This window comes from Tachypleus tridentatus, chromosome 7 (assembly GCF_004210375.1).
Source record: "Tachypleus tridentatus isolate NWPU-2018 chromosome 7, ASM421037v1, whole genome shotgun sequence".
In the NCBI taxonomy this organism is placed as follows: domain Eukaryota; kingdom Metazoa; phylum Arthropoda; class Merostomata; order Xiphosura; family Limulidae; genus Tachypleus; species Tachypleus tridentatus.
The window spans coordinates 177,434,981-177,495,892 of NC_134831.1; the positions used below are offsets into that span (position 1 = coordinate 177,434,981).

Genomic DNA, 60,912 nt, shown 5'->3' on the forward strand with positions numbered 1-60,912 from the left:
ACCAAATACTTTTCCTGTAGTCGATAGTTCAAAATTATTTATTTAATGAACTGTAGTCTTAAAAATAAAAATCGCATCTATTTAATCTGTAATGAAGTATTCTGCATTATTATTATTATTGTTATCTGAACATTTACATACCTTCGAAAAGGGTGGGCTTGGCACCATCTAGTGACAAGAAACTGAAGTTAATTAATTAATAAACAATCACTTTTACTGATTTGTTTTATGAATTTCGCACAAAGCTACACGAGGGCTATCTGCGCTAGCCGTCCCTAATGTAGCAGTGAAAGATTAGAGGGAAGGCAGCTAAGTCATCACCATCCACCGCTAACTCTTGGGCTACTCATTTACCAATGAATAGTGGGATTGATCGCACATTATAACGCCCTCACGGCTGAAAGAGCGAGCATGTTTGGTGCGATGGGGATTTGAACTCGCGACCCTCAGATTACGAGTCGAGTGCCTTAACCACCGGGCCATGCCGGGCCAAGACCAGATGGAAAGCAGCTAGTCACCACCATCCACCGCCAATTCTTCGACTACTCTTTTACCAACGAATAGTAGGATTGACCGTTACACTATAACGTTTTTACGGCTGATAGGCCAAGCATGTTTGGTGTGACTGAGATTCGAATACACGACCTTCAGACTACGAGTCGAGCGTCTTAACTATGTAGTCATAACGGGCCTCTCCTCTATCGAATTAAAAACATTTACCCTTTATCGTTTGATCTACATAAGTTCTAAGTTCTCACAAAATTCAAAATAAACTGAGCTGTTTTCAATGTAGAGGTAAATAGCTAATAAAATTACAATTCACTAGCTTTAGGGGTGATCTGAAAATTCAAAGTATCTGGTCACCCCTTAAGTAATGTCCGATTTTAGGTACAGAAAAAGAGAAAAAATTTCAAACACTTTTAATGTTATTTGATCAATAATGTATGTTCCATTATTATTAACTACTTCCTGCCAACGATTCGCAAGCTTCTGAATGCCACTTTAAAATTTTTTGAGATTTGGAGAAAAAGAATGTGGAGAGGGTAGTTTTGACATCTTCATGTGTTCCAAGCTCTTTTCCATCAAGATAGTTCTACAAACTTCGGAATAGATAATAATCAGATGGGGCAAAGTCTGGAGAATAAGGAGGATGTGGAAGTTTTTCCCAGTCTAGCTCTTCAATCTTTGTAGATGTGATTTTTTCAGTATGGGGCCGTGCATTATCCTGGTGTAACACAACACTTTTACGACTGATCAAAGCAGGCATTTTTCTCTCAGTGCAACATTCAAGCGCTATACTTATTGACAATAAAAGTCTGATGTAATCGTTACATTAAGTGGCAGTAACTCAAAGTGAATCAGCCAGCAGCAAGTCATCATCAAACTCAACAGGATGATCCAAACGTGACCCCTCACTTAAGCTGTTGTCAGTTGAACTAAACTTCTGAAACCACCTTCAACATTTTTTTTCATTGAGAGACTCAGCACCATAAACACCTTGAATTTTTCGTGTAGTTTTTGCTGCATTATTGCCTGTTTTAAACTCATAAAGTATTATATGTCTAATGTGCTCCTCAGACACGTCCATCTTTATAAGGGTTTATTTGATTAATGACCTGAAAAAGTGGAGTTTGGTTAGTCTCTTTTATTTGTCTGAACATTTTTATACACGTCTTACTACATATTTTAGTTATTAAAGCCTTCTACAAAGACAGAAATGATGATGCACTTTCTGTATTAAATTTTCGGACATTACTTATGGGATGACCTGATGTATCACAAATATTGCCAAGTATCTCAGCTGGAGGGATATTACAGTGGTCAACGTCCACAGTAAGAGGAGACAATTGCTACCTCTAGTAACGGTTAATTCAAACCTTTCTTAAAAGTTTTCATAAACTACTAAACGTTGCGAAATTAAAATGCTCAAACTAAAACAAACATTCTTCGGGTGTGTAAAACAGATCCTCTGTAACCTTTCACCTGTTGTTTTCTTAAGTGAAAACGATTAATTCCGAAGGAGGATCTTGGGATTCGGTGTATTCAAATCTTATGTATAAGATATGTTATTATGTCCCCTGGTGACGAAGAGTAAAACTATTTTTATAATATACAGCAAAACTTGGTAAACATTATGTCACTCTCAATTTGTCTTAACAACACTTTGATACGTAGATTGGTTGGTTACTTTCTTATAGCAAAGCCACGTCGGGCTATCTACTGAGTCCATTGATACGTAGGTATTGACTAGGTATACACATCATAACGTTATAACACTGCCTTCATTTAAAAAGAAAACAACCTCTGTAATAGTAATAAAACAATTTCGACCTGAGGCTCCTCTACAGTCTCTGGATTTATAGCCTTAAAAATTGGGTTTAAATACCTTTGTTAAGCACAATACAAATAACCCATTGTGCACCTTTCGGATGCATTGAAACAAATGAACATGACAAGTTATAAACTAAATATCAGATAAAGACATTCCAAGTTTGATTGCCAAAAATGAAATCAGTACTAGATCCCAAAGATAAGAATTTGACCAGTTTTAAATTATCTTATATTATTACTAGCTGAAGTACCCGATAGTGCAGCCAATGAAAAGTCTCCATCACCAGATTTGGTTCATCTTTGTTTGACGGGACAACGAAGTTTGGCTGTCACTTTTATAGCACACCAACGGTTCTGAAGTTTGCAGCTCATTTTTGGGAGCAACGGGACGCAAACATAAAATTATCAGATGTTACTGTCCTGACACGCTAACCATTAAGCCACTCTTAGCCCTTTGCGTACGAAGTAAATTAATCAAATAATCAAAACGTTCCACGTGGAAATTATTTATTCCAATTTGTATTAATATTAATTTATGTTTTCAACCTTCCGGTAGATGTCACCCCAAACAAAATAGGCGAAAAAACAACATAAGAAATGGAAATAATTATCTTTTCATTATTATTGGTGTTGTTATTAATTGTTATTGTAATAATTTAGTTATTTATCTCACATTAAGCTATTTGAAGTGTTTTATTTTGATTTAAGATTCAACTTAAGATAACTAAACAAATTTATCCCCTCGTTCGCCAATAACCGGAAGAAACATGTGGTCACGCCCATCCGTGCTCTATGAGGAAATCTTTCAGAAGGGTGGAGGGTAGGAGAGATCGGAATTACGTTCACTCGTGGCTTTCTGGGTAGTAGGTCACGTTTGAACAGCTGTCTTCGTAGGCAGTTTAGCAAGAGCCGGAAAGCACGAGTCGAAATTTCACGACGTATCAGAGCTACCTAGCGTCATCTCAAGTAAGGTTTGGAATGGCAGTGTTATCAAACGAGAACTTCTAGAATGACGAGTCAGGAACAACCTAAGTTACCGTCTTATAACAGAGTAATGAAGTGGACTAAAAACCATGTAATTAAATGGTTGATCAGGGTAAGTATTTTGGAAGTTTCTGCTAGGGAAGACAAAAACTTCGTGTTTTGTTTTTTTAAGTGTATCATTCTTATTATAAATTGCTCTTGGATTTGTTCTATATTACTGTCTTAAACCTCTTCCAAAGTTACATGACGGCTATCTGCGCTAGCCGTCCCTAACTTAACAGCGAAAGAGAAGCTCGCTGCCAACACTTGGGCTTCTCTTTTATCAACGAATAGTGAGATTAGACAGTCACGTTACAATGACCCATGGTTGAAAGGACGAGCGTGTTTGATGGTATAGGAATTCGATCCCGTGACCCACAAGTTACGAGTCAAGCGCCATAACGACCTGGCTATGTGGGCTACACTCTTGAAGGTCTTACGGAATTAGTTATAAGTTTTGTTAAACGTTTTCTTTACTTCTATATAATTTCTAGCCTCACTTTGATTTTTAGATATCCTTTATTTGTAGTTACGTGGATCTCACGTAAACAGTATTTTTGTTGTTGGTTTTCAATTACGTCGATGAAACCAAACAAAAAGTATTAAGTTGTAGATTGTGAGAACTTTATGAGTGGTTCAATTTGCTCCTTTCTCAACTTATATAAGTATTCAGTTCGGTTCGTATCTTTCGAAGTAAAACTCATCACATGTTTAAAGTTCATGCTGCAACATTACATCATGCTCTCTTTGACGACCTTGACAATAACGTTACCATTCAGTTTCCATTGAAAAAGCGCCATCCTAAGGCTATCACGTACAAAGCATTCTACTCTCCCCTACAGCTTTCTATAGCCCATCTACTGAACAATAACGACAGCACAAAGTGTCTGTTTCAACAAACCGATCACACGTAAATCGATAGATGCGTTCAGCGACTTTACCAGTATGTCTTCGTATGGAATAGCATATATGCCCATTTCTTTCTCCAATTCCTCGATGTATGCGATGGTTTAACAAAGATGTATGATGCCTGAGTGTCTTTGTCGTGGAAGCAGAAGAATATGGATCACTTTGGGGTACCAGATCCACCCAGAAAGAGACTTGAAATAAATCTTATTCCAGCAGGGGTAAGCGAAGTGAGGCGTTTTGTAACAAATGGCTTGTGTCACTCTTACAGACGGAAATCCATCGTGAATGTGTTGTGTACCATTGCATGAGACACGTAGACACGTTTTATCACTGATCTTCGCGTCTGTAAATTCTCATTCTGGATGGATCTGGTACCCCAAAGTGATCCATATTCTTCTGCTTCCCAATTCCACTAAGTATAAGGGATATTAACGTCTTGAAATTCTAAATTCCCAATCTATACACATCTTTATAATCCGAGTTGTGGTATATTTTGTGTCAGAGAGGACTGTCACATAACCTTCATAGAATAATATCAAACTATAGTTCTGATATATTCCTTTCTATACACATTCACAATTAATTTAGTTTAGCGCGTTAGCCCTCTTTACACTACAAGTATATATATCCAATGTCTGCCTCAGAAACCTTCTTTACTCCACGAATAAAATTTAACAGAGCACTGCTTCTCTTATATTCCTTTCTGAATTAGAATAAAATTAACAAGACTCGTGTTATTTTACTTTATTTATATCGTGTTTATTTAACACACGGCAATCTTAGTGCATCTATATAAATATAACAGTACTGTCTGTTGCATGCCCATGTAACTAATTATCTATATAAATATAACAGTACTGTCTGTTGCATGCCCATGTAACTAATTATCTATATAAATATAACAGTACTGTCTGTTGCATGCCCATGTAACTACTTATCTATATAAATGTAACAGTACAGTCTGTTGTGTGTCCATGTAACAACTTATCTATGTAAATGTAACAATACTGTCTGTCGTATGTCCATGTAACTACTTATCTGTGTAAATGTAACAGTACAATCTGTTGTATTTGCATGTAACTACTTCGCAGGATGTGGATGGATCGTCACCAAAATTTATATGGTGTTTCATTAAGTCTATAATGATGGGATACATAAATATTTTCGTTTTGTGGGATTTCTTTTGGGGGGGGGGGTTGAGTTTTTATCACTACTTCATCACCTGTTGATGGACCTTAACCAAATTTCAAATTTGGTAAGAATGTTCATCTCGTTCCTGGGGAGATACAAATGTGCGGTTTTACATTTTATGTGTTGCAGTTTTTATAGGCACTTTTACGAATTTTTATATTTTACAGTTAAATATAAGGGAAGTAACTTTTCATGTTTTAAGACAACATTCATTAATCATGAATTTTCGTGACTTCAGTCCAGGGGACCAATACCCTACTGGTTAGTAATATATTAAACTCTCAGTACTGACCGCACATCAACATTCATGACATTTCTTTTATTAATTTCACAAATTATACCTTTTGTTAAAAGAAACCTAGAAAAAAGCGGGAAAGAAGGCATAACAATAAATTTATATACATTAATTATTAATAGTAGTGAATATTACCTTAAATAATAATTCGTTCATATTTATGATTCGAAAGTTTACGTTTCATCCTCCTTGGTGGGTATGCAAGATAACCAAGATTGAAATACTTAACTAGATGTAGGTTTAGTGTGATGACAGCAATGTTTTTTTTCATACGTTAGTACTAATTAGGCTTAGTGTAGTGGCGTAAATTACACATTCCTTTATATATCAGCGCTAATCGCGCTTATTTCATAACAGACAATGTATATTCTTTCAGTGTCAGCACTAATTAGGCTTAGTGTAGTGGCGTAAATTATATATTCCTTCATATATCAACGCTAATCGCGCTTAGTTCATAACAGACGATTTATATTCCTTCACGTGTCAGCACGAATTAGGCTTAGTTTCGTCACAAAAAAAAACTATTTTATTTTACTTCTAAGTAAGTTATTCAATCTTTAATTTAAAATATGAGAATTTTATTCTTTCTGTTATTTGCCTAGTATATTTGGCAAGTCAAGGCATAGTGTAGAAAAATATAAACTTTACGTGACATATAAATACTAGAAACAAAACAAAGCATGTGACAGCTTTCCGCCACCTAGTTTCAGCCTATTTTTTAACATAATCTTAAAATGTACACAATTTACAACAATAATTCTAGGTAATCAGTTACTGCTAAAAACGGTAATACTGCATTGTTATAGACCGCTTACGGCTGTGTCTATATAAATATAACAACACTGTCTGTTGTCTATTCTTGTAACTACTTCGCAGGATTTGGATAGATCTTCATCAAATTTGGTATGATGGCTCATTGGATCCATGACGATCAACAAATAAAAATATTGTTTGTTTTGAAGTTCGCGCAAAGCTACACGAGGGCTATCTGTGCTAGCCGTTCCTAATTTAGCAGTGTAAGACTAGAGGGAAGGCAGCTAGTCATCACTACCCACCGTCAACTCTTGGGCTACTCTTTTACCAACGAATAGTGGGATTGATCGTCATATTATAACGTCCCCACGGCTGAAAGGGCGAGAATGTTTGGTGTGACCCTCAGATTACGAATCGAGTGTCTTATCCACCTGACTATGCCGGGCCAAATACAAATAAAAAATAGCTAACATGCACTAAAATAATGCGTAATACATTGTGTTAAAAATTATATTAAACTCCAAATTATTGAATATCCTAAGAAAGACCTTGAAATATACACTTGAGTGCCTTTACTTACCTATTTAAGTTAACATTTTTTAAGAAATACTTTACTTTATAAAAAGTGGATTAACATAAACAGGTTAAACATTTTGCGTATTTCAATTTTTATGGGCGTTTTTTTTACGATTACATGTAAGAGAACTGACTTTTCAGGTCCTAAGATAACCTTTCTTTAATTAAGTGGTCCGGCATGTCCATGTGGTTAAAGCACTCGACTCGTAATCGAATGGTCGCGGGTTCGAATCCCCGACACACCAAATATGCTCGCCCTTTCAGCCATGGGGGCGTTATAATATTACGATCAATCCCACCATTCGTTGGTAAAAGAGTAGCCCAAGAGTTGGCGATGGGTGGTGTCGTCTAGCTGCCTTCCCTCTATTCTTAGACTGCCAAATTAGGGACGGTTAGCGCATATAGCCGTCGAATAGCTTTGCGTGAAATTCAATATAAACCTTTCTTTAATTAAGAATTTACGTAAATTCCGTCCAGGGTACCTGGTACTCCAGCTAGTAGTAAATACGTGTATATATTAACTGTTAGAGATAGCACAACAAAAAGCTGTAAACATCTCGTTATTGTCGAAAGGATATTAAATAACTCCATTGAAGACGATTAATAAATTCGCCTATTGTTGAAGATAATTTCTGCTCGTATTCGTAAAACAAAACAGAAATGGACTTTAAGGATCAAATAACGATGGCTACCTCCTTTTGTAAAAATGACAACCAATACTATGAAAGGGAAGAGGCCCCCTAACGGTAAATTTACGGACGTAATGGTATAACCCCGCGTTCGATTCCAGTGGGGGGACAGGGCACGTATAGCCTAAAGCAAACAATAAAAATCACGTGATTTTTTTTTTCTTGTAGTTATTTTATTACGATTAACAAGGCGACACAATATATTATTTATGTTCTGTCTGCCGCGATTAGCTGTCAGTCACCTGGTGACCAGTGTTGTAGTTTTCGAAATGGAAAAAATATGGTTCATGACACAAAGAAAAACCAAAAGAAGATAAGTTATTGTATCGCGTCAAATGCATTTGATATTCATTATCTTTATTCTATTTGGGAAGGTTTGTAATTGTATGCCCCTAGGAGAGGAAAATCGAATTAATTATTTCTATTGTTGTTTGTCGTCCCATCCAGTAAGAGACTTAACGGCTCAGTAACCGGGCAGCCAATGCCGGCTTCTATGTGTTAGGACTAGTTATTCTGTGTTCGAGTCCGTTTATGAGGCCGTTACATATATCTTTGTATATCTTGAGAGGGAAAGAGGGCGAATGTTTAGAATTATCTGTAGCAGACTTGTTTTTTCTAGAGCAGTAACGAATATATTGTTAAAGATATATAACTTGTTCCAAACCAACCAGTTAGTTAACCAGAAGGGCATTCACCTGCCCGAGAACCAGGTCACTACGTCTAAATAGGTGAAACTAATCTTATTTTTCAATGGGGAAGGGTTTCATTTTCTTTCTACACTCGCTCGGTTTCTGTCTCCTCTATCAACAATAAACTTCTTTTTTCAACGAAGGTTTCTGAACTTTAGCTAGTTACCTCGCAACGAAACACCAATCATTCGATGATATTTTCCTATGTAACATTATGGCGGTAATTTGGTAATGATTCTTGCTTTGTTTGTAAACTTCTTTTATATTTAAAAAAAACAAACTTTTTTAGCCCTTCACTCCTTTTCGACAACTGGAGGCTGAAGTCTGATATTTATATGCCAGTTCGCAGCGTACAGACAGGCGGAGGAAGACAAAAAGTTGTTCCTTCGTTACCCCCAGTCCTCGCGACTTCAGTTGTAATAGAAAAAAAATTCTGACCCCGCTTTCAAGCTGGTTTGATTAAAAAAGAACAATCTGACCCTGTTATCGGGCTGGTTTGAAAAAAATCTGCCCTCGTTTTCGAGCTGGTCTGATTGAGGGCTGAAAGTTGGGCTTAGTCCAGATTTTAGTGCGTCATATTTTCTTTGTTTCTACATTTATCTGGTGGTTTTAAAATGGCGTACATTTTAGATGATACTTACAAGCCAGCCCAGTATTATTTATGAAAAGTAAAACAAGTTATTAGTGCTTGAGTTACATAAGGAAACTTTATTTGTTGCTTACAAACACTCGCACAATATCGGCTTCGCTAATTTGATTGCATAAGTTTAATTTTTCAATGTTACTTCCAACACCTGATATTGACAAGTTTTGAAAGTTACTCCAACATCACCAGGACATGTTCATGTCATAGAAAGCACTTGGGCGTTTTATGCGTACAAAGGGACCAAAATATGTACAGTGTTAAAATGTAGAGTGTTTTGTCGTACACAATTACATCAACCCGTTATAAGCAACTATTTGGATTCTTGACGACCAGAAACCCACTTGAAATAAAAATATATCTCAGAACGACTAGGAAGGTCGAAACATTGTTCTCTCCTTATCAGTAAAAGTGTTAATACCCATACCAGCCGTTCTGAAATATATAACTATCCGGATTGCCTCGTCGTACGGCTGGAAAGAATTTAATCGTACAAAAGCGACGATATATGTAAACGCGTATTAATTCGTCATTTCGTCATCATGGTGTTTATTTACCCCACCCCTGTCCCATATTGGCATCATTCTTTCATTGGACTTTTTTGTTTGTTTGTTTCTACACAGATTGAGAAACTATCATTCTTCACTCACGCATGTTCCTCTGTGGGACAGCGGTCAAGACAGCAAATAGCTCTGTGTGGGTTTACTTTGTAATAAACAAACACTCGGGCATTGTGCGTAACTTGTCACGTGTATGTTTGACCAAATAACGATATTTAACCTTTGTCCTTGTAGTAAAGAGACGGTCTAAATAAGGAGTGCGTAAGAAATCATACCGACTTCAGTTCTAAACATGAGGAAGGATGGTTACTGTTGTGACGAAACTAGGGTGTTCCACCTTTTCCAAGGCTTGGCCCCAAAACTGTATGGAGTACCATCCTGTCTTGAGCAAGTTGGTGATATCCGTTGGTGCTCTGTTCATAATCAAATGTTGAGAAGGAAAAGAAAGGAAGTAAACAATGGTGCTAAAAAACTGTCACTGACTTCCAGAACTCCTTCGACTTTCTCAGACCACTTCTTCAGCCCTTCTGGTTGCTGTTTCTGAACGCTAGAATCCGAGGTTCGATGATTCCCAACCGTGGGCAGTACGCAAATAGTTCGTTGTGTAGCTTTACGCTAGAAAAAAACCAATCCAGAGTGGTTCTAAAAAAATAAAATCTACATTTAAAATGGTTATACTATCAAATGTTATAACCATATAACACTAGATGGTCACAAAGAAGTAAATAATGTGGTTCAGTGTTCCAAAGTCACTGTACACCACACACCCAAATCCTTCGGGATGTTGTAGTTTTTAAACTTACCGTTGAGTCACCGAGGAACAGTTGGAAGATGTTGTGGTTTTCTAAACTTACCGTTAAGTCTTGAGTCACCAGAGGACAGTTGAAGAACATTGTTGTTTTCTAAACCTACTCTTGAGTCACCAGAGGACAGTTGAAGAATATTCTTGTTTTCTAAACCTACCTTTGAGTCACCAGAGTACAGTTGAAGAATATTCTTGTTTTCTAAACTTACTCTTGAGTCACCAGAGTACAGTTGAAGAATATTCTTGTTTTCTAAACTTACTCTTGAGTCACCAGAGGACAATTGAAGAATATTATTGTTTTCTAAACTTACTCTTGAGTCACTGGGGAACAGATGAAGAATATTGTTGTTTTCTAAACCTACTTGTTTTCTAAACCTACCTTTGAGTCACTGGGGGACAGTTGAAAAGTATTCTTGTTTTCTAAACCTACTCTTGAGTCACCAGAGGACAGTTGAAGAATATTCTTGTTTTCCAAACTTGCTCTTGAGTCACCAGGGGACAGTTGAAGAGTATTCTTGTTTTCCAAACTTACTCTTGAGTCACCAGGGAACAGTTGGAAGATGTTGTGGTTTTCCAAACTTACTCTTGAGTCACCAGGGGACAGTTGAAGAGTATTCTTGTTTTCCAAACTTACTCTTGAGTCACCAGGGAACAGTTGGAAGATGTTGTGGTTTTCTAAACTTACCATTGAGTCACCAGAGGACAATTGAAGAACATTATTGTTTTCTAAACTTACTGTTGAGTTACCGATGGACAGTTGGAAGATTTTTTGGTTTTCTAAGTTTAAAGTGTGTGAATGTGGGGGGTACTGCCCTACCCCTTCTCTCACACATCTTCTGAATGTGGAAGCTGATTTAGTAAGCCAAACTTTATTTTATATGTTCTATTCAATTTTACTTTTGAATTACAGGAATAGTCCCAATGATTGTCGTAATTTAAACGTAAACTGTTCTGTTTTTCCAACCGCAGGTTTGATGCATTTTCCACGCCTACTGTTCTATTTTATTACAATATGTTTTATACATTTTTCACCCCAATTGTTCCATTTTGTTACAATGTTTTATACATTTTTCACACCAATTTCTCTTTTTATTACAATATGTTTTATACATTTTTCACCCCAATTGTTCCATTTTGTTACAATGTTTTATACATTTTTCACACCAATTTCTCTTTTTTATTACAATATGTTTTATACATTTTTCAAACCAATTGCTCTATTTTATTACAATGTTTTATACATTTTTCACACTAACTATTCTATTTTATTACAATAGTTTTTATACATTTTTCACGGCAACTGTTCTATTTGATTACAATAAGTTTTATATGTTTTTCACGGCAACTGTTCTATTTGATTACAATAGGTTTTATACGTTTTTCACACCAACTGTTCTATTTGATTACAATAGGTTTTATACGTTTTTCACACCAATTGTTCTATTTTATTACAACAGGTTTTATACATTTGTCACGCTCACTGTCCTATTCTCCTACAACGAGAGATGAGTTTTTCCACACCAGCTGCTTTTTTGGTCCCGTTATTTGTTTTCCCAACTTCACGTACACTTACGTTCTGTGTTTGTTTTCTATTAATAGTACTCATCCTATCAACCTGCTCGCCCTTTCAACCCTCGGTACGTTATAACGTGCGGTGAATCTCACTCTTCGTTAGTAAAAGAGTAGCCCAATAGCAGGCGATGGATAGTTGGTTCTTCATTGCGAAATTATGGAAGGCTAGCGCAGATAGTCCTCTTATAGCTTCGCGCGAAATTCAAGAAACAAACAAACAAAAACTACTTTCAAAAATGGTTTGTAATGTATGTCTGTATGTCTGAAATGTTGCCAGTAACCTGTGTAAAATGCAAGAGTGTGTTTTTGTTGTTCTTGTTGTTGTTTTGATGATATAAGAAATATATTTGTGTCAACAAAAGTGTTTACCATTAATTCAGTCAAACCTTTGACAACAGTTATTTGTATATAAAGTTTACCCCTAAAGTCAAGCCATAGATCGAACACAAAATCGTATGTTGTTAGGTAGAAAAACTAAAGCTATTAAGACAATAGAAAAGTTATAAGAACACCCTCGTTACTGTACCCATACATCGTTAACTTGGGCGGGCACGTTTCCTGTGCACGAGCATACATGTATCAGCTAATACGTGTAGTTCTATGTATCACGTGCAGTTGCTCCTCACCTCAGCTTAGATAGGTTATTTCTGACTAAACACTCCACTTATTTAACTTCAGACTGTACGTGAACAAGACTTATTGGGACGGTTGTCTCCTCTTGGCTTTAGGTTTATTTGGTGTCGTAATGAGCCAATTCTACGAACTAACGAGTGAAAACAAGGAAGAATATATAATAATGTATCAACCACATTACATCTGCTATATCCACTAACGACGAGACTTATCGCACAATACCAATCACTCATATAATTAGTATTTCATTTCATGGAAGTAGGAGCTGAAACACTCTAAACTTGTGTAAGTTTACTGATTGACATCCTGGTGAAGGTTTTGTTTACATAGTAAATAAAACACTGTTTTCTGTATATCTTTATTTGTCTAGCTGCATATCTATCTATCTGTCTGTTTATAACATTACTCATGACTTTATATTTCTCGATATATCTGTTCCAGTTGTAGATCTTTCAGTATATCTGTGTAAAAATATATCTTTCTGCTGATGTGACTATCCGTATATCTTTTTTATTCTTATATACCTGTGTAGCTCTATATTTTTGGACTATCTATCTTTCTGTTTCTGAAATGTATATTCCTCCATATTTGTTTATTCGAAATGGTTCAGTAATTAGTGCATTTTAATGCCTTGAATACGTTATAAAAGAAACAGTCAAAGCCCTTATGCGGTCTGATAAGAGTAACCAAATATTTTGGCGACGGTTGATGTTGATTGGCTGTCTTCTCTGTAGTCTATCACTCAAACTTAAGGTCGAAAGCGGAGATAACTCTCTCGTTGCTTTATCTGTTAATCTTTCTGTCTATTAGTCTCTGTTTATTTGTTTATACTTTTGTGCATTTTTATTTCTGACTCAGTGTATTTGTATGTAATTTTTCTCTCTATCTGTCAGTCTATATGTTTCTATATTTGTTATTTGTCTACCTATATGCCACTGCCAACATTTGTCAATGTAATTTCATTATCCATCCTCTTGGAATCTACCAGTATTTTTCCCATCATTCATAGTTATTTTGATATATCAATCAAGTAAATTAACGACAGGATTTTAACCTTTCTCTCGTGATAGGACAATTTTAAAATACACGTACGTTCTCTGCGCGTGCGCTTTTTTATGTTGCTGCCGCGAACACATGAACTTTTAACTCTGTCCCTCTTGACCTTACAGTGTCTGAAACGCAGGCGTGTTTTTGGTAACAAAATAAATATTAACATAACTAAATGTTCGCAAATTCAAACACATGCGCATAATTGTTAATGTAACGTGTTCAGATATATCAAAATAAATACCCTTTAGGATTGAACGTGGGTTCAACGCGGAGCAAATCCAGTGTATGTGGTCTTTAAATTACCGTTATACCATACTGCACTATATTCACTTTCTAGCTTCCTGGGCCAGCAGTTTCCAACGGCCAGACAGCGCTGTTGTTTGTAAACAATCCGTTGTAGCGGCAGCGAGCGAAATGTTTCTGTAACCATGGTAACATAAATCTACCAATGATTCAGCTTAAAACTTTGTAACTCTAGAATGTTTAATCTCAAGCGTTGTTCGAGTGTATGAACTGTCCGTCTGTTTAATATTTAAAAAAAAAAACTAAAAAAATATAATTAAAATCTTTGGAGATTTAGGTTTAAAGTTGAGACTTGCGGAAGAAAATAACATTTCCGGCTGGGACGGACAATATCAGCCCACGGGTGGATAATTTAGGAAGAACAAGGGCTCAACTCTACCAGCCTCTACCAAACGTAAAAACGGGTCTTAGTTCGAAGTCCTGTCGGTTGTGTCACTAAAATCTACTTTTAACCAATTAGGACACAACAGTTAGCTAAGGAGAATCATTAACATTTCCGACATCAGAACTAAAACTAGATAAAACTTAGTTTATTGAATATACACCAATTTTCTTCAAGCCTAAGGTCTTCTCTGTGTAGAGTAGGTGTAAATATAGTCTGACTCACGACTTAAGTCAAATTACTCAGTGTTGACGCAGGTCATCGAGACTGGGAAGCTAGCTAGCTGTTCGTGCAGGAGCGGAAGTAGTTTGTTTACAACAGGAAGTGCAATTTTACCCACTAAAATTCTCGTGTCACGTGTCATATATCGCTCAGATGTTGTTGTTTTTTATAGAATCTGGGTTATTTGAAAAAAGATACTGCAATATAAAGTAACAAATTGAAGAAACAGAAACCGCTTTTTCACATGCCTAATTTTTCTAACCTAAGTAAACGTTTTAACTTTTCAGTTAGGGTTAGAAACTGAAACTGTTACAGGACTGTGGTGGTTTATTGGCAGGTTGTATTCTAGTCTGTTTGCTGTAGTAACCCTTGCGAGTAACGTATATCTGAAATATCTCTAATCAGTTTCATCTATTTCGAGAGCTGCTAGATTACCCATGTAGGAATTATTTATCTTCTGTCAAGTAGCAGTTGTCATATCATTGTTTTTGTTTGTTTGTTTTTGAATTTCGCACAAAGCTACTCGAGGGCTATCTGTGCTAGCCGTCCCTAATTTAGTAGTGTAAGACAAGAGGGAAGGCAGCTAGTCATCACCACCCACCGCTAACTCTTGGGCTACTCTTTTACCAACGAAAAGTGGGATTGACCGTAACATTATAACGCCCCCACGGCTGGGAGGACGAGCATATTTGGCGCGACTCGGGCGCGAACCCGCGACCCTCAGATTACGAAGCGCACGCCTTAACGCGCTAGGCCATGCCGGGCTCTTGTCATATCAACCGGTGACTTACTGAAAATAAACCATTAAAACACTCGGTTGAAGCACAACATAATGGCGGTAAATATGAGCACCTTCCTTCCTCAGGGAAGATCAGTTGTTCTGGGAACCAGGTTATAAAAAAATTAGTATATCTGATGGCAGTTGTCGTAGAAACCCGAATATTTCGAAACTCTAGCTTTGATAGTTGCCCAAGCAACCAGAATATTTTGAAATTAGTTTAATAGTAGTTTCTAAAGTATTTGAAACGCTATGTGTAACGGTAATTTTCATAGTAACCAAGGTTTATCGCATGAACAGTTGTCATGGAAATTGCATTATTAAAAGTTACCATATTCCCAAACATTATCTTTAATAGTTGTCATAATGACCACACGGAGATGGAAAAGTTCTGTTTTACCCCTACTTGATAACGTCATATCACAAAAACACTTGTTGCTAATTATCCACAATTAGGGTAGTCAAGATTACAACTTGTATTTTTCTTAATCTTTTAAAACGGTTAAACCGGAATTCAAAACGATATTACTGGAGAAGAAAACAATGTAAACCCATTATCAACACTTATTTATAGCAACACGAGTTGCTTTTTAAACGAACAATGAAGAGGGCACCACAGAAGTCCCAATGGCCGTGCCAGTTTTCTGAATGTATACAGTTTCTCTGTATACCATTCAAAGCTGAATTGTTTTACATCGAAAGCTAGTGTTTGAGTTCGTGATTATCACGTGTTACAACCCTTATTTTGAATTTCGCGCTAAGCTACACGAGGGCTACCTGCGCTAACCGTCCCTAATTTAGCAGTGTAAGACTAGAGGGAAGGCTGTCAGCCATCAACCACCCACCGCCAACTCTTGGGCTACTCTTTTACCAATGAATAGTGAGATTGGCTGTAACATTATAACGCCTCCACGACTGAAAGGGCGAGCATGGTTGGTGTGACGGGGATTCGAACTCGCGACCCTCAGATTACTAGTCGAGTGCCTTATTCACCTGGCCATGCCGGACCTGTTACAACCCTATCGTATGGGTGTGCAAATCTACACTTTGTGAACTTATGGTAGCTGTTTTTTGTTATTGTTGGAGTGTACCTCTTTTTGTGCAGTCACCCGTTGTGACATTTTAGATGGTTTAATTAATAGAGGGCTTTCTGGGAACTCGTAAGACTAAAAACTGGATTTCGATACCCGTGTTTAGCACAGCACACTGCTATGTGCCTAAAAGTAAACAAAGCGGTCAGTAAAAGTTGAGATCGAAATACTTTATTTTATTGCAGTTGATATGTGGATTTAGGCCTAACCAAACTCTCCCAGATTGCCGGAATCACGGGAGACATGATTACTCCCTGAAATATCACCAGTATTGAGGGTTACCAAATCATGAACCAACCAACTTAATATAATAACTTGTAAACTTGTGTTTTATACGAACTGGATTCGAGTCTGTGTCGTTCCACAAAGTATTTCCTACACATTAAGCTGTGGGTGCAGTATAAGACTGGCAGTTAGTCCTTTGGATGGTAGATGGTAAGATGGTGTCTACCGACTGCTTTCCTTCTGGTCAGTGGTTAAAAGTTAGAGACTACAGATGATAGTTTTAACAGCCTTCAATAATAATAAAAAGACACAAAGTCTTCGAGTGCAACTAGATTTAAAAATAATTTAAATTAGCTGTATTAATAACAAGGTTCTTTTTTGGTTCACATTTCTTTAGGTTGGTTTACAATCTGGTCAAGGTCGATCAGAAACTGGCCAGCCACGCGGAGCTCCTTTAACGGAGAAATACCAAGGTTATGACATTTACGTGTAAAACACTAGCTTGAAGGTCACTAAAAAACACAATGAACTTGTGACGTTTCGAGATAGTTAAAAATAATCGACTAGAACTAGAATAAAATAACTCAAGCGAAAGTTGGCTGTTTTAGGTGGCTTATGGTCAAGAAATATAGGTCAACTCGTACGGAACTTTACTGTTCGTGGCAACGGCTTCATGTAATATTACTATAATTCCAAGTTGTTCCTAAGAGCACTGCCTTCGGTGTCCATATCGAAACCCCACAATGTAGGATTTCTGCGAGGTTGATGGTATCTTTTGAACAAGTTAGGAGCTTTAAAAACTGGTTTGGTGTAGAACGTGGTTATTATTATTGTAATATTAACTGGAAACTTTCCACAAATCACTTTTCTTGCTTGTATTTTTCTTCTTTCGACGATTGTAGATTAGTACCTAACACCAACGTTCAGCATAATACAATGCTACCTTTCTATTTATAATCACATTTTACAGTTAAGTGTGCTAACGACTAGGAGAGAGAAGAAACAGATAGTTGTAATAGGAAATGTTTTCATGAATTCTAAAAGTGATTATTGACTGTTGGGAGCCGGAGAATTGGTAAAAAAGCTGTTCAGTCTTCTCAATGTTCCTATAATTTGTTATTAAAGACAAACGTTTTCTATTATTCCACTTTTTTCAAAGACAGAGACTTCTTCGCCAGTTGTCAAACAAACATACACCTTTTGAAAGCGTTAGGGTCATAAGATTTTGTGTCTGTGTTTGAATTCATTTTTTTGTTTCAAACCAACGTGTTTTAGTAGCCTCGTGTAGTTATCATTTTTATATACAAAACAAAACATGTTATATCTTCCCATTTCATAATACTCTTCTCTGACACTTAATATTGTCAAGATAATAGAACGTTTTCATGTTTTTTTTCTTTAATTTTAATAATTTTTATTCACCCAAAAAAACAGTTGTCATAATTCGTCATCAACTTTGTTTCTGAAAATTAATAGTACATTATTAACCGAAAGAACGAAAATCTCGACCGTGGTTCAAGCCAATAACACAATGTAACACAAATTTTGTTTCTGGATAGTATGTGTTATTACTTAATTACTTGTGTCGTAAAAGTACAGAAAATGGTCATTATTCACTTCAAACTTTGCTTTTGTGACCTGGATAATGAAATTTAGAATTTAACCTATTTTCTATGTAAAAACGGGCAAATTTGCACATTTTCATTTACATAAGGTCTGAATAAAACAACATATGAATCAAGTATTTAAGTACATGTATTTATGCAAAAGTTATACAAAAATGTTTAGAAGTGAGTAGTTTTTTGAGATTTGCGACTGTAATGTAAATCACTTTCACCTATCAGCCCCCAAATATAGTCTCCCATCATGTTTTCATTATACGCTCCCAGGTCACAAAAGCAAAGTTTGAAGAGAAAAATAAGCCTTTTCCATTTACTTTAGGTGTAAGCAATTGGGAAATAACACTTTCTGTCCAGGAACAAGAAAAAGTAAAAATTTTGTTACATAGTGTAATTCCTCTTCTATATTAATTTATTTTGAAAATTCTAACAATCAGGTTAGTTCCTGAAACAAAATAAGAAAACTAGAAACTTGTCTGGTATTAAATCTGCTCCCAGTCGAATCTTTATAAGAACACAAGTAGGTCACAGAATCGGTAACACTTAGGTGACACTAATATATTTCCACCAGTGTAAGTACAAAAACGTGATAAACCACATTTAACTTACGTTACTTGTTTAATTGAAATAACATGTAATTAGACGTTTTTCTAAATACTATACATTGCTTGTTTGTCGTGACTTGGAAACTCTTTGATAAACAAACTCCTATTATGAGAATAAAATAAGAGACTTTTTCTTTCGAATTTATCTAATTGTGTCACCACGAGTGCTCGGTACTTTCAGAATGCATTAGCACAGATGGCAGTAATTGTATGGCAAATACGTCTTTGTTTCTGATCGGCAGGACACGGTGTTTCTTGATCGAACGTCACTTGTTTGTTAAGCACATTAAGAACTAACGTCTCTACAACCATGTTATTAAGAACTAAAGGTCACTGACGTCTTTACAACCATTTTATTAAGTACTAAAGGTCACTGACGTCTCTACAACCATGTTATTAAGAACTAAAGATTACTGACGTCTCTACAACCATGTTATTAAGAACTAAAGGTCACTGACGTCTCTTCAACCATGTTATTACGTACCAAAGGTCACTGACGTCTCTTCAACCATGTTATTAAGTACCAAAGGCCACTCACATTTCTACAGTCATGCAAATATCACTAGCTTTAAGTTCATATTAAGTATAATTCGAAATCACTGTTACATTAACTATGGTAAATAAAAGTCAAGTAGATTTCACTAATGTACCCAATACTTTATTGAATTTAAATGAATTTAAACCACATACGTGGCTAGAATTATGCTTTTTAGGAGGTCATCGTCACTTACTTTTTGTAAGTAAATATGCTATTTTGGGATCAAGGTCACCAACTTTAATAGAGTTGTTATGCTCTGGGGTCAGGTTCGTATTTTATATGGATAAATGCTATTCGGAGGTTAAAGCCACTTTTTTTTTAGCATCGGATCATTTCGGAGTCAAGAGCACTTGCTTTAGTGCAATTATGGTGCTATGGTGTCAAAGTCACATTTTGTAATGGATAGATTTCATTTAGAGTTCAGAATCCATTGCTTTACTATGATCATATGGAGTTAAAGTCACTTAGTTTATAAGAATCATGGTCTTTTCAAGTCAAGACCACTTGCTGTTTTGAGGACATTATTACGTACTTTACTAAAACAATGGAACTTGAAAGTCAAATTCTATTGCAAGGAAGCGTTATCTGGTGGTGTTAAATACATGTATTCTCCACAATGTTCAACGAAAGAAAGGGAAATGGAGTTGAAACCTACCAATTTTTATTTTAGAGGCGAAAAGAACTCTTATTTATTTAAAATAAACAAAAACGATGAAATCATGTCACTTGTCTTTGTGTTTCTGGTATTTACTTAAGTTGATAGAAAACAGAGGAAGCACCATGGTGAAGTAATTTTTGATGACAAGAAACCAACTTGAAATACAAATGCATCTCAGAACAGCTGGTATGGGCATTAACACTTATACTGATAAGCAGAGAGCAACGTTTCGACCTTCCTAGAGCATCTTTATGTTAAGAACCTTTTCTTAACCTGTAGATGACCTAGGAAGGTCGAAACGTTGCTCTTCGCTTATCAGTATAAGTGTTAATACCCATATCAGCCGTTCTGAGTACAAAAGAAACACTAGTTGATAATTTATTAATCTGTGTTTCAAAAAAGTGTGTTAAGTTTTTAACAAATAGGAGGTATCAGTGCAATAGACTTCTAAGTTGTAACAATTCACCAGTGTTTGTTTTGTTTTTTGTCTAATTTCGCACAAAGCTACTCGAGGGCTATCTGTGCTAACCGTCCCTAATTTAGCAGTGTAAGACTAGAGGGAAGGCAGCTAGTCATCACTACCCACCGCCAACTCTTGGTCGTCACATTATAACGCCCCAACGGCTGAAAGGGCGAGCATGTTTGGCGCTACGGGGATGCGAACCCGTGACCCTCAGATTACGAGTCGCACGCCTTAACATGCTTGGCCATGCCGAGCCATTCACCAGTGAAAGGTACATTTATCACTAACATAGGTCGACTTGTGATTTGTGTAGCATCAGTGAAATAATTTATTACAAAAACTGTATCCGAAATCTATTCATTTAACAGTGTTAAAACTGTGCTATAAATTTCCATAAACGCAATATCAGTATGTAATTGTTGTGATATATTTTAGCAACAAAACATATATGTTTTAATATAGAACTTGTTTGTTTATCTATAAACAAGTTAACAATAAATAACTAATTATCTTGATAATAAACTACCAAATGAACAATAAACAATGTTGTCTTAGTAACAAAACTACCAAGTTAACAAACAACAACAACAAAAATCGTTAACCGTTTTTTTAGAATAGCATATATAGGTTTTACCATTTTATTTGTATGTATTAGTTTCTTGTTGTGTTTCTTTTTGTTTACTATTAAACATGTTTATAAAAATATGCTTTGTATAATATATAGTAACCTTTAACCTTAATGTAAACTATTTGGTGTATGTGTGAAGCACTAGTACAGTAATTTCCTTGTACATCGACAATAACCTGGAACTACTTCAAGTAAGACAAGACCCTAATAGTTAGTTTGATCTTGAGTAAATTACACAAAATAGATATAACTTGTCTAGAAGGTCAACGAAGAAAATGTTTTGTTGTTATTACTGCTATGAGTTTATAAACAGAATAGCTTTTATATATGGGACGTAACGTCTCGTTAGTTTAAACCGAAACTTCGCGGCGTAGTGCCCCTATCGCAACAACCTAGAAATGCAAAAATTTCGCAAGCTCGAAAACCCATCTCATCAAATATGGTCGCTCTTTCAGTCGCAAAGGTGTTATAATATTGCGGTCAATTTCACTATTCGTTGGTAAAAGACTAGCCGAAGAATTGATTATGGTTGGTGATGACTCGCTGCCTTCCCTCTAGTCTTACACTGCTAAATTAGGGACGGCTAGTGCAGGCATCTCTCTTTTAGCTTTTCGCGAAATAAAAAACAACAACAAACGAAACCGAAAACTATTGTTAAACTGAATGAAAATTGATTTTAGAAACAGAATGACGTCACAAGTAAAGAAACTGTGAAGTGTATACAGTACTTCATATATGTATTACGTAAATGAACGGTGTGATGTTTAGGTATAAAATGATAGGCTTAACCCTATATTAAAATCCCGTTCTGAGTCTGATATTCTTACATGAAATTAGTATTTTTTTATGTTGTAACAAAAGTAAAGATGACAAGCTGAACTTTAGTAGTGTCCTCTTGTGACAAAAATTGTAGTTATCTAATAATTTTCATACATTCCTAAAGTGTAGCAAATATTTAAAGAAGTATACATTCTTTTCCTCTATTGCTATTAATTCGATAACGTTGGCTTTAAAAGTCTCGTTGGCGTATACTTTTACCTTGTTATTTATAGCCTGGAGAGAAAAAAACAAACCTAAACCAACACTGCGGTCGTATTCTCTCGTGTAAGCATGCAACATAATTTCCACTCGTAAGTTTTCACAATCAGACACTAAGGTTAAACATTTTTTAAATACTAAACTGGTTTGTTAAAGTCGGTAAGAAGTTTCTCAAGGTTTTCAGAGACAACAATTTGGAACTCACTCGTCTATAAAGCACGAGCTTGTCAAGGATTTATATAGTGTGTTGTAGTTTATGATCGATAGCCAGGTAGACGGCGAGGAAAAGAAAAACATTTAGTAGACAGATACATAAAGCATTCCTGGTTGTAATCGTGTCATGTTATTCGCCTACGGAAAACATTCGTGCCTAAACCGTAAGAAATTAAAGAACCTTTGTTATCGGACCTCGCCTAGATTCGCTGTTTAGATTGTCTAACAGATGGACTTAGGTTTCTTTTTTTTCTCTCCTTGCTGGTGTAGTTACATTCACTTCTATAAGTTAAATCACTAGTAAATCTTCTTTTGTGTAAAATAGCAATAAGTTTTTAAAATTTTGTACAAGATTGTAATTACACTGTAAGATAATATTTACCCTTGAGCGCGGCCCTGGTAGTAGCATGCCAGAATTTATATTGCGAATTGTTACCGATAAGAAAAAATGTTACTAAATTGTAAGAGTTGGCAGGTAGTGGTGTTAACATGTTGCCTTCCCTTTATTTCATTTCGAAATTATAGAGTCTAGAGTAGATTATAAAGAGTTTTTCCTGTGTTTTCTCAGTTTCATAGACTTTCCAACAGACAAGCACAAATAGAGAAAACTTACGATTAAACTTGACAAACAACAAGAATATTTCCAATTCCACCTCTTCAAAGAGTAATTTTCGTAATTTCAAATTATTTGAGATATTTCTGGGGGACCTAAGACTACATGCTGGGTTTGATGACAACTGCCCAGAATTTTGTCATTCATAAACGGACGCAGGATAGGGAAAGTATATACACACATACATACAGGTTCGGAAAGTGTCATGTCTGAACAACTCATCCACCATGTTACTTCTAAGGGGGGTGGAGTATAAGTGTATGTATCAGGTTTGGTGAAAATCAGTTCAGAGACAGAAAGATAGTTTAGTATCTAGCCGACCACTTACGTTTATGGCTGCCCTATTTGCTAGTGTACAAAACAATAATTTCTATTTTTACAACAATGCCTAATTTTATCCCTCGTCAAGTTCATAAATGGCGCTCCGATAAGAACCCCTAAAGTTGGCAACGTATTTAATTGTTTTTTTATTAGTAGTTTCAAGTAAGTGCGTTAATAGTGCTACCGACTGGAGTACAACAACATATTTGTAATTGTATCATTTGTGTTGATTATTCATAATTACAAGTTATTTATCTCACGTTCCAAGAGAAAGCCTTAAGTCAATAAAGATGCTCTCTCCAACATGCCAATGTAGCCAGCTGCTATTTGACGCCACTGTATAACCTGAAGTTCCATTATTCCACAGAAGGAGAAGCATTCCAGATCATAATGGAACCTCCTCTGCTGTGTCGTGTAGAAAATATCTTCCGTGGGATATCCTTATCGTGCCAGTAACGTTGGAAGCCATTAGGATCATACAGGCTAAGCTTTTTCTCATCAGAGAACAAAATCTTCGCTCACTTTTCTACGTCCCATGTTTGATGCTTCTCAGCAAAGTTTAAACGAGCTGTTTCGTAATGTGGCCTTTGAAGACGTTTACGATTTTTAAAGCCTTTCTCTCGTAGATGCCGTCTTATTGTTCTTGAGCTGCATTCTGCGTTCGTAAGAGCCTTAATTTGATTCGGCGATCGGCTGGTATCTTGCCGGACAACCCGTCGAATCCTCCTGCTCAACGCCGGCGAAATTTTCTTAGGCCAACCACTTGAAACTCTCGTTCCGTATCCTTCAGGGTCTTTTAAGAAATTTGCAACAGCAGTTTTACTTCGCCCAATCTCACCAGATACGGCACGTTGAGAGAGACCTTGCTTTTGCAGCTCAACAATTCTGCCACGTTCAAACTCTGTCAACTTTTTAGCCTTTGCTATGTTTTTACCCAATGTAACACAGGGGATGTCAGTGCAAGATGTTGACAATGCTAATGCTTGAACACAAATGACTAAATTTCGTTACGTGATTAGGCTAATTTAAGTGTTCACATTTTCCCTATTAAATGCTAAAAAAGCTTACTGTTATTTTCACTTTTCTTATTTTCACCTTTCGAAGCTCTCAGTGGTTGAGTCTAACAACGCAAAACGCATATATTTTTTATATTCATTGGCCTTAAGATTTTGGCCAGCAGTGTATACTAATTAATAACCTAACATCCATCTGCAACGCCCCTACAATCCGGTAGCCGTTTATACTTTCGTCCCTAAGACATGTGTCCATCAACGGTCACATTCAAACACTCTCTCTTTCTTTACTTGAAGCTGACCTAGGAAGGTCGAACGTTGTTCTCTCATTATCAGTAAAAGTATTAATACCCATACCAGCCGTTCTGAGATACACTATGAATGATCAGTTATTTTTATAAACAAGGACCCAGCATGGTCATTATCTGAGGGTCGCGGGTTCGAATCCCAGTCTCACAAAAAAATGCTCGCCCTTTCAGCCGTGAAGGCGTAATAATGTGACGGTCAATCCTACTATTCGTTAGTAAAAGAGTAGCTCAAGAGTTGGCGGTGGGTGGTGATAACTAACTTCCACCCCTTTAGTCATACATTGCTAAATTAGGGACGACTAGCGCAGAAAGCCCTCGTGTAGCTTTGCGCGAAATTAAAAAAACCAACAAACATTTGTAACGTAACTAACTTTTGTAAACATGCTTTCTGGTACATCACCATATCTTACGGATTAGTATTTTTGGTAACATGAAAGAAGTTCAGGTGTGACGAAACTTTTAAACGGTGTTTATTATATGTTAGGGACTCAAATTATGCAACATTAAGTTATCTGTAATGAAGAACATAAAAATCACACTTGTACTGATATTGATTACTCCAGAGGGCAGGTTAGCACAGTTTAAAAATAACTTCTAAGAATTTCTTTATAAAAGTAACATCTCAGACTTGCTTCACGATAGGGGTCGTCCTATATAACGAACCTCAAAGAAATACACTTAATGTGCTAAAAAAATCCAGTGCCGTTTTATAGATTATCTTGCACGTCATGAAATACGGCAGCTGTTTTATTATTTTAAACGAATAATAGTAGCACTAACACAGCTAATCACACCTGTCGTGTGTTACTTGAATTATGCTAGCATGTACTATCTTATAAATCTTAACTAACAGCTTATTGTCCGTAAAAATGTGTTTTATAAATGTCGTTTTGTACGGTTTTCAAAAAATAGTTTAGGCATATCTTTATCTTGAGATGTAAATATCACGTCCATTATTTTTCTCACTATTAGTTAACACCAAAAATATTGTTACTCTGTGGATATTCGTTATAGAAGTGACAGTCAGCTCTCCCGCATATGATTAACATTAGCTGCAAGAAAAGCGAGCTCTGTCAGCTCTCTGCCTTTTCGTCTGGCCTGCAGTCAAAATTTGGAGAGGTTTGGTTTGAATTTCGCGCAAAGCTACACGAGGGCTACCTGAGCTAGCCGTCCCTAATTTAGCAATGTAAGACTAGAGGGAAGGCAGCTAGTCATCACCAACCACCGCCAACTCTTGGGCTGCTCTTTTACCAACGAATAGTGGAATTGACTGTCACATTATGACACCCTCACGGGTGAAAGTGCGAGCATGTTTGGTGTGACGGAGATTCGAACCCGCGGCCTTCAGTCGAGTGCCTTAACCACCTGGCCATGTCGGGTCGCATATATTGTGCTCCGGACGTCTTGATGAACTCTTGTATTGAGCGAAATGCGTCCTCAGTAGTGATTGTTTGTTTGTTTTGGAATTTCGCACAAAGCTACTCGAGGGCTATCTGTGCTAGCCGTCCCTAATTTAGCAGTGTAAGACTAGAGGGAAGGCAGCTAGTCATCACCACCCACCGCCAACTCTTGGGCTACTCTTTTACCAACGAATAGTGGGATTGCATTATACACCCCCACGGCTGGGAGGGCGAGCATGTTTAGCGCGACGGGGGCGCGAACCCGCGACCCTCGGATTACGAGTCGCACGCCTTACGCGCTAGGCCATGCCGGGCCCCTCAGTAGTGAATGTGGTTGTTATAATGCATTGAAAATATTATTACACACACCTTTTCTTGAAGAATCCCAAGTAACTGGATAAAGAATGTTGTGCTAGAAATATAATAGGTCTAATACTAATGTCTTATAATTATTATAATTATTTAGTTCATTGTACGGATAAGATGAAATAAGGTGGAAAACAAAGGCCCGTGTAATATTTTATCAAAGCTGTCAGATTGAAACGATACATGAACTCTAATTGTGTTATCTAATCCAAGGCCTTAAAATAGACGAGTTCTGTTCATAGCTTTTGCTTAAAATAAATTTATTTAAGAACGTGTATGTATCGTCGAGAGACGTTTTTTCATTAGATAATATTCTAAACTAAAATGTGTTTTCTCGTCCAGGAAGGGTTAGACGACTGCGTCACTTCTTTTCAAAATCGAGACATCGACGGACCCGCTCTTCTGGTGAGTTCAGTTAAAAAATACTTTAAGAAATGCATACTGAAACTATTAATAATTTAAAGCAGATTTTAAATTATACTTTTATCGCCAGATGGTTTCATAAGTTTGTAAAAGTTTGCTAAAAAAAATTAACAGATAATTGTGTCTGAACTAATGATTTTCAGCCGCAGCATAAAGGCTCGTAGCATAACTCCGAGTTATTAGCTCGTGCATGGCCTAGCGGGTAAGGCGTGCGACTCGTAATCCGAGGGTCGCGGGTTCGCGCCCGCGTCGCGCTAAACATGCTCGCCCTCCCACCCGTGGGGGTGTATAATGTGACGGTCAATCCCACTATTCGTTGGTAAAGAGTAGCCCAAGAGTTGGCGGTGGGTGGTGATGACTAGCTGCCTTCCCTCTAGTCTTACACTGCTAAATTAGGGACGGCTAGCACAGATAGCCCTTGAGTAGCTTTGTGCGAAATTCAAAACAAAACAAACAGTTATTAGCTCGTAGCTTCATCTCTTGACCGGTTTGAGATCCAAGTATAGCCGCAACTATCAAGAGTTTCCTCTTGTTTTAATTGTGTATGTTATGCCATTTGTTTGGTAATTAACTTTCGTGTGATTTTTCTTATAGCAAGGCCACATCGGGCTATCTGCTGAGCCCACCGAGGGGAATTGAACCCCTGATTTGAGCGTTTGTAAATCCGTAGACATACCGCTGTACTAGCGGGGGGCAATTAGCTTTCGAAAAGCTGGTTACTGAATCGTTTTTAATATAACTTATTCAGAAAAATAATTGAGTTTTGGTCTATATTTTTAGTTCTGTTAAAAAAACAAAATGAAATAAAATCGTGAATAGTTTTAAAGCGGGCCTTAACAATATTTATTTGTTTATTTTATAGACCCAAAAATAAGTCTGATTTAATTATCACTATTTCAGTAAAACTGGGCATGACAAAATGGTTAGCATGACGGATTGTAAATCCTAAGATTCGTGGATCCGGTCCCGTTGCGTTAAAAACTCGCTCCATATTTTGAATAACCTATACAAGTGGCTGGTAGAGTAGCCCAAGAGGTGGAAGTAGGTGGTGTCACAAGCTGCCTTTTCTCGAGTCAATCAGTTCAAAACTATGGGTGGCTAGCACAAGTATCCCCAGTGAAGCTTTTGAAGAATTTCGAAAATAAATGTTTGTTTTTCTGTTGAGTACAAAGCTACACAATGACAGACGCCCACTGCGGCTATCGAATCTCAAGTGTTAGTGTTATCAGTTCTTAGACATACCACTGATCTAGCCGAGGTCGGAAACAAATATATAATAATGTAATTACTAATTTTCATTTAAAATTCAAAAGTAATTATAACTTATCTAAGTTTTTATGTAATTACATTAAAATTAATGAGAATAATACGTTTAATTTAATAAAAAATGTGTAAGTGAAAAGTTTCACGTATTTAAAAATCCACGCTCATCAACATGACACATGAAAATTAAGATAAGAATTATAATCCACTATTAGTATTAATACGTAAAATTTTTGCCCTCTGGTGATTCAATTATGATTCAAATTACAGCTTACACTCCTGAAGTTTGGTTTCTATACCTGCGGTGGATAGAGCATAGACAGCCTATTGTGGTTAATAACAATTAATGAAGCAAAATCTGTTATGTTATTTGTGTACTTTGAGGTGTCCGTGAGGTGTATTTCGAGCTCTTGTAAAAAAATGTAGAAGCAGTCACGTAATTATCACATTAGTACAGTTGCATCACCCACTGTCCGGATTTTCAGTTAATTGTCATGCAGTATCGTTTACAATAAATGTCCAAGGACTTATGAAGGACCGTTTGAAAAGTTTAAATACCACAGAGTAGAACAGAAGGCCAGAAACTAGTACAATCGTAAAATAAAAAGCTTTCACATTGTCCAACAGATGTCGCTTTCAGACAATTAGATTTTTTTTTTTTTTCAATGTTTGGTTTTGGGTAAATTTTGGAGCGAAAACCTAAAGGGATGGTAATAAATTAATCAACACCACACACCGCTAACTCTTCCGCTACTCTTGACAGATTGAATAGTGGTATTTGACTTTCACTCTTATAATACATCAGGGAACTTCGATTCCACTATTTAGCAAGCTAATCCCTAAGATCTCCTCGGTTGGATGAAACTTATAACTATTTTCCATGATTTCGAAAATACATCTTATTCAGACTCATTACATGAGTGTTTTGTGTTTGTTTGAGATACCGTTTTTCAAGCAAACGGCCTTTGTCGGAAGTTCATAGCATCTTTTCTTGATTGTCCCCTGGTGGAACACCGGTAAGGCTTCGGTTTTTTGTTTGTTTAGAATTAAACACAAAAGTAACACCATGAGCTATCTGTGCTTTGCCCATCACGGGTGTCGAAACCCGGTTTTTAGCGGTGCTAGTGTCAATGGGGGATGCAGGTAAGGCTTCTGATTTACAACAGTAAAATCGGGTGCTCGATTCACCTCAGTGGACACAGTAGATAGCTCGATGTGGCTTTGTTATAAAAAAACACAGACACGTTTTTTGTTTATTTATAACAATAGAAGTCGAAGAGTAGGATAAGAATTATATGGTAATTAATATCTAATCTAAAAAAAATGTAGTTCTTTGCCTATAATTAATCTTAAGAGATCGTGCTTAACAATGATTGGATTTCTTTGTATTTGGAAGAAGTCTCTGTAAGATTATAAATAGATTTAAACACTTTATATGCCATAATTTATCATCTGTTTTAGCTCAGTTTCACTATACGTTAATGAATATTTCAGGTACGTCGTTTATTAATTTCTCACTCAGTATATTTTGCATCTTGTCCAGGAAATAACGGAAGAAAAACTGATAACGTGGTTCTCAGATCTGAGAATTAAACGGCGAAGGTTAGTGTGGTTTATTCCTTCCTTCAAAATAATTATGACATACAACTGATAATAAGAAACTTAAAGAAGAAAGTGGCGTAGGTTTTTTCATCCGATGAAAACAAGTTCGTATCTTACTGCTATTCATTAGTAATGTATGGTTTTTAGTTTAAGACAAACATATTATGTCCTATTTTTCTTTGATAAACAAAGTAAAATATATTTCGTACAACGTACAACGTATTTTATGAAAGTTCCATTATTTTTAATAACTCAACGGCAAATCTGAAAACTTAGGACTAAAAACTGGGTTTCGATACCCATAATGGGCAAGGTGCAGACAGCCCATTGTGTAGATTTGTGCGAAACAATAAATAAAATGTTTTCATGGTTGATATTTCCGGTAACTGTTGCACTGTTTGAAAACAACGTTCTCTGTTCTCACGATTTAATTTTCAGTAATTGTAGCACTGTTTGAAAGCTGGGATATTAATACCAGTTTGTTTTTTTAAAATGTTGTTTGTCTTCGCACCGCTCATAGAAAAAAAAAAAAAAAGAAACCAGTACCAGTATACACGTTATTGTAATCTACATCTATAACTTCGACGTTTTAGTCATTTTGGGCCCCAGTAATTTATTTTACTATATCTTTTGGCTTATTAAATAAACGCCCCGCCCCGTTTTATCTGGTCCGCTAAGTTGTGTCAAACGGGATTATTAATTACCCTGGCAGGTCTTTTATTACAGCCCACAATCGGTGCGCTAATGGTCATTAATCTTTTGGAAACAGTCAAAGCACAGAAACTTTTTATGTCTTTGTTGTAATCAAGCTATTTTGGAAAAATAAAATATATTTCCTTGATCCTATAGGCTATAATTTTCACCAGGGCGTGGCTAAGTGAGACTGAAAAGAAATATACATGCCTTAAGGTTGGCCAAACAACAAAAATCAGTTAGAATATTCATATATTTGGTGAATATCAGAGCACAGTACTGAGTTGATTTCTATCACGTGCCACCGTACGAATTATGATCCCCCTTCTACCCACCTTATCTTTCAGGTTGTTGTAGTCGTGTTTACAAATCGAATGGTGTTCTAGTGGTCATGTTCTCACACTGAGTGACGTTGTAGGCATAAGTTTATAAAAACCTTATGCCCTATACACAACCAAAACTTCATCACTGCTTAACAGGTAGACACATTCCATATGTTACTCGTGCTCTTTAGCAGATCAGGTGAGAAAAGTAGCTTCCCTTTAACGTAAAGTAGGCTACTACTGTTAGTCGTCAAAAAGACGCAGACGTTAAGTGGCAACTAAAAAAGTAGAGATAACTCTGCCAAAGTACTTGAGTCTGTGAAGCTGTATGACAGAAAAGCATTTCCCTCTCCGTGATAATACAGCTAGATAATCAACCGAAAGACAATGGGTTTAAAAATTAATTAATAATTCACTAGCTTTACGTTATAACTTACTCTATGATGGCCACACATGTTGCCATAAAGTTGTATACATTTCTTCAGTAAATCTGGTTTTATCCACTTAAAAATTTTGACTTTTTTTAATGGTTTATTTACGTCGTGAGATTCCTTTCTTAAAGGTGTCAAAAAATTTGAGCAATCGAGCCAAAATACGCCAAGTAGCACCGTGTGTATTGTTACTTCTCTGATAGAGCCTCACGTGCGTATAAAGTTTTACCCCTCGAGATGCTATCAGGAAATGTATAATTAATTCAATAATATTTAATCATCAAGTTGTATGTGACAAACAGTAACTGTTTTCGAAACACCAGCTACACTTTATGTAACCTATCGTTAAGCGACAGGGAAAAAATTCTTGAAGACGAGAAACTTACGATGGGAAAAAAAGTAAATTAATTAATCCACAAGCGAGGGAAATTAGCATTTTGAAAGCGGTTTGGGTGACCGTATGTAAGTTCACTAATAGACCACTTCGGTTATAACTTGGCGATGACGAGAATCCCACTTTAAGTAACAATGTCTTGAAATACACGATTGTGACTTGGTTGTTAAGTTCCTGTCACCATGACTTCCTCGATGAATAGCGTCATTGAATGGAGTACCATGAAAAGATACCTACAACGGTTAGTACATTATATTGGTGTGTGCTTTCAGTGACTAGATATACAGCCTACATTGTTGTATTTTTGTTATTAATATTTATTGAAATATATTGTTATTCAATAAGAACAGTCTTGTTTGATTGGATTTTTTCAGAACAATTAATAAAAAATAACCAATGTTACTGGAACAGTGAGTTATATTATTACTGTATAATAATCATATTATTAGTGGAGCATTGAGTTATATTAGTAGTGGAGCAGTAAGTAATGTTATTAGTGGAACAGTGTATTCAAGCCCCGGCATGGTCAGGTGGGTTAAGACGTTCAACTCGTAATGTAAGGGTCGTGGGTTCAAATCCCCGTCGCACCAAACAAACATGTTCGCCCTTTCAATCGTGGGGGCATTATAATGTGACGGTCAGTCCCACTATTCGTTGGTAAAAGAGTAGTCCAAGAGTTGGCGGTGGGTAATGATGACTAACTACCTTCCCTCTAGTCTTGAACTGCTAAATTAGGAACGGTTAGCGCAGATAGCCCTTGAGTAGCTTTGCGCAAAATTCAAAAAACAAACAAACACAGAGCGACTGGTATGAGGAGGAAGAGGTCTCGTGCACCTGACCCTCCTGGGTGTTCAAAAATTAACATACCCATATACCTACAAAGAAGAAGCGAAGCGAACGATGACCACTAAATACATGTGGAAAAAAGGGAAATATATATATATATATATATAAGTAAAAAACAAAAACAAGAATAGAAATATTGAAAAAAGATAAAAATGGAAGAGAAATGTAAAAAAAAAAGGATAAAGAAGGGCAAATGAAGACAATACATGGACATCGCTCTGAAAAGGCCCGGAGTACTGTGGAATACTCTGGCCCAAAGTCTACACAACAACAAATTCTTACTAGTAGCCGACATGAAAGTTAGGAATGGAGGAAGAGGTTTTGTGCACCTGACCCTCCTGGGTATGTAAAAATTAAACATACCCAAATACCCACAAAGAAGAAGCGAAGCGACTGGTATGACCTAGGAAGGTCGAAACGTTGTTCTCTGCTTTATTAGTAAAAGTGTTAAAACCCATACCAGATGTTCTGAAATACATTTTAATTTAAAGTGGGTCTCTCGTCGTCAAGAATGTGTTATGTTATTACTGGAAGAATGAGTCAGTTATTACTGGTGCAAAACAAACCTTAAAATTAAGTATATGATTGTAAGAACTAACCGAAAAGTAAATTAAGGTGTTAGAAACTTATGGATATTTTGTTGTTTTCACTGACATCATTAATGAGGTTCCTCAAATCAAAATGTACTACATCTTTAGGCTAAAATAAAATATGAAGTGTTTATGTTGGGACAAAGTGTAAAGTTTTCTTACTTGGTACATGTTAGATGAATTATTCTGTACAACAAAATTGTGTAGGCCCTCTAGATCCTTGAGATAAAAAATACCAATGAGAATACCAAGAGAATATAGAGGTATTTCTTGGATCGTGCTAATATCCTAGAAAGGAGGACCAACATTTAAGATAACTTTCTTTCTTCACCCCAGCTTAATGCACACATGTGCAATATTAACATAAACTAATAGAACAATTATTGTAACATTCCCGCAGTTTGAGTTTGTTTCTTTTCTGGTATTCTATTAAGTACATATGAGAACTCTCGCGCATTCTTATCTGTTTTCAGGCAACTCTCGAAGTGTGTAAATGAATGCAAAAACCAATCTTCAAGTACGAAAAGGTAAATAAATGGCCATTAGTTAATAAATCATGAATATAAGTATAGTGTGTTATGAAGCAACAGGGTAGATTTTTTGTTTATCTAGATTTGGAATAAGCCTTGTTTATTAGGCCTACTATACGCTATATGTATGGAAGAGACGAAATTATTTTTGTCTTGTTAACATTTATGCATTTAACTTCATGTTGTTTACCCCAAGATGTATATTGAGTTGATGGCTAATTTTATTTATTAACTACCAGTAATGTTAAAAGAGTGTATTAAATAAAAAATGTTAGTTCTAACACAATATTCATAATACGTCAAATTAATATCAACGCTGAGTTTGAAAATTAAGAGGGTAAAAAATGTTAATCATTCTAGCTTTCAGTTGAAAAATAGCAACAGTTAACAAATATTAAAGGATTAACATTGATCAGCTCTTATTATTTTGCCTTTTGAAATAATATTCAACAATTAGAACTAATTACGTTCTATCATTCTGCCTTCTCAAAATAACATTCAACAATAGGCACTAATTACATTATTTTAATTTTTCAAAGTATTGGAATAACATTCTTAATGACTGACTTTTTTTTTCACCAGACTTTTGGGTGGTTTGAAAATCCAAGAGACCAGAAATGAAACAGGACGTAATAACACTCATGGTAAGCATAAAATGGAACTTAATAACACATAATAAACATGTGTATGTGTAATTTTCATGAAAGAAAATGAAATACAAAGAAAAACAAACAACCAACAACAAACAAATAATTTGAAAATTATGACAGTCTTGTAATAAACATTTAGAAGTTTCTGTGTGTGTGTGGGTGTGTTACTTAATACATGTTATGTAATCATGTAATGCAACAGAATTGTTGAAAGTTAATATTTACATACAACTTATTCATAATATATCTTCATTTTTCAGTGGATGCGTCAGAAGAGTGGGAAAGTGATGGCTGGGATACTGACTTTAATGATGAGGAGGTTAAGTAAATATTATTATTCTAATTAAATTTAATATTTTTTGCTTTAATGTAAATAACATTCTGGTTTTAAGAATTTTGAAGTGAATAGATGTAAAAACTTTTCTCCGGTACTTGAAAGCTGAGCATATGAGATTATGTCCCTACTTTGGCTATTTTCTTATAAATAATATATATAGTTATCAGAGGAAGGTACTTGGTTATTGTGTTGTAGTCCGGTTAGGACTAATATTTCACAAAATTTGTGGTAAACGTTTAAGCCCATCCTTTGCAAATTATCTTTCTTCCATTATTTCTTGATTAATAACCAAGTCAAGCACCAATTTTTTTTAGATTCCATTATTTCCAGGTCTTTTTGATTTCTTGTGAAGACATAGAATGAATGGAAGCACATGGAAATACAAGATGAAAAAATGTTTTCATCTCAGAAAAAATTCAATTTTTCTTATTTGGTCCTTAAGTGCAGTTTTATTTCTTAGAATTATTTTGTACTGTAACAAGAAGAAAGGTGTTAGGTTATAGAACATTGCATTTTACTTTATAACAAAATTCTGTTCCAGTCTCAAGTCTCATATATCAGTAAGATTATTTGTTTAACCAATTCTCATTGTTACATAAAAATTGTCTTTTTTTAATTCTAGGAGGTGGCTGACCAAGTTGTATATAATCCAACCATGTCGACATTCAGTTTAACAACAATAGGTAAATTGAATTGGGTCTACATATTTATCTGTACAGAAAACATTTTTTTATCATAATATATGAGTCCATGCATACATTAAGTTACTTCTTGTTGAAACAATAATAATTTGTTGTGTACAATGATGATTATAACATGAAACATAATTGTTTCTCTATTTATTCATGGTACCAATAACTGCAACAATATTTTCATTGCTGATATTGTCCAATGTCAACAAGCATTTTTATTAATTCAAATGTGCAACTAAGCATTATACACATCTCATTTACAGGACTTGATAAATGTGGTAATACTTCCCTCAATCGGAATAATCATGTTATAGAGTCCTTCAATGGATCTACAGACTTTCAACTCTAAAATTCAGGGTTTGATTTCCTGCATGTAACTCATTGTATAGTTGTGTTTTTTTGCTAAAACACCCAAACAAAACATATTAAAAAAGTTTACCCAACTGAGTCGTTATTTCTTAAGTCCATAAAGTGGTAGAACAAAGTTTCTTATAACACTGCTTTTGTCACATAAGCATCACAGCCTCTTCTAACATATTTCCAAAGATGAAGTTTCATAAAGAATGAACTGTGTGTAGTCCACACTTCACTTTCCCTCCACACACCCTTTTAAATAACTGACAATAATGTATAGTAGTTGATCAGTAGGTTTAGAAAAACTTGAAACTTGCAACATACTGGTCGTAGTCAAAACATTTCCTAGATCAATGTTGGACAATGTTCTTATTTAAATGTAGCATTTTTCACTTATGACCTGTGAAAAGGTTTTACTTCCCTTGTATAAATATTTGAATACTACACACATAGATTAGTTTCAGTTGTCACCACTGATACAAACATTTATTTGGCTCAACACAGTTGACTTCTGATTCAATACTTCTCTAGACTGTGTTTTGTTGGAGTTCATCTTCTTCACCGTAAGATTAATTCAGATCTTCATATGAGTAGGATTTAGTGCTCCTGATTTACAGTTATGAACTTTGAAAATTAGAAAATAATTCCTTACTATTTTTTTTGCTTTCAGGATCTGAAACTACAGAGCCTTCAACAATAACCAAGTTACAGGTATGGCAACACTGTCACTTTAAACCCTAAGCACAACAGCATGTTTCATTGTGTAGTTTGTTATCCTTTCACAAGTGATAAAACAATTAAATAAGCATCTTTGTAATTTTCAACTACTGTACGTCTATGGCATTTGAGACTAGGTAACCATGATAAGTGAACATTTGGTGACCTAAGTGACCACAGTTTAGGTGTACATTGTGTTTGTACTCTTAAGTATTCATGTCAAAATGATGCTCTGGACAATCATTAGATAAACAGTGTTTGTTTTCTAGATTCAAGATGCTTGTATTGTATTCCTGGTAACTATACATTTTATTATCATTGGTGTTTCTAACAGAGTACCAAATTTACTACTGGTTTACCCGTAAGTTACCCATTCTCACAAGACTAATGTTCGTTAAAATATTTTTGTAATGAATGACATTGAATATTAGTATATCATTGGAAATATAATGCCTAGGGAAATGCCTTGGCTTTCAGAATTCACCAAAAAATTCCTTTCCATTAGATTACGTGTTTCTTGACTCTGTAGTGCTATTACGTATTTGACCAGCAGTTGTCTGTCAGAGACTAGATAATCATTAGAATATGATGAGATACAGGATCATGATAAACAGAGTTGTCATGTTAAAAAGTAAGAGCATGAAAAGCAGGTGGAATTTGGATTTTTTGGAGCAGGAGACACCAAATTATGTTTTGTTTTCTGGCATCAGACACTCTCACAACTGGCCAAGTGGTTAACGCATTTGATTCATAATCTGAGAGTCATGGGTTTGAATTCCCGTCACACCAAACTTGCTCACACTTTCAGCCATTGGGACATTATAATGTAACAGTCAATCTTTCTATTTGTTGATGAAAGAGTAACCCAAGTTTTGGCAGTGGATAGTGATGTCTTACTCTGCTAAATTATGGATGGCTAGTGCAGATAGCCCTTATGTAGCTTTGTGCAAAATTCAACAAACAAGGAAACACCCTCACTACACTATTCGTTTCTGAAGTGAGTGTATGAAATAGCTTAGACTAGGTCAAGTTTTTTATTGTTTAAATCTCCTTATATGAAAGGAAATAGATTTAAAGTTCAAAAACTGGCATTATAATTCACACAATCAACCATAAAGAGTATGGGATAGTGAATATCTGCTGCTTATATAACAACTGTATGTTCTAACTCAGATGAAAAGTAATAGAACAAAAGGAATGCTTCATGTGCTAAGATATATCTGTAGTAAATCAGTGTTGTCTGGATCTGTTTAGTTATACTACTAGTCATTGTTGTCTGAATCTGTTTAGTCACACTGCTAGTCATTGTTGTCTGAATCTGTTTAGTCACACTGCTAGTCATTGTTGTCTGAATCTGTTTAGTCACACTGCTAGTCAGTGTTGTGTGGATCTGTTTAGTCACACTGCTGGTCAGTGTTGTCTGGATCTGTTTAGTTTAAACTGAACAGTTGTACTTTATGGTTGTCTGATATTTCTAGCGTTGTTTTAGTTGATAATTTTATCTTATGGAAAGGCACTTAAAATTAAACCTTGTGTGCAAAACAATATACTGTTTGTGATTTGTAAGATTGATATTTGAATAGCAGCTGTTGTCATGAAACTAACAAACCTTCTGGATCTTTCAGGATGAAAGTGGAAATAAAACTGTAATTAGTATTTCACTCACCAATGGAGTCGACTGTCTTGGAGAAAGAAAGTCTAACTTAGGTAAAACTGTTTCTCTTTGTTAGTTTTGTTCTGATATAGAATACAAGTATGACCAATATCTTTAAAATATTCTCCCTTTAGAAGAAGCCTTTTGCATATTAGGTTTCGGTAATTATACGTTTCTGTAGAGAGTATAAACAATGCATACCCATAGTGAATTTAGGTTTTACACTGGTATCTTGTGTGGCCTGGAGGAAAGACCAAGGCCCTTTTTCCATTACTGTAGTAATTCTTTGACCACAACAAACCAGGCATGAGATACTTTAATGGTGTATGAGACAATTTGCATGTATATATACAGGTGGAGATGATGTCTAAAATACGTAAATATATGGGTGAAGGTGATAAAGGGTTAAAGTAATATATTCTATTTTTAAACTTGTAGGAATTTCAAAATATTTATAAAACATTGCCTTGGTGTTTAATATCAAAACAGATTATTATTGAGCAGGTAGAAATCTATAAAGGTAGACTGCTAATTTTGGAGGTGAAGGTAATTGAGAAGCAAAGTCACATTTGTGAATTTGGGGTCATAACATTTTGAAATAAAAGGTTTTACATTTTACCCAAAATGATGAATTTTAATTATTTGATTTTTAGCAACCTGTTTTTCATAATAATTACAATAAAAATGTATTTGATTTTCGTGTAGACAAAACTTTTTTGTCACTAACATGTATGTTTATAATATAAATCTGTGCCATTTCAAATTAAAACTTCTATTAAGAAGTGCAGTATTTGAATTAAAAGAACTGTGCCTATTTTTTTATATCTTGGTAGAATCTTGAAGTAGATTTTTGATTGTTTTTAATAACTAGTTGATAGTGATGTGTCAGGACATTCTGAACCATCCAGCCAAGTGTCCAATCCAGATGAAAGTTCTTTATCTAGTATACCTGATGTAAATTTAGGTAAGTTTTTAGTTTAAATATAGGTTGCGGTTTTCTCTTGTACATTAAAAAGATTGCTATCTTCTAAATAACAAAATATACCAAATAACAGGCGTGAAGTTTACACCCAAGTGGTCAGATCTGTCACTAAATTCCAGAAATTTTTTTATTTACTAAAAGTTGCTAACAGCCTTCTGCATGAGTGCAACAATTAGTTTCATATGTCTATTACTTTGTGGAGGTTAGAGCACCTGACTTACAATCTATGGGATTCAAACCTGTCACTAAACATGCTTTCCTCTGAGCTGTGGAACATTATGATGTGAATGTCAATCATATTATTCTTTGGTAAAGAAGAACTCAAGAGCTGGTGGTGAATGGTGATGACTAACTGCCTCCCCTGTGGTTTATTGCTTAAACATTGTTGATGGCTAGTGCAGATATTCCTCAAGTAGCTTTGCATGAAACTCGACAAAAAAAAATTATTTCTTTGATCAGAGATTGAGCAATGATGTGGCATCAGGATACTAAGTGTGTTATACAGATTAAGTATGAGATTAACTAAAGGCCAAATTCACTTGTCTTACATGTAAGGGTTAGTAATGGCTTGTGGGATACTTACTGGTTTTTTAATTACCTAAAAATGTAAGAGAGTATTTTTTTGTAGTGAAAGATATGTTAATTTGTGTGAAAGTTTTCTTTTTATCTCCTAATGTCTCGAGTTACTCTTTCCTAAATTATTTTTTCCTCTTTTAAGGAATGTTATCATTAATTAACAAAACACACACTCCAATTCTGTCATCAAAACATAAGGTACCGAGACCACCAGAAGCTCCAGTGAGTCCTAAACTTTTCAACTCAAAATTGTCATCGTAAGTTCTGTTTGTATATTTTAATTTAAAGGCTTATCGACATTCTATTACTGATCTGTATCAAAAATAGCAAAATGTTTGTTGAGGTTGTTAAAAGTTATTCCAAGTTAACTTAATGCTGGGATAACTTTAATGTTGTCACAATTCATGTTGAATCATAGAGAGTGTGTTTAATTTCTTTAAATTTCGTAGTAAGTAAGTTTAATTTGGCATGGCCTGGTGGTTAGAGCACTTAACTCTTAACCTGAGGGTAACAGGTTCCAATCCCTGTCACACCAATTGTGCTTGCCCTTTCAGATGTAGGATCATTATAATATGACAGTCAATCCCCGTATTTGCTGATAAAAGAATAGTCCAAGAGCTAGCAGTGAGTGGTGGTGACTATCTACCTTCCCTCTATTCTTACATTACTAAATTATGGATGGCTAGCGCAAATTGTTCTCGTATAGCTTTTGCAAAATTCAGAAGCAAACGAACCACTTATATTCCATGTCATTTAATATACACAGGCCTTTTGCTTAAACATGTAAAAAAACACAACTTATTTTTGTTCTCATCCTATAATTTGTCTCAAAATTGGCAAAAAAATATTTTAAACAACCCTTAGAGATAAGCCTATATTTCTAACCAAATATTTTGTCACAAGATTTTAAATACCATACCCATAATCTTACAGTTATGATCCACTATAAATCTGCAAAAATATGATTTTTCAATATTGTTTTATGAATAATTCAATCTTTATTATTAGATATTACGTTGCAAAATCTTTACATCACACACATATGCACACACATGGATTTCTTTATCAAACTTTTATGGATCAGAATAGAAATTCGTTTTTATAAATTATCTATATATATATTTAACTCTGTAGTTTGTAACTCAGGAAACAAACAAACAATTGTACATTTCATAAATATTTCATTTATTACAACCAGTTTTGCCAGTAAAGTGGTCATCAGATATCTGACAATGCCTTTTCTTGCAAAACTGTGGTTGTAACAAATGAAATATTTATGAAATATACAATTGTCTTTGTTTTTTTTATCAATTCTGCTGTTATGGAGTCTTGGTTTGAGAAGTCATAATTTGTTCTATATTGTTAGAAGAAACAAATTTTAAAAAACTAGAAATTTATCGGTGGCCTGAATGTATTTATAAAATGTGTATGTTTTTAATAATTTTTATTGTGGTGTTTGTACTCCTATACAGGAACAGTCCAAACTTGAAATCAGTAGTAAGTAGAAAGCCTCCACCATACGAAAGACCACCTAACGATCCTCCTCCACCTCCTTTACCCTTCTGTGATGTGAGTAAATGTTCCATTTCTGTGTAGTTTACCTTCTTATAATTAAGATTTAACTTACATTCGATTAACTTCATCTTGAATAATAAAAATCAGAACTAGAAATAAAATGTTAATACAAATCACTCCATTACCTTCAGGATTACTAAACTGAAAGAAATAAATATTGTAGGTTAAACTGGTAGAGGGTTTACATTCCAGGCTGCAGAAGAAAACGTCAAGGTCTCAAGCCACATGTGTGTAAACTAAACGCACTTGGACTTTCACATAAAACTGTATTATAATTGTGTCAGTCAGTCCAACTAATTAGTAAAGAATTCTGAATTATGTTTTTGATTTTTTTGTTACTCATATCTTTCTTTGAAGGTGTTTGTGACACAAATTGTATCTATCTTAAAGAAGCTTGCAGGGTTAACATTTTAAAGAACCATTACATTGAAATTAAAACATAGAACTGCTTGATAATTAAGAAAGCTGGCATGTTCCACGTTTTCCTTCTCTTAGCCTCCATTACTGTCGACTCTTGAAGACGATGAGCAGGAAGATTATGAAATCCCAATATGTGGGATCCCAGTCAGTGGGAGTGCTCCTCCAACTATTATTACAGTATTGGGCACACATGCTGGCCAAGTTGAGTCAGTGGTGGCCACCTCCCAGTCTCAGTCCTCCATTACTCTTCTTTCGCCAGTTCCTGGTGTAACCGAAGATCACGAAATCCAAGGAGGTAAGGGATATAGCATACTAAAACACAAAGTTCCTACAACCATGGTTGGAACACAGAATGGGAGTTTATTAAACTATAACAGCCACAGAATTAAAAAAAAAAAAACTTTTGAACAGTTAGAATACATAAAGGTTCAATTATGACAACTTGTGCTCTACATTTTAAAATAATATCCACATATAAAATCAACAGTGAAATTTAATTTTGCTGACAACAAAAACGAAAAGACTACATGGTTCAGTATATTTACACTACCATCAACAGGAGTGAAAAACCTACATGACAAGCAGGTAGTTTTATAGAGAAAAGGCTTAACTCATAATATATGAGGATGGTATGAATATTATACATGAGTGTAACAAAAACTGATAATGTATGTACCACACTCTATAAACTACCCACTTATCATGCAGACTTTTTCTTCTGTTAATGGTAGTATAAAACTACCAAAATATGTAGTTTTTTTTAATGTTAACTATCAGCCAAATAAAACTTTACTTGCATTTTAAACGTTTATATATATTTAATTTTAAAAACTGTTCTTTCTGTGGATTACCAATTGATAATGTTTTCACCGTGGTGGTGACTTGTTTTGATATGTTATCGTAACAAAATCATCATGACTTCTGCCTCATTTTATCTGAATGGTTGCCATTTGTAAACACTAGCAACTACGACTTGATACTTACAACTGAATATTTTCAATGCTGTTATTAATAAAATGAGAATTATTTATTTACCTGTGCTTAATTGGAATCAATATTTATAGAGAAAGGAAAACTGTAATTACTGTTTAGGTAATATTTATGTATAATTAGTACACAAAACAAGAATTAGGGAATCTATCACAGAATGGCTGGTATGGATATTAACACTTTTATTGATAAGCAGAGAACAACGTTTTGACCTTCCTAGGTCATTTCCAGGTTAACATAGAGAGATTGCAAGTGACTGTTGCCGGACACATTAAGATGATCTAGGAAGGTTGAAACGTTCTCTGCTTATCAGTAAGTGTTAATACCCATACCAGCCATTCTGAGATAGATTTTGTATTTCAAGTGGGTTTCTTGTCATCAAGAATTAGGGTAGTTGTTACCACATGCAAGGAAAGAGGTGAAAGATGTCTCTATCTTTCTAATATTTCTCTGGTATATGGCATTAGATCAGAATATAGTATTATGATGTTAAAAACCCTGAAACTAATTGTTTGTTTTTCTTTTTTACAGATACCTATGAAACAATAGAGAAGGTAAGGTTTTTTTTATGTTGGAACAATTTATAGTTGTACATGAACTATCGAATGTAATTTTTCAAGATTTTCAGGCCAGCTTACCCTTGCTCCTTTCTGTAGCTACAACTGTATTTTTGGTTACAGGAATCTTGGAGTTACCACAGCTGTAATTATGCTTATTTTGATGTTTGTGATTGAAATGCCTAATGCTTAGAACAAATACCATCATGATATAAGTTACAACTTATGAAACTAAGTTAAATTTATTTTGTGAAAAATTATTAAAACTAGAAATCACGTGAATACTTTGAGAGTTATCAACCAATTGTACTCAGTATTCTTATTGTAGATGCATATATGTATTGTGTGACTATATTTTAAAAGGGTAGTAAGTTTTTATCTATTTCTATATAACAAACTTCTGCAACCGTGATATTTTTTCTTCCCATTTTAATGTTACATTTTGTTTCTTTGTTAGGGTGGAGAAGAAAATTATGAAGTGGTATTAGAAAGTACGTACTGAGTAACATGTTTCCAAAATTACCCTCACCTAGATAGATGTTTTCTGTGAGATGTACAGAATTCTACTCTCTTACTTAAGGCTAAGATCACAAATCAACACTCATCATATGTCAGTATATAGTTAATATACTTTTTAAGACGTTTCTTTAACAAAATAATATTTTGGGTATTAAATGATATTTTTCCACTGGTACACACACTCATAGTTAAGTATTTGTTGCTGATGAAAGATAAACACTGTTACTTAATTTAAAACATAAAAAATCCTGTTTCTCTATGGGTAACCTTTGAGGACTTGATGTATATAATCTTTGTAATGAAAGCTATGCCTTGAATTAAATAATCTTTTCTCAAAACTCACAAACTTTGATCGATCATCACACAAATGAAAATAACTTATGTAAAGTTAGAGACGTTTTTATTAACTCTCTAGTATCACTAGTTTATTTTGTGTATTGCCTAATTACGAAATTTCAGTCTTAGATGGATGCACACCCAGCGAAGAATGTTAAGTGTCACAGTTTCTAAAAAACAAATAGCTTTTATTGTTAATTGATAAATAATCTTACTTTGTTTTATTTTGTGAAGAAGTACCAATACTGAAATACAGATAGAGCCAGATATTCAATTTTGTTCCTCATTATTTCCCCTCCCTTAGTTTATTAAATTTATAAAGAGCTTTATTCTCTTCAGATGTATACAACAGACATTTTTTCGTATCATAAATCAGTGTTTTTTTCTAAGACCTGTCAGGGTCTTCGTCATCGCTCGTCTCGTCTTCCTCGGATAAACCACCTAACATGAAAGCCACTACCAGTGATTCTCCACCGCCTCTACCAGATAAAGTGAAGAAATATCAAGATCTCCAAATATCACACAGTATTGTAGATTCCCATGTGGATCTTGATAGACCAAAGCTACCGAGAGGAAAAGACAATCTTAAGTCAGCTGAAGAACAGTCACAAACATCTGTGACTGGTACAATAAGTGGGCTTCTCTCATCTGTTTTAGCCAATCGTAGCCTCCGCAAAACCTCACGAGATCAGAGCAGCAGTAGCAGCAGTAGTAGTAGTGGAGATTCTATATCCGTGACAGGTAGTCACTGGTCTCGGGCAGCAACTCCAGAAAAAACTGGTAAAGTCACGAGAAATAGTAATTATACTAAACAAATTAAGAAAAGATGGGATAGAATTCCACAAACAATATTTATTACTTTATGTACATGTAATGTGTAAAAATTAGAGTGAATTTTGCAATGTTTGGAACTAAGCTTTTCACTATAGAGAAAACGTTATGAAATGTCTCCCTTTATATACCTTTTCTTAGAATATTGAAACAGTTAGTAATTTGTGATGGCAAGAAAACCCACTTGTAGAGAAATATATAATATATATTTTCTCAACCCAAATGAGCCGTTTTTGCATATATAGTTAGTAATTTCTAATCATGATTGTTAAATAAACATAGACACCTTTGGTCTCGCATAATAGAAGCTAAACATGGACTTGTTTCTCAAGTGTACCCATTACTCAAGTATCCCTTCTTTCTTGTGGTAATGAAAATGAGGTCTTTTTTGTTCCATCTGAAACTTTCCATCACCTTTGAATCTCCAATCAAAATTTCCTTTGGTGGCTGCAGAAAGTCCTCCCCACCCCAAGAAAATTTCTGGCAGACAAAGAAGGTCCTGTAATAAGCTTTGCCTGCTCAGTTTCTTCTCACAGATGGTACTGTGGCAATCAATGTATAACATTTCACCAGAGAAGTGTATAAAGTACCACTGTTGTTAGCATTTCTCATGTGTTACTATTGGATTATCATAACATATTCTCCTGTAAACATTTTAAAGCTTGCTTAATGTTTTGTTTCTGTATATTATTGACTTTCACCTCTCTTCCAAAACTTTTCTTTTATAATCATAGAAATTACTTGGTTTGTTAGATTTTTAAGTCAGAATTCAAAGTGTTTATTTATTATTATTATTCCCTAATGCTTTTTCAGAATTTGTCTCAACTCCTCAAGGACCTCAGCTTCTTCTAAAAACTGTAACATCAGTACCATTTCCAAAGCAAAATGCACAGTTGTTCACAGAAGAGACAGGTATGACTTTAGTGTTTTTAATTAAAGGTATAAACTAAACAAGCTTGTCATAGCTGGCTTACTATATTACAGCATCAGTAGAAATAAAAACTGCTGCCTAATAACAAACAAAGATGATTCTTGTTACCTACTAAAACTATTTAAAACAGTCATAATGTAATATAATGTTTAGGGACAAAAAGAGGTCTATATGTCCATCTCAGCTGGCACGTCCACATTCGTATAGTTAACTTTTTCTTAAACGTATTTAAACTTATCGACCCCACACCAATTCAGATATCTTTCAGAAACTTGACAAATCACCCAAAATTACATAGATTTTTCTTCAAAGTTTAGGTATGTATAACCTGGCAATAATCAATGAATTCATTTTTTATATGTGCATGTTTAGATATTTTAAGAATGTTTATTATCTTATTACATTAATCTACAATTTCGGATCACAGTTGAGTTTGTTTGCATTTCCCTATAGGTTTGTATTCTTAAAATTAAGGTTTATACATTTTTCAGAAACACTTCAGAAAATGAAATTAAATTAGTTTAATAAATTCTGATAAAATGTAACATTCATCACGTGATCCTCTAGCTTGGTTTGTCCCCACCCCCTTGAGTATATTACTAATTCTAATAGTCCTAGAATCTTGTTGAATCAAATTCTTTTCTCTCTTGTAATAAGATCCTTTGATTTATAAATTTGGAGAAAATATATTTGACATCCTTATTTACCATTTGCCTTATACAAAAACGTATAACATTTATTGAATTCTTTTAAATACCTGCTGTGGTAAAGTACATGCCTTTGTCAACAACTGACTAAACAGCAGACATATTCTGCAAAAGTTCAAGAACATTTATTTTCTTCAATTTTTCATTGAATATGCAAGTTAAACAAACATAATTTGGAGCTTATTTAATAAGAGAAAAGAATTCTGAAGAGAGTAACTTGAAAATGTTACAGTAATTACTAACATAATCACACTTTTCTTTGTTTTTTTGTCTTGGTAAAATCTTTTGGAAATGGGTCAATATTTTTCTGTACTGCCCAGGAATGAATGCTGCCAGCAGACCTCTTCCTCCAGTTCCTGCAGTACCCCAGGACCCGAGAAAAGATCAGGTTTTTTCACTCTTACTGTATTCTTTTCTACTAACATCATTAAGAATATTTTTTGCTGCCTACAGGTCTACGGACAGTGTTAAAGTGTAACATTTTAATGGCTGTACACCTGTTTACAGCCAAATCCTACGTATATATATATATATATATATATATATTAATTCAACAGCAATATAATGAGTAGAATTAGGTTTAATACGTAATAGTTTAGGGTAGGTTATAATATTCATGTGACTGCCAGCTATGTACTGCAGTTTCAAACACTGCTTACTCTCATTAGTCAAGCTGTATGTAGCTTACACTGTATGCAGTTAAACAGTGGATACAGATGAAAAGTTTCTTTGTGTGAATTCAGTTTGTTTTACTATTGTGAACTAAATGTTACATTTGCACCTATTTTTCCTTTGTTGATTAATAATTTCAACTGTTTACACTTGGTCTGAATATGAAAAAACATGCCTAGAATATGAAATCTCTAATACATATCCATCTGTTTGACAGTTCCTGGCTGAATATTACAAAACACAGTGGCTTTTTGTGAACTGTCTACCACTAATTTTAATCCATGCATAAAGGATCTTTGAATCAAATTATTAGAAATAAGTAAAGTTTTGTGTTTTTTTTACTAATTACAACAGAAAAATCCATGGTTGTTATTCTATAAACTTACTTATTTTTACCATCCATGTAATTATAGGACCCACTACTTCAGTATCCATGGTATCATGATATAGAGAGAGATAACGCAGAAAAATTGCTACAAAAACAAGGAGGTGATGGTTTCTATCTTGTCAGGCCAAGCCGCCGAGCTGGACAAGCTAACCCTTACACACTGACCATACTCTACAGTGGTCGTATATTTCACTTAAATTTGAGAGAACGTCAAGATGGTTTATATGCTTTGGGAAGAGAAAAAAACAGGGAAAAGGTATTAACGACCTTTTGTGATACATCCATTCTCTGACACATTTCCATGAACTAATTATAACTTTATGAAATATAAAACAAGGCCAGTCGAATAACTACAATTTATAAATAACAGTTCACTGAAATAAGAAAATAGTCCACACAATGTTCCACTGAAGTTTGTTAGAAAACAGTTTTTTATGGTTAGTCTAATTTTAGGTTTCAGATGAAACAGTTACATTTTACTTTTTATAGTTTAATTTTGTAGCTGGGTTTTTTGTGTTTGTATTATACAAAACCTTAAGGCCTAACTATCTAACAAAAGGCCGATGATGATAGAGTTAATTCACAAGCCAAGGCTTGAAGTCAGTGTGTTCTGCAAAAAAAAGATTTTACCATCAATATTTTTTCTAAAATTAAAATAAAATGCTTCATATGTTTTTTGTTGAGTTGATAAATATATTTCAATAACAAAGTAAATATTGAAATTGTAAACGTTAACGAAAATATTTTCTTCCAAAATGTTTGTATCTAGATAATTTCATTGTGGGCACAATTCTGAGAAGAAAACTGTAATTAATTATTTTTCAGACTTTCTCAACTGTAGCTGAATTGATTGGTTTTCACCAAAAGGAACCTATTCTTCTAACCACCAAAGGAGAACCTGCTGGGAAAATCTGTCTTAATAGCACCTTATCGAAATTGTATTAGATTCTTGACTCAAATATGCCACCGTCTAGCTCTACTATAATCAAGAGTTGGTGTTTAAGAACATTAATAGCTTATTTGTGAGAAAAATATGAACTCGTGTAAGTGACTAGATTGAAGCAAAGAGAATTGGTTATGAAATGTCCCAGGTTCCACTTGGAAAAGTAATCCACTTCCCATGAACTACTGAGAACTACAGTCAATTCCAGTTCTCATAATCCTAGTTAGGTTCAATCCATATTAATCTTATTTCTAAGCTTGGATTGAGATTACTTAATGAGGAAATAATATATTCTTCTCAGAACTTTATAAATCTGTTTACAAAAAAAATAGTCTTTATTAATAATCAGTGATGTCGAGAAATATATATGTAAAAACGGCTCGTTTGGGTTGAGAAAATTTTTTACGAGCCATTTTTACGTATATATTAGTCTTGATTAATGAATTGTTTTAGGTGACTGCTTGCATTTAATCCTTTGTACAGCTTAGGTACAATATATACAGATGTGGTCAAAATTATCTATGTATTGTTGTTATGGTTAGTAGCCAATGTGATCACCTAAGTATTAAGTTTTCATTACACATCTTCAGGAAAGTCTTGAAAGAAGGATCTAAAGATGTAGGATCTTCCTTAGTAGGACTTTAATGAATCAGCTACTGATTAAAGAATGGGTATCCAAGTTTTGTTGTCTTCTATTCTAAGTTGGCTGAGTGTGTCATCAGTTATATGAATGTATTATTGTTTTTTCATTATTCATTTTCTTGCATGTGGTTTAAATCAACTTATTTTATTAGTGTTATTCTAATTTATCATACAGTTGTATTTTCTGAAGTAATGGCTATTGCAAAATATTTTAAAAAATGCCTAACTTTGTTAGAGGTCAGATTCACATTGGTTGATATAAATGATATTATTACTCGTCAGTAGGTCTTTAGAATGTTTAATCTTTTCTGTTGTGGCTTCCACATTGTGATGTTTTCCGAGACGCTTGATCTAGGGGGACATGGGTGTGTACCTGTAACATTCTTCCTGCTTGTTCTCCTCATCTTTTCAGTTTATATTCAAGATATTTACCAGTGTTTGTAAGTTTCCAGTAAACTCCTGTGGTAAATAAGTTAGGTATCTTGGTTACAGTTTAAGAATACTGTTTCCACTGTGAATCATTTTGTGGGATATTGTCTATTTGGGTGGTTATCCTTTATTATAATGTTGTGGGGGTCGAGGATGTTGCAAATACATCTTCAACATATCTGAGCCAAAATCACCTACTACCTACAGTGGCTGGTGTGAGTCTACTAACCCTAACAGTCATCAACTTACCATTAGTACTTATGACTTAAATGTGCCTCTCCAGATTCTTGTAAACAATATATCGGCAATCTGCAAAGAGGATAAGAATGGTTCATTTTGAATAAATTACCATAAGTTGCTGAACCACATTTACTAACAAATGTGACCCTCTTCAAAAACCATCAACACACATGTTGGTGTTTGAAGAATTATAGTAGGTGATTGTACAGCGTTATTTAAAACCAGAAATAGCAACAATTCTTTTTGTCCATTCTCTTGTAACCATACATAAAAAGAAAAGTAAGTGAACGCCAACAATAAATATCGCTTTTATCAACAGGACTTTTCACACCAAAAACCAGAATGATTAACAACAATTACAGACTAAAATGACACGGTTTCAGTTATTTATGAAACCATTTCTACTCTAAAACTGTTGATGCTATTAAATCAAAATAGATATGTTACTCTCGAGCATTGTTTAAATGTGTATGGTTATTGGTACAGACAATAATTTTCATAACCATGCAACCAGTTTGTTTCTTCTAAGCTCTAAATTATTATTGTTACTAAATTTTCTTGAAAAGAAAAAACAAAACATTAACCATCTAGAAAAAAGCGTGACATTTAGATGTATAAAAACTAAATTGTACAAATGCTCCAACTACCTTTGAACCTCAATTTTCAAAACAAAATGTTTCCATCATTAGAATTAATCAATAGCTTAATCCAGTTACACTGAAATTTTTAGTTTATCCAACTTAACATTAATAAGAATGATGATGCCCAAAAGAATGTTCTCACTTTCAGCAACATGACACAATCACTAATAAAAAAAAAAATAGTTATCTCAGCTGAAAATGACTTCTTTCTTCTCGAACTTATATTTATGTCCCCTGGTGTTACAATTTTCACTATTAAATACGAAACAGAATTATGCTTTAACACTGTCAGTTTCCATTATAGTGTTAAACACCTCAATCAGATCCTGTCTGGCTCGTAGTTTTTTTAAGAGAAGAGTTCAGAGATCTTAACCAATCGTTATACGACAACATTTTCATTTTTGGTGTTCCAGTAGCCCTCCATCTGAACTGTTTTCAACAGTTCAATGTCCATTCTAAAGGAAGAAGGCCAAGACTGAACACAATACGCTACGTGTGGTCTACCCAGTGACCTATACAATGAAATTATAATCTCTTTTAGAGTTGTATTCAGTATTTCTATAGATACAGCCTAAAATCCTATTTGCCCTACCACAAGTAACAACGCACTGCTTGGATGGCTTCAGAGACTAATCAACCAGAAAACCAAGATCCATTTCTTTCGTGACACTGTTAAGATTATTCCTACCAATATTATACTTATAATTGAAATTGTGATATCCCACATCCATAAATTGCATTTATTATAATTAAGTCAACTGCAGTTTATGTAGCCAACTCGCTACGTAATCAAAACCCTTTTGTATATCAAGTATCTTCCTCGCAGCCAGTAACACCAAAAACTCTGATATTACTAGCAAATATTTGTAATTTATTAACCATTCCTAAGAGTAGATGTCTTAACACTCAACCCTGAAGACTCTACTCGTCCACACATGTACTCTCATCTACATAATCAGCAATCGATCCAAGTAAAAACGTAAAAGGAATCGTAACTTACATCCCAGTTAGAAACTAACTTTTTGTGGTCTTCACATTGCTAGTCTCATTTTAATTTTTCTTTCAACCTGCCTTTTACGATTTAACGTTTACCTTCGACTTCATTACCGGATTAGCCTGTTAGTATAAGTAGCAAATACTAGTATCTCACATATATTTATTCCGGCACTGTTTGACTTGGCTGAACTAAACATGATTTATTACACCCGTCTAAATGACGAAAAAATCTCTTAAGATAGTGACCTTTAATAGAACTTTTGAGGCATTTTGTGTATTCTCCAAACTGACAATTATTTTTGCAATGTAGTTTTTAATAAAATACAAAACATATTTGTTTAACCAATTTTGTTATTACATGACATTTTTACTGCGTTGTCCTGTGCGTGTTCAATTCACTTTTACTGAAAAATAACATTAAAACCCTTTATTAAAAAAAATAAAAAAATTCCCCAGATGCTCCAAGACGCCTTGAAGATATTTCTGTACTAACTTTGTGTTATTTCGAAAAGTATTTGAAATGTTTTTAAATGAGAAATTAGCTATTCATTCAATTAAAACACTTTAATAAAGATTGCGTGATTATCTAATCTTATTTTTATCGTTATCTGAAGAGTACTGGTAAATTGAAATCAGTTTTAGGGCTAAACAGTTTATAGAAACTAAGTGAATAATCAAATATTAGTAATTCGCCACGTTAGTTACCTGTAATATATGATCAAAGTTAACATTTTATAGTTGTTAACAGTGAGCTGCGTGGTGGCGCTGTATGCAATATTTTGAAGAAAGAGGAAACGTGTAAAGCCTTTTTTGTTTTTATTTTTTTATTGAGAACGTTTCTAGACCTTTAAATAACATATTTATATCTAGCTTTAAGTTTGTATCAGCCAGTGTTAGGTTCGCAAATATTATAAACTGTATATATGCGCGTCTTCTTTCTCGTTCAGTGTTTTAAAAAAATCATTCTTCCGTGAAAAACATAAAAAGGAAAAATATTTTTGTTATTAACGTTTATATTCTGAAAATGTCAATGTTTAAAAATGGCCTCACGTGATATATGAAAGTTTAGTATTCTTTTATCGGATGCTGTCCGACAGGTGTAAGAACAGGTAGGTAATATTTGTGACTGTAATGAAACCCTTGAACGCCTAGGCCTACATTTGTCAAGGATTCGATATTCAAGTGTTTTTTGTTCCTCGTCTTTTTATGAACCCACTGACTCAATTATTGGCGTTAAATAAAATTCTAGTAACAATCCTCTCTGAAACGTTGCATTTCATAAGTATAATTTTCAATTAAAAAAATTAAATTATAAAACTTTACATTTTTTTTCTTACAAGTTTTAGTATTTCCAGAAAGTTCTTTATACCCGTACCGTTTATAACTTAGTTTTAAAATGAAACGTTTTTGATGTTGTTTTTTTGTGGTTAAAATTTATGAAAGTTTATGATTAAACTAAGGTCTACTTAAAGTTTTGTTCATATTACGTGTTGATTCGCTGTTGTACAAACATGTAAAATCGACTATATTGTATTTGTGTCATATGTATATGTTAATAAAAATAAAAGCAAAAACTAAAGATGTCCTTCAGGTGCAGTGTGCATCGTTTTAAAGTACAGCATATAAAGTGTTTGTTGATTAAAATTCACTGCCACAAAGTCGCAGGTAACTAATTTGTTTAGACAAAGGAACTCCTTTTTCTGTAACTAATTGAAAGTAACTCGTCTTCTCTAAGTGACTTGCTTAAAGTGAATCACGATTTTAGTCACTCTAAAGATTCCAAAATATTGGTTTCTAAAAAATTAAACGCGAAGCAAAATACAGAAATAGCATATTTGTAAGAATTCGCTGTAGTTTTATAAACAAAAGACGTACAGTTATAGGCCTAGAAAAAGTACTAGTAAGAATGTTACGGGAGAAAAAATTTTGTTTAAGATTGTTTGTTTGTTTTATTTAAATTACGCACAAAGCTACTCGAGGGCTATCTGTGCTAGCCGTCCCTACATTTGTAGGTCTAAGTCTTCCACAAAAAATTATTACCAACTGATTGATTTGTGAGGAGCCGGTTGTACTTCGCATGTGGTACCTGCCACACTGTTGCGCATGCGCATAGTTTATGGAGGAACACTGGAGCTAGGTCTATTCCAATAGATCTGTATAACTTTTGAACTGGGTCTATTTCTTTAACATGACTGTACAAGATTTGAATAGAGTTTATTATTTTAACATGGCTGTATAGCTTTTAGATTGGCTCTATTTCTTTTACACATCTGTATAACTCTTGGACTAAATATTTCTTTAACATGGCTCTACAACTTTTGAACTGGGCATGTTTCTTTTACACATCTGTATAACTCTTGGACTGGGTCTATTTCTTCGACATATGTGGATAACTTTTGGACTGGCCATCTTCCTTAACTACGCGCACCCATCAACACTTCTCTCTACAAAAAAACAAAGTCGCCGTCTTTCTTATTTATCTTGCTTGAATCATCTTGTTTAAATTCAAAAGCATCTGAAGGTGGCGCTTTCGCATCATGCAATATTAAAAGAAGTAAAACAAAATCGCTTAGATCTCTTATAAATGTTTACATCATTAATCCATATACAATAATAAAAATAGTTAATAGCTTGTAAGGATCAAAGATACAAGATATATAATTTAAGTTACTTTATAAAACCTTAAGAAAATATTAATAATTTTGTGCAATGTGTTCAAATTACAGTCCAATAAATACCGGAAATAAATTAATACGTTACCAATATCAGGAAAATTATATATATAACAGAGTTTTCACATCATCTATGCTTTTAGATGTATTAACAACAATCGTATATCTAATTATTGTTTGTCTGAAAAAGAAAATTTCTCCAATAAAACCACTGTAGGAAAATGACATTACGTTAAGAACAAAGCACATTACCAGAGTGCAGATATAAAATCATTAACCAAACATTTAATTTAAAGTTTTCTATAAAACTTGTACCTTCAATTTTAACAGAAATTAATCTTAAATTCGATTTTTGTATAAATGAAGGTTTGAGCAGTACTCCACATGTTGGACAGTTAATAGATGGAAACAGGATAACTGCACTGAGCTGCATAGAAAATAACTGGGAAGTTTTGAAGTAAATCAAAGATTGGATATGTGAGCGACTTGCAACTTTTCAGTCCTATAGTAGGGACGTACCAGAGGACTGGAAGTTAGGTAACTCCTCTTTTGAGGCACTATAATTGTCTCAATAATTACAGTACTATTAATCTGAGAAAAACAACAACAAAAAAACGATTATTAGTCTAATAAAAGATGTTTTGCAAAATCAGCAAAGTTTAGAATTTTATTGGATATGGTTTCACTAACGAGAATTCTTCCTTTGCATTTATTTTTTAAAAGGTTACTCTTTATGTAGATGAGGATAATTGGTATATCTGAATTTTCAGAAAGCATCTATATGTATTTGTATTTTGAATTTCGAGGGCTATCTGTGCTAGCCGTCCCTAATTTAGCAGTGTAAGACTAAAGGGAAAACAGTTAGTCATCACCACCCCCGCCAACTCTTGGGCTATTCTTTTACCAACGAATAGTGGGATTGACCGTCACATTATAACGCCCCCACGGCTGCAAGGGCGAGCATGTTTGGCGCTACGGGGATGCAAACCCACAGCCCTCAGATTACGAGTCGCACGCCTTAACACGCTTGGCCATGCCGGGCCCAGAAAGCATCTGACGAAGTGCCACATAAAAAGCTAGTAGAAAAAAAAAATCTTTATAGGTGTGTGGTAGTGGGGGATAACTTAGATAATTGAATGAAAGAGTATCCAGACAGAAGAGAGATAAGGGCTGTTATAAACAGAATTTGGTCAGTTGTTTATTTGCTTGTTTTTTTAATTTCACTCGAAGCTACACGAAGGCTATCTGTGCTAGCCTTCCCTAATTTAGCAGTGAAAAACTAGAGGTAAGGCAGTTAGTCATCACTATCAACTGCCACCTGTTTCACCAACGAATAGTGGGATTGACCATCACATAATAACACACCCACAGTTAAAAGGAGGTGCATTTTTGATGGAAGAGGATTTCGAACACGCGACTCTCAGATTGCTAGTCTAGAACTCTAACCTCGTAGCCATGCTCGGCCACGATTTCAGATAAATTGGATAACGTCACAAGTGGTGTACCTCAGCACATAGTCTTAGAACCTTTACTCTTTTTGATTTACAATGATATATATGATATTAATGTCTTCGATGTTGTTAGCTGTGAAAAGGATTCTGCTGATTTTCAAAAGGATTTAGATCATTTAGTGAGTTGGACAAATAAATGTCAGATAGATTTGTATTATATCTTTCATTTAATATAATTAATGTGGGTTATCATAAATTGAACGGGAATAACATTAACAGTGTTATGAAAGAAAAGGATCTTGGTGTAAAAGTCAATAAGTTTCTAAAACCATCAAACACTGTGTTGTTGCTACTGGTTGGACAAATATGAGTTAAGGTTGTACCTATAGAAATATTAAATACAAATCTAAATATATTATAATGTCATTGTATAGGTCACTTATATGGTTAGGCCAAATCTGGAACGTTGTATTTATTCTTGGGATCCTTACCTTAAAAAGGACACTGAATTGTTGGAATGGGTTCAGAGAACCGTCACTAGAATGGTGCCTTGGATGGAGGAGTTGTCGAACGATAATAGAATGTAATATCTTGAAAAAAATAGAATTATAGTGGTTATAGTTGAAGTGTTTAAGATTGTAGAGGGAATTTATATTGATGCACTGTCTTTTCTCATATTTAACAGTTAGAATAGTAGGGACTAGGGACAAACATAGATTTAGGCAAGATAGCTGAAAACAGCATCTAAGACAGTTCTGTTTATCTAACAGGGTGGTTGGCCCATGGAATGGGTTGCCTTTGGATGTTATGGAGGTAGAAATTTAAGCGAGTTTAAGAGAAAGCTTGAAGAATAACAAAATGGTAAGGGCTGGTTTTAAAGATTCTTTTGAAATTTATTTATTAATAGTTTAAGTTTAGAGTTACAAAAGAGATGGTCCAATAGGTCCCATGTTATTCAAAAACTTTACGTTATGGCACATCATCTGTCTGTTGCAGCTTATTGAATTTGCTTTCTTTGAATTTTGTGCAAACGTACACGAGAGCTACCTCCGTACTAGCCATCCCTAATTGAGCAGAGAGACTAGAGGGAAAGCACCTAGTTATCACCACAAACTCTTGGGCTACTTTTTTACCGATGAACAGTGATATTGACAATAACATTATAATGCTTCCATGGTTGAGAGGGCAAGCACATCTAGTGAGATAGAGATTTGAACCCGTTATCAGAGATCCCAACTATTTCAAATTACTGAGCGTAATGATTGTAAACAGAGCCCTTTATCATTTGCAGTTACTGGGCCTGACCAATGTCTCTAAGCTGTTTATTATTATAACTTATTATTTAATACTGCTATACATTGCTCATTTATGACTGTTTTGTGTATTTAATACATAAATTAAAAGTTATTTTAAAATTGTCTTTTATTTAGTTCAGAGTAACAAACATACTGGTAAAACAACATTGAACATGCACAAACAGTAAGCAGAAAAAGCCTATGTGTAAGGAGTTGTTTATATAATGTTTATGACACTTGTTGTAATAGTTTTGCAGCTGTTGCAGCCTTTACTTCCATGAGAAAGTCTCTGGATGGTTGGGAGTTACAACATCGTCCATTTGACTGCATACACATCTTGTGTGTTATAATACTGCTCAAAACTGAGGTGCTCAAGTTTGGTCTGAACTTGCTTGTTTTTAGTCACTAAACTAAATATCATTTCACTGTCAGCATTAGAATGGAAGACTAAGAATTCCAAGCATAACACCACACAGAATGTCATACTTCTGGTTGCCACTTCCATTCTTAACTGTAGATAGCTGAACCCAAAACTTGTCAACATTCAACTGAAGAACAGTTTCTGAGAAAGTATCAATGTGATAGTTCAAATATTGCCCTCCAACTTGTCAATAGTGTCATGCTCATATGTATTGACAAGGACAGGATACCTGTCTGTGAAGATGCATAGAGATGAGAAATCTTTGCTTTCAGTTTTGGATCAGCAACCTCTGCGTGAATCAGAAGTTCATCATTTGGATGGAAATGTTTCCTCATGTAACCTGTAGCTGCAATATAGTATTTCTTGACACTGGTGTAGAAGCTCATCAGGTCCAGGCCCTTTTCATATTTAACAATGTATTCCTTGGCAGCATTTCCAATAGAAACTGCCTCATCAGATTTGTGTAAGGATTCATTGCTGTAGTCAAGTTCAGTGATGTTGCCTTCAAGATATTCTGGCTTGATGTATCTGCCAAGTATGTTTTTAACTTGTGTAATCAGAGCTCTATGCATAATGTGTATGCAAGGTTTCTCTCTTTGCAATATCAAATTGGCTTGCTCAAATAGAGGAATTGCAGACTAAAGAAAGAGACAAAATAACAAGTTCATTTTGCCGTCCAAGAAAACTTGCTCTGCGCATAACTTTGCTTGGTTATTTCCTTGCAAGCTTTCGTTTTCTTCTCTTTTTTCATTGATTGTCTCTTATTTAGTTCAAGGTCAGACTGCCTAAACATATATTGAGTTGTATCAAATGTTTCTTTGTCTGCTTTTGGAGACTGTTGTCTTGTATCCCTGTGTGGCTGAGAGGATATAATGTTTGTCTTGCTGCTTGACTGAGCTGCACGTTTAGATCCTTTTGAATCTAGTTTTTCCTTTTCAGAGTGAAAATATTTCTTTAATGGTTTCCACATGTCCAATATTCTGTTGAAGTATACCCAAAGTGATAGCCATCTAGTTATAGAATTTTTCGTTTCTTTGTCATACAATCCTTGAAACTCTTTGAAATGTTGTTTTCTGCTAGCACTTTTGTCCAGAAAATAGATATCTATCAATATATCAGAAACTGGGCAGGGCAGTTCTCTGGAAGGTTTCTGGGCAACAATATTGATGAGGTGCAGGCACAGCCCATGAAGTAAATGCTAGGCTGTCGTCTTGAAATGTGTCCCATCACACCTTTACCTATACCAGACATAACCGAGGCATTGTCTGTAGAAAAACTAAGACAGTTTTCCCATGGAATTTTCATCTTTGTCAGTTTGTGGTCCAAAAGCTTGAAAATATTCTCTCCCGTTGAAGCTTCTTTCCATTCTACCATTGTCAAAAGAGAACAAACAATTTTCCAAGCAAAGGGTCAAGATATCGTACAACCACTGGATACAGTTTTGAGTCAGCCATGTCTGTGGATCCATCTGTGGCTAAACTGTAAACACTGTTAGTAAATATGCTTGAAATCATTGCCATCTTCACAACCCAACATTTGTACAATGGCTGTAGTTTTGGTTATAACACAGCCACATTTTTCGCTATATCAGAGTCTGGGAACATTTTTCTGAATAGATGTCCTGCATGATCGGCTACAGCTGGAGGTAAATTATGAGCAATGACGAATTGCATTTGTGGTTTCATATTCTAAATTCTTACTCATAAATGTCGTTATCTGCATCGTTTTTGTCTTTGCCTTAGCGTTTTGTTGGTGAGATGCCGATTTTGTACGTCTGGAACAATTGTTTATCCTGCCATGCACCACAGAAAAATCGATGTGACAAACTGTACAAAAAGCATGACTGTCACTGACTTTTGATGCAATGACCGGATATTTTGCACTATACTCTTTCCTAAATTTTTGATTCACAGTTTTAGTCCTTTTAGATTTGCCAGAAACAAGACAATCTGGTGAACGAGGACTTTTTCAACTTGTGAACAATCACATTGGTGTTTCTATGCCGCTTAGAAAACGAGAAATACCCATCTACGCAAGCACTGATTGGCTGACAAGCATTGATAACGTAACTATGGATTCCCCCACGTACCCAGTATGGAGAAACACTGCACTCAAACTATTGGTAGACGTCGGAGATACAAATTTTTATTATTTCAAGCACAAACATGATTATCGCAAGTAGCCATTTGGGCTGCGTCTTTTATTTATTATCAAAATTTATTTGCATCTTACTAGAAACTTTCTTTTCACCCCTTTCAAGCCGTGGGGGAACAATTTATCACTTTATCGTATAGGCCTATATAATATATAATAATTTGGGAGTTGGAACAAGTCGTAATATTTGTCTACATTAATGTATAATCGTAATATATACACCAAAATAGTAATGATTACGCTCAAATTGTAATGGCATCTCTGCATTTGTCAAGCACACTAGCCACCTGGTTATGCTAGGCCATGATTATTGGGTAAAATAAAGTTTAACATCACATGACTTGGTGATCAGAGTTCCTAAACACATTTTTCACAAACTTGGTTTATTTATTGCATTTAAAAAACAAACATCCTTTATTTTGGTGAGACTTGTAATAAACAATTCTGTTAAATAAATACTAACTAAAATCACACTCCTTTCACCCCCTAACAACAATAACACATTGTTTGGATGGCTTAAAAGACTAACCATTACACCAAGATCTGTTTTTTCCATAACACTGTCAATGTTCTTTTTCCATCAAAATTATACTTAGAATCCAAATTGTGATATCCCACATTTGTCTGAATTTTTACTGCTTTTTCAGTGCTTCAATACCATTGGTGAGCAGATTACAGATAACCTTTTGAGAATCTTTGTGCTTAATAACAAATAATCCATCATTTATTTGCCAAAAAATGAATGAATGAAATAATTTCTTGTCCATATCTAAAGACTGTTCAGGTTGAAGAATATTGCTCAAGTTTTCATTAGTAAAAACTGAAGCAAAAGTAGATTTTAATAACCTATAATCATCAGATATTAACCTTCTAGTGCTACCCTTCCAAATCCTTTACTACTATCTTAACATTTTGCTCACCCTTAACCTATTTGAAGAAATCCTCACTAATCATTTTTTGCATTTTCAGCAAACCCCTTTTATATATATTTTCTAATTTCCTATTAAACCAACTTGATCTTATGTAGTCGACCATCTTTCCAATCACAGTCTAAATAACTAAGTCAAAAAACCCTATGGTTGTTCCCAACATAGAGCTGCTAATCAGTCATAAATTTTAAAGTTTTTCACTCTTTGTCCATCTCAGGTATGATAAATTGATCACAAGTTGAGATGTATGGGTGTTTTTACCTAGTTGTTTAGTTTTGGTTTCAGTTTTTGGATTAAGAGTTTTTATCTGCTGTATTTGTTTAGTTGTAAATTCTACAACTGTTGGATAGCTACTTGTGCATGCTCTCTGATTCTGAAAGCTTGGGTTTGTGTTGACCCATTTACCAACAAGCACTAAATGGGCAACAAATGAAACCTTTGTCAATGAACTAAATAATTATATCAACCACATCTAAATACTAACCAATTCATCAGCACATCCTTTTGACCAAATAGTGGAATAGATTGTGACAGTTGTATCATGCTCAGAGCTGAAACTGTGAAGCGTGTTCATACATCTCGGCTCAAATGTTGGTTTGTTTTCATCTCGTGT

At 34.7% G+C, this 60,912-nt stretch overlaps 1 protein-coding gene across 4 annotated transcripts; it reads left to right on the forward strand.

Moving 5' to 3' along the window:
* Nucleotides 1-3,107: 3,107 nt before the first annotated feature.
* On the forward strand, nt 3,108-49,352 carry LOC143257355 (uncharacterized). Of its 4 annotated transcripts, XM_076515897.1 has the most exons (20): nt 3,108-3,427; nt 26,846-26,908; nt 29,733-29,791; nt 33,542-33,595; nt 34,181-34,242; nt 34,509-34,567; nt 35,208-35,268; nt 36,302-36,342; nt 37,974-38,055; nt 38,874-38,966; nt 39,703-39,817; nt 41,033-41,129; nt 41,631-41,850; nt 43,077-43,099; nt 43,560-43,593; nt 44,348-44,737; nt 45,602-45,700; nt 46,747-46,814; nt 47,512-47,742; nt 48,312-49,352. In XM_076515897.1, exons 1-20 carry the CDS (start codon nt 3,341-3,343, stop codon nt 48,429-48,431), a joined length of 2,058 nt encoding a protein of 685 aa, XP_076372012.1. In that variant the 5' UTR covers nt 3,108-3,340; the 3' UTR covers nt 48,432-49,352. The 4 variants fall into 4 exon arrangements, with proteins under 4 accessions (XP_076372012.1, XP_076372013.1, XP_076372014.1 ...); XM_076515898.1 differs by lacking the exon at nt 33,542-33,595 and having other exon boundaries at nt 3,109-3,427; XM_076515899.1 differs by lacking the exon at nt 26,846-26,908 and having other exon boundaries at nt 3,167-3,427.
* The last annotated feature ends 11,560 nt before the right edge of the window (nt 49,353-60,912 follow it).

Coding starts and splice junctions, on each gene's coding strand:
- LOC143257355 (XM_076515897.1), top strand. CDS start 3,341: ATGACGAGTCAGGAACAACCTAAGTTACCGTCTTATAACAGAGTAATG. Junction 41,130..41,630: donor CTCCTTTACCCTTCTGTGAT/GTGAGTAAATGT, acceptor TCCTTCTCTTAG/CCTCCATTACTGTCGACTCT. Junction 43,100..43,559: donor CCTATGAAACAATAGAGAAG/GTAAGGTTTTTT, acceptor TTTCTTTGTTAG/GGTGGAGAAGAAAATTATGA.